The following is a 72,089-nucleotide window of genomic DNA, read 5'->3' as shown; positions in this document are numbered from 1 at the left end:
TTCCAAGGCTACGAGATAAATGGTTATAAATTTTACACGAGAGCCCACGACTAGAAAAACACGAACCAGAATAGTGGTTTCCGCATAGATGCCATAGGCAGAAATAGTAGCAAGGAGTCGTATTATGGTTTTATACAGGAGATATGGGAACTTGAATACGGACAGTTGTACATCCCTTTATTTCGTTGGAAATGGGTGAAGCTAACTGCTGTAACCAAAGATCAGTACGGAATGACAATAGTGGACCTGAGTAAGACTGGATACAGTGATGAACCATTCGTACTTGCCAATGATGTGCTTAGGTTTTCTATGTGAAGGGCATGTCTAGCAAACCCAAGAGAAATCCAGAAGAGCCATGGGAGCCAAAGCGCCACATAGTTCTTCCAGGTAAAAGAAAAATCGTGGGAGTCGAGAACAAAATAAACCAATCAGATGATTATGATCAGTTTGACGGCATGCCTCCATTCGCTGTTGAAGTTTACCCAAGCATCTTGCTATCCAAAGAAGAGGTTCCGTACTTACACCGCGATCATGATCAAGGAACTTTTGTGAAGAAGAATTTTTTTGAACGTTATATTGTAATGCGCTAAATTTGTTTCACCTTTTATGTAAAGTTACATTGTAAAATTCTATGATTTCATGTACTACTTGATACAATTTTTAATTTAACGTATGTATGATTTCATGTGTGTTTAGATTAGTTGAGGTGAAGATTTGTTAGATCAATATGAACAATGTTAACCACACACATAAATTGAATTTTTCGCGCATTGAAATTATTTAATTGAATAATTTCTTGATGATAGCAATGCAGTAAAATAATTATTTTAGAAGCTAAAAGAACTAGTATAGAATTAATGACTCATTCAAACTTATTGTCAATATACTTGCTAATTTAATATATTTTTGTATGTTCAAAATATGTAAAGTTTTTATTTTTTGCATCCTGAAATACAGTGAAAACATAAATAAAATCCATTTCCATAAAACAGGCGGGAGATGAAAAATGGGAAAGAGGCCCTTTTGTCCCGGGTACCAATAGCAACCGGGACAAAAGGCCCCCCTTTATCCCGGTTGCAAACTGGAACCGGGATAAAAGGGTACTTTTCAATTCCCGCCCAGAACATACCCTTTTATCCCGGTTGCAAACTGGAACTGGGATAAAAGGGGGGCCTTTTGTCCTGGTTGCTATTAGCACCCGGGACAAAAGGGTCTTTTAGTCCCGGGTTTAATTACGAGCCGGGATAAAAGGTGGGGGGGGGGATAAAAGTAACAGTAGTCTTCTACCCCCCACCCTTCAACACTTGGGCAAATTTTTCACCGCCATCAAGATCCGCACCCGTCTGCCTCCCTCGCTGGCCGCCGTTCTCCTCGTCGCCCTTGGAGCTTTCACTCGCCGCCCCGGCCCCCTCCCTCGCGCCCGGACGCCGCCTCCTCCGTCGCACCCCCTCGAGCTCATCACCGCCGCCTTCGTCCCCGTCATCATCGCCGGCCTCCGCCTCGCCGCCGCCTCTTTCCTCGTCATCACTGCCGGCCTCCGCCCTCGTCGCTGCCACCTCGCTCCGTCCCCGCCACCTCCTTCGTCACCTCGACCCACTGCCTCCTCCGTCGCACCCCTTGAGCTCATCGCCGCCTCCGTCCCCGTCGTCGCTGCCGGCCTTTGCCCTCGTTGCCGCCTCCATCCCCGTCGTCGCTGCCGGCCTTCGCCCAGTTCGCCGCCACCTCGCTCCGTCCCCGCCTCCGCCGGCGTCCGCCGCCCCGGCCTCCTCGTCCTGCGCATTGCCACTCCACCGCCTCAGCCGCCGTCGTCCCACCGCCCCGGCCATCGTACGACCTCTTTCCTCCGTCGCCACTGCCTCACCCCCGCCGGTCCTAGCTCCCGCACGTACAGCGGAGCCCTTGCTGACTCAAGCCACCGGCTTGATGTCGCAAGGGCCCTTTTTTTTATTTTTTAGTTAGAAAATTAATAGAATTTTGTAGAAAATCAGTAGATTAGTAAAAAATCAATAGGAAATTACTATTATTAGTTGAAACTCATTAGGAAATTACTATGATTAGTAGAAATTAGTATAATTGAGTTCAAATGCTTAGTATAATTTTGTATACATTTTGTACAACTTTTAGAAATCACTATGTTTTATTATAAATGATTCGAAAATTAGTAGAAATTTGTAGAAATGCTAAACACTTATTTAGTATAAATGCTTAGTCTAATTTTTATACATTTAGTATAATTTTTATTATGTTACTATGATTTAGTACAAATGATTCAAAAATTAGTAGAAATTTGGTAGAAATTCTTACAAATTACTAGAAATTTGTCGAAATTTAGTAGAAATACTTAGAAATTAGAAGAAATTTGGTAGAAATTCTTAAAATTAGTAGGAATTAGTAGAGATTTTCTAGAAATTCTACTAAATCAGTAGAAATTTGTATATACACTTCAAATTTGGTAGAAAGTCTTAGAAATTAGTAGAAATTTGTGTAAACACTTCAAATTTTGTAGGAAGTAGTAGAAATTTGTAGAAACACTTCAAATTTGGTGGGATTTGACTTTCATGTATGTTTCTTGTTATTCTATGATTTCATGTATATACCTTAACGTACATGTAACTACGATTTCATGTAAGTTTCATTTCGTGTATGGTTTCATGTGTACGTTTCAATCAGTTTGTTTTTTTCCATGGTTGTTCTATGATTTCATATATATACCTTAACGTACATGTAACTACGATTTCATGTGTGTTTAAAGTAGTTGAGATGGCAGACAATGAGACCACAAGGTATCTAATGGAGCGGATTATTGCTGGTGATGCTAGTGGCTCCAACCTTCCCATAACGTACACCGATGAAGAGGGTAACCAGATGGACATGTTCCTCAACATGTTCGACTGTGACAATGAAGAGCCCGAACCCCAGCAAAACCTTGCCATGGCGAAAGGTTCTGGCGAGGTATATATCATTTTCATTATTTTACCCCATCTATAATGTCTTATTCGTTATTACTATGTACTAATTAATGAATGTTGAACTGTTAATCCTCTGGATCGATGAAACATAAGAAGCCTTGAGGACGTACAAGGGTGATGGATGGGAGGCTTGTCATCACGGAAGTCACAGAAGAGGGCAGGCTGGTTGCTCCCAAAAAAGTGGCAAAGAAGTATGTCAGTCAGATCAGGGCAATAGTAAGGGACAACGTGCCCATCAGCATTAGGGAATGGAAGGGAAAAATAACTAATCCATACGCACTCCCAGATACAGAAAAGAATATGCTGGGAAGATGTCAAGAGACATTTCATATTTCCCGAAGGATATATTAAAAAGGATGTGAAAGCGTGGACGTTGAAGAAGATGGCCACACAATTCCAGACATTCAAGAAGATGCTGGATGCCAACTACCTTAAGAAGGGCCAAACTCCGGATTTCGATGTGTGGCCAAAGTTGAAGGACCACTAAGAGGCATTTGTCGAATACAAGAGGAACGAAGATGGTGTGAAAAATATCTAGGCCAACACTACAAATGCTGGTCAGAAGGAGTACCATCATCATCTAGGGCGAGGTGGTTATGGCACAGCAATTCCCAGATGGAAGAAGATGGAACAAAACCTGATCGATCGGGGTATCGTACTAGCAGCTATTGAATGGTCTGATTGATCGAAAAATTGGTATTACGCTCATGGAGGCTTCCTAAGCCAAGAGGATGGGATGCTGATGTTCAATGAGACAATATGTCAGAAGGCCGAAAGGCTTATCAAGAACATTGAAGATGCTAAGGTTGGAAGGTTGAAGGTGAACTGAGAGAATGATGAGCTCACATTGGCCCTCGGGAATCCCGAGTAGCCAGGATGTTGCCGAGGGTTCGGGGTCATTCCGTGGAAGTTTGCTTTCCGAGGCAACAACGCCTCGTACAGAAGCCGCAAGCGAAGAAAGGAACAGATCGAGAGAGCTGGCGGCGCATGCTAGAATCCAAAGTGCATTCACAAGAAGTAAGAATGCAGGACAAAATCAATCATCGAGTGGTCTACGCAGTTGCGGAGTTGGCCCAATCTGAAGCACTGCCGGATCCAATTTTCGCTAGCCCTTCTCAACGCCTTGTGAGCAGCTGTGCTTCTACAGGGCTCCCCGATCAGTAGATACCAAGATTACACGTGGACGAGCAATAATTCATTGTGGATACCATCACGCAATGCACCTCATGTGAGCTGTATACACCTGTCGGCAACCTCACCATTAAGGTATTATTATACATAATATTTATGCAATCTTCTTAATTGATCCACGCCTCGAGATCAGAGTTTAATAACTTCTTTACTTCTGTTACATGTACAGGTCGCGTATGAGAGTGCCTTACCAATCCTAGCAGGGCAAACAAGCCATGGCATGGAGATTCCACCTGGCTACGCCAGCGTCAGTGTGACGACCGACCCCTAAACCTTCCCGAGTTAGTCTTGATCAGAGCCCTTGGTCCTAGTCATCTGTCTTGCTTGACCGCGCCTAAGTGCTCAGCTATCCGCCTGGTCCCGACCCTTGAGATCCGACCCCTTCCCGCTTCGCTCCTCTCCCGACCCCGGCGAGCTCAGCCCACCGTCGGATTCTGCTAATCTTCCTCAACCGTCCGATCTATCCACCGGTGGACCCGTGAGATCTTTTCCAGATCCCCCGCGACAGCCGCACTCGAGTTGCATGGCTGCTTCAGAGTCTTCGTGCCGCGTGGCTCGTCTTCTCCGACGCCTGCCGCTCAGTTTTGTCTCTGGCCAGCGACCGAGTGGGTTCCCGCGCCCCCTTTCCCCAATGGCAGCGGAAGCCCTCTGCACCCCTTTCTGCAGAGCCTCGCTGCCCGCGCCCATCATCACACCGCCAGATCCCGGCCCCAGAGCCCGATGTCGCCCGTCTTTTCCGTCCCTTCAGCCGCAGTCGCGCCGCCTGGTCGCCGCTACACGACGATTCCTCCACCGCCAACCCCGACCGCGGCCGCGACAGTTCCTTTCCCCCGCTCTGTCAGAAGCCGCCCGACAATCTGTTGTTCCGCGCTCTCCCCCGCGCCCGCGTCCGCCTGTCTTCTCACCCGTGCGCCCTCGATTCTAGCGCCGTTAAGCCGGTCGCTTCTATCAAATCTTCCGCACGACGACGCCCGATTTCCGCCAAATCTCAGCCACCAGTCTACCCGCTCCTACGCCGCCCTGACGGCAGAACGCAATGATCACTGGCGTCACCCCCGGAGTTCTGCACCACCACCATCTTCGCTATATCGCCGCCCCGGCAGAGCACTCCATTGCCTCTCCCCGGCCTTCGCGCCGCTCCCCTTCTCTCTCTCCGCGCTGTTTCCTTTCCTCTACTCCAGCAGCTATAAAAGGAATGCCCCCGTCGCCAGAGTTTCCTCCGCCCTTGTTGCCTTTGGCCTTCTCTCGCTCTCTGCTCAAGCTCCTAGTGCCACCCACCCAATTCTTGAGGAGTTCTCTCTCAGTTTTCTCCAAGTCACCCAGCAGCTTGCTCCTCCGTGCTGCGTAAAAGCTCTCTTGTGATCCGCAAGAAGCAGCGCCGCCGCCGGAGCATTGCCGGTCTTAGCTTCTGTTCAAACCTTAGTCCCTCCGCCCAAAGTCCGCTTCTTTCCGATCCCAAGCTTTCCTTTTAGGAAGAAGGTGAGTTGCCGACCCCAGTCCGCCTCGCCCAACCCCTCCTGTCCGCCCGACCCCGGTTCCATCTCGCCCGATCCTATCTGTTCCGCCGACCCTTATCCGCCTCGCCCGAGGGCTTGGCTGTGATCTTTTTCTTCAACTCGAGGGTGTATGTGTAAAACTTGGGAACCCTTCAGCGCTTGCGTCTAAGGACCCCCAGTATATCACATCCTCTAGTTCAAGGATCAGACCACTAGTTCCTTTCCTACCCTTACCTCTTGATCATCATCAGCTCTCTCGAACCACCATAACCTCCTGCTCTTTGTCGCAAGTTTCTGGGCTCAGGTGAGCCAGTGTTGCTGTTGAAATAACCGTCTATGCTAACCCTTGCATTGCATTCGTGTAGAGCTGCACCTCGCCGACGGCTTCTACGAGCTTCATCCGGCGCCAGAAGAAGAAGCTGTAGCCGAGCTCCTATCCTCCGAAGCCGAAGTCGCCCCCGAAGTCGAGCAGTTCCCGTCCTCCTTGCTTGAAGGCAAGCCCCGGTTGCATGAAAATCCTACGTGTTTTGCCAGACTTGCGCATGCCTTCTGTAACATGCTTGTGCATTTACGTATAGGAGTTGTGTGAAACCCTAGATGCATGACTTAGTTATCCCAGTGATCTGAGCACTAGCTGTTGGACCGAGTAGCTGCATTGCTTAACTAGGGGACGGTAAAAGTCGAGTGATTTCCTGTCACTCGCAAGTTGTAGGAGTTGCATGTTTACTCTCCTGTTATAACTATAAGGACGATGGACGGGGCAGGGTTTTGGTAACTTTTTGGTGGTCGGATGGTTGCCCCGTCTGTCTATGAAATCTTGCTAAGGCCCGACAGTGGTGGTGTTTGTGATCAAGTGTTTGAAAGTACTAGCCTCATACTTAGTATGGGATGAGGAAGCCTAGTACCGGATTGAACCTAGACGTGAGCGGTCGCCCCATTGTTCTTGGAACGGAGTTTCCCCTGCTGGTTGTCGCACGTGGTGGCAAGCGTGGTCACAGAATGGCAGAGGCCGGGTCTGTGGAACCTTGCACCAAAGGAAATGGGCCCGACACGGGTTAGGGGATTGATGGGGAAGGCCGACACAGGAAGCGACTTCCAGGTGCGCGGATGTCGTGAGGCTAGGTTCACCATGCATGGTTAAAGAACTCGAATCGATTCGTCTGCCTCTCACAGTTTGAGATTGCTTGATTGCTATGTCACCCTGAGTAAATGAGGAATCTGATGATGGCAATGTTTGTTGTTATATCTACACATCTGGTTTGGTTCTATGAATGCTTAGAATAGGTGTCACAACCTAGACTGGTAAATGAACCTAGAACCGGAGCTAAAACATGGAAATAGGGTAACTTAGAGCTTTTGGCAAACAAACCCCTTAGCCAAACAGCCTGCATGTCTAGAAGGAGGAGTAGCCCTTACTCCTATCGGTTATGTCTTGTTGAGCTTAGTAGCTCAGCCTTGTTGTGGCTCCTGTTTTTTCAGGTGAGGTTGCTGCTTCCGACCCCTCTCTGGTTGGTGCTTGGCTGCCCCAGCTCCCGCCAGGCTGGACGGTCGAGTGGGATCCTTCCTCGGACGGTGAGGAGAGGAGCCTGTGATATCCCGGTTGGCCTCACCAGGGATGTCCGACCCCGACGAAGTCTTCCGCTAGTGTTTTCTCTGTTGTTCTTGAAAACTTGTAAAACTCCGATGTTGGATTTTATGGCCGAACTAAATGGGTAAAACTCGTTCAACTCAGTGGACTTGTTGTATTCTCTGTAACCACTCACCTTCGTGTGGGTTTGCTAAACTCGATCCTGTTTAAGTGGTTAAATCGGATGAAATCCGACGGCACTTTGTATTAACTCGGTTTAGGCAGGAGTGTCGCATGTTAGGCGGCTTAACCCTGCTTAATCAAGCTAATCCGAGGTGGTTCCGCCACAGCTGGTATCAGAGCCAGGTTTAGCATTTCAGAGAACCCAACAAGCCCTAAACACTTCTTTGAAAAGGATAAAAGTTGCAAGAAACTTTTGAAAAATCTCGTACGATCGTTAAGGATGACTTGGTGCGAGAGGCCCTAGGGGATTTTGGGGTTGTTTTAGGTGACTAATAAGTATTTGGTTTTTTTGCTAACCCTTCCAGCACTTCGCCACGTCTATCATACGTGTGCCGAGTTCCGCATCGCGAGCATGCGAGGGTTGATAGGGAGCTCCATTCAAAGGACCCTATCTTCGCGGTTGTTTTCGCCCACGTCTATTACACGTGCGCAGGTTTCGTATGTGTTCCATACGAAGGTTGGTACGGTTCGATTCCAACGAACCTATCAGCACGGTTGTTTCGCCACGTTTGTCATACGTGCGCCGATCCCGCATCGCGAGTATGCGAAGGGTTATATGGTTCCATTCAAGGGGACCTATTTCTACGGTTGAGTGCTGTCCATGCAGCCTTAAACGCATGGGTGCCGTTCCTATAGTGAGCGGTAATGTTTGGGAACACTTTCGTGGGTGCTGGCACGAAAGGTTCGTGTGTGGTGTTTTGTGCAGGTTGCTAACCGCGTTCGTATAGGAGACGTTACTAGAACCGACTAGTTATTATAGGGAGAGACGTATTGTTGCCTTGTCACCGGCGTTGACCGCGTAAGACCCAAAGTTTGGGCAGTTGTTTTTGGTTAAGAGTAAGGTAGGCCGTGCATGCGTCATATCTAAAAGGTTGTACGGTTCCCTTTCTCAACAGCAACCCTATTCGAAAGAGTTCTTCTGGATCTAAGGATTTCTAATTTCTCTTAGTTGCTCTCGGTTAAAAACCGTATGCTTCTCTATCCGACCCCTGACCCTTGGAATCTATCTCACGTGGTTTTCGGTTTTCTTGGTTCCAGATGGCTGTTCCCGGACATGTTGTTTTTGGAGCGGACGGTACCTTCCAATCGACGTGCCTGCATTTCGAGGGGTTTCCCGCGATTCTGTGGGATACGCTGAAGTGGTTTGGGTACCAGTCCCCGCCCTTGTATGCCGGGCGGTTATATCTGGAACAGGGCATTCAGACGTGCCAAGTGCAAGCGTTGGTACCACCTCCCCTTGCACGGCCCGACTGGCCCTCTCTTGGCATAATAGCCTATGGTCTCGCTCCGGAAGATACATGGGAGTCCGCCGCCCTGCAGTTGCTCACCCAGTTGTGTCAGCTGCATCCCGTGGAAATCACGCTAGACCCGATCGGCCTCTTCCCCGTCAGGAACCGGTTGGACCCGGCATGGCTTGACCGCGTCGGGAACATCGAGGTGTTAGCCACCACCTGCGCCATGGTCACCATCTCCACCAACATCCGGTGCATGGCCGCTCTCTACCGGTTGATAGAGCTTCAAGGGCGAGCCATGACCCTTTTCGCCTGGACGGCAGCAGATACCCACGGTTACCTCCAGGCAGCAAGAAGAGATATGGTAGGCCAAACCTACCAGCTGATCCAACGTGGTATCCAGATCCACGATATGCAAGATCGGATCTCCGAGCTAGAAGGAGAAGTCGCCGACCTCGTGGACGGCATGATAGAGCTCTCGGAGGAAAAGATGGAGGTGGAAATGGAGTTGGCAGTTGCCAATGCCCACCTGGAGGAGCACCAAGCCGAGCTCGAAGATATGCATGCCCTCAACATGCAGCTCGAAGCTCAAGAGGACCCTGAGGAAGATGAGGGAGCGTCCAGCATGGATATAGAGGAAGATGACGCCCCTTCTCCGACTCATAGTGCCCATTGGTAGATTAAGGGTTCTCAGGGAACCATCTTTTTGTTGTACTCCTCGGCAGCCTAGATTGTGGAAAAGTTGTAATAGGTTAGCCTCGAGTTGAGTGCTCCCTGTGTTGAAACACCGTTGTATATAAAGTTAACTCTGGTGCATAGCTTTCTCATCTTTGTATAGTGTGGATGCTAGGTTGAGTAAGTTGCGCCGTGACCATATGCTGTGTTCTGAGGACCTGTTTCTGGGCCGACCCCAGCTGGTGAAACCGAGTGCGCCGACCTTTTGAGGCAGTTTCCGCCTTGTCCGACCCTTTTCAAGTACGGACCGTGTCCGACCCCTTGGTTTGAGTGGATCAGATCATAGGAGTCTGTATGTGGCATGTGTTGCCTGAAGTGGAGTACCAGGTCAAGTAGAGGTTATCTATGCTGAGAATGAGAGGAATGTGCTTTCTCTATGAGGACGTGTGATGCACCATTTGCAAGAGTCGCATTAAGGGATTTAATCCATACGTTCCATTTGTTGGAGTATACCTAAGGTTATGAAATTAATGGGGCGTTAACTCTTGCAGATGGCGCACCGCACTAGGTCTGGTTCTTGGCCCAGTGGTAGTGATCAGCGACAGGATCTTCCCCCGCCCCCGCCCCCATCGCCATTGGAGGCAATCCTAGCACCTCAAACTGAGCTGCTAAGGCATCTGGTGCAAGGACAACAACAACAGCCACATGGTGGAAGACCACAGCCGCAGCCGCATATCGCACGGTATGAGGACTTTCTGGGGACACAGCCCCCGCTGTTTCAAAAGACACAAGAACCGCTCGATGCTGACGCATGGGTTCGTACGATTGAATCCAAGTTCGAGCTCCTCACCGCTCCATGCCCCGACAGCAACAAGGCGCGGTTTGCAGCTCAGCAGCTGCGTGGCTCCGCACGGCTTTGGTGGGACCACTACCGTGCCATGCTGCCGGCTGGCCACGTGGTCAGTTGGAACGAGTTTAAGACGGCGTTCAAAGCGTATCACATTCCAGAAGGTCTCCTGGAGCGTAAGCTCAACGAGTTTCTAGCCCTCACCCAAGGAACTCGGGATGTGCTGCATTACGCCCAAGCTTTCAATGACCTATGCCGTTATGCTGGCTATCATGCGGACACAGACGAGAAGAAGCGGGACAGATTCCGTCGAGGACTGAGCTTGGAGCTCAGGGAAAGGTTGAACCCCATCAAGGTGGACACCTACAACGAGTTGGTCAACCTGGCCATCTCTCAAGAGGACTGCATGCAAGCCCTCAAGGCCGACCAGAAGGAAAGCCTCTGTGGCATTTCCGAGTCCGCCGACTCGAAGGTTCCGGATGGTCCCTCCACAAGCCCCTGGCCGACCCCAGCAGTCAGGGAAATGGATCGCCCGACCCCCGCCGGCAACAATGCCTCATTTTCCAGGCTTCCAACCGCAAGTGCCCCGGCCGACCCTACCAACGCCACCTCGCCCGGCAGCCAGTAATCGTTGTTTTACCTGCGGCAATGAAGGACATTTTGCAAAGGACTGCCCCAGGAACAAGAATCAACATCAAGGTCAGAACCCCATGGCAGCCAGAGGAAGAAGGCCCAAGGTGCAAGTCCGACAAGGCCGACTCAACTACACCAGCTTGACCGAGCTCCCCGAAGGTGCGCCAGTAATGACGGGTACTTTCCTTGTTTTAAATCAAGCTGTTATTGTGTTGTTTGATTCGGGAGCCTCTCATAGCTTTATCGGGAGTAAGGCAAGGGAAAGATGTGGGCTAAGTGTCGGTCACACTAAGGAACCCTATGTGATCGCCACTCCTGGAGGAAGGATAACGTCGGATCAGGTCGTTATTCTTGTACCTCTCCAGCTAGGTCCCGCCCTCTTCAAGGAAAACCTTATCATCCTTGACCTAGAAGGCATAGATGTCATCCTTGGTATGGATTGGATGGCCCGACATCAAGTGGTTCTAGATACATCAGCCCGATCTCTCTGCATCAGCTCACCCTCCCATGGTAGTTCTACCGTATCCTTGACCCATCCTGAGTCTTCGCTTCCTTGTGCCTACCCTCTCTTGGGAGCCCGTCTAGAAGACCTCCCTGTTATCTGTGAGTACCCTGATGTGTTTCCAGAAGATTTGCCGGGTATGCCACCTGATAGAGAAGTGGAGTTTTCCATAGAGTTGATTCCTGGCACAGCCCCGATATCTAAGAGACCCTATCGGATGCCACCCGCTGAGTTAGCCGTGTTGAAGACCCAGTTGCATGATCTGTTGGAAAAGGGCTTCATTCGACCCAGTACATCATCTTGGGGTTGCCCCGCCCTGTTTGTGAAGAAGAAAGATGGCAGTCTACGTATGTGTGTGGATTACCGACCCCTCAATGCTGTGACAGTCAAGAACAAGTACCCGCTGCCACGCATTGATGTCTTGTTCGATCAGTTAGCCGGAGCAAAAGTGTTCTCCAAGGTCGATCTTCGTTCTGGTTATCATCAAATAAAGATTCGACCCTGCGACATACCCAAGACAACTTTCTCTACCAGATATGGACTGTACGAGTACCTAGTCATGTCCTTTGGACTCACCAATGCACCCGCCTATTTCATGTACCTTATGAACTCGGTGTTTATGCCCGAGCTGGACAAGTTTGTAGTGGTGTTCATTGATGATATCCTAGTGTACTCGAAGAACGCGGAAGAGCATGCCGACCATGTTCATATAGTTCTCCAACGGCTGAGAAATCACCAGCTCTATGCCAAGTTCTCCAAGTGTGAGTTTTGGTTAGATAGTGTCAAGTTTTTGGGACACTATCTCCAAGAATGGTATCGCCGTGGATCCCAGTAAGGTGCAAGAAGTCATAGAATGGAAGTCTCCTGCCTCAGTACACCAGATCAGGAGTTTCCTTGGATTGGCAGGTTACTATCGGCGTTTCATACCGGATTTCTCCAAGATAGCTAAGCCGATGACCGAGTTGCTGAAGAAAGAGGTCAAATTTGTGTGGGACACCAAGTGTGAAGAGGCCTTCAAGACCCTGAAGCACTTGCTGACCACCGCTCCAGTTTTGGCTCAGCCCGACCCCTCTAGGCCGTATGACGTATACTGTGACGCCTCTGGCACTGGACTCGGATGTGTTCTCATGCAAGACACTCGAGTCATTGCCTATGCCTCACGTGCGTTATGACCTCATGAGCTAAGCTACCCGACACATGACCTTGAGTTGGCAGCAGTGATACATGCCTTGAAGATATGGAGGCACTACCTAATGGGAGCTCACTGCAACATCTACACCGACCACAAGAGCCTCAAGTACATCTTCACTCAGACCGACCTCAACATGCGTCAAAGAAGATGGCTGGAGTTAATAAAGGATTATGAATTGGAAGTGCACTATCATCCTGGCAAAGCCAATGTGGTAGCCGATGCTCTCAGCCGCAAACCCCATTGCAACTGCTTGTTGTCAACAACCTTCACCAAGACTCTGTGTCACGAGATGGGAAAACTAAGTCTGGAGATTATTCCTCAAGGAACCCTTGGTCACACCATCCTTGACTTAGTTTTGGAAGACCGAATCCGGTCAGCACAAGTAAGAGATACGGAAGTACAACGGATCATCGGTAAGATCTCAGTAAAGGATGAGGGATATAAGCATTTCCGTCAGGACAAAACGGGAGGTGTGTATTATGGAAACCGGCTAGTAGTACCCGCCAACCCCGAGTTGAGGAAGCAAATCCTAGATGAAGCTCATCTCTCCAAGTTCTCGATCCATCCTGGCAGCAATAAGATGTACCATGATCTTCGTCAAACCTTTTGGTGGAGTGGAATGAAGCCGGAGATAGCTCGGTATGTTTCAGAATGTGACACCTGTCAGCGTGTCAAGGCCAGTCAATTGAAGGTAGCAGGAACCTTGCAGCCGCTACCTATTCCCTCTTGGAAATGGGAAGACATCAGCATGGACTTCATAGTTGGATTACCCCTTACAAAACAACGGTATGATTCCATCTGGGTTATAGTGGACCGTCTGACCAAGACAGCACATTTCCTTCCTGTTCGCACCACCTACGCAGTCAAGCAGTATGCAGAGTTGTACCTCGACCGTATAGTTTCCCTACATGGTGTACCCAAGACTATCATCTCTGATCGAGGAGTTCAGTTTGTGGCACGTTTTTGGGAGCAGCTACAAGCATCTATGGGGACCAAGCTCCTCCGAAGCTCGACCTATCATCCTCAAACCGATGGCCAAACCGAGAGAGTCAACCAGATTCTTGAAGACATGTTAAGAGCTTGTGATATCCACTATGATAAGAACTAGGACAAGTGTCTGCCCTTGGCAGAATTCTCCTACAATAACAGCTACTAGGCCAGTTTGAAGATGGCACCGTTTGAAGCCCTATATGGACGAAGATGCAGGACACCCTTGAACTGGTCCCAACTAGGGGAAAGACAGGTCTATGGCCCTGACTTAGTGGCAGAAGCCGAAGAGCAAGTGAAGGTAATTCAAGCAAACCTCAAGGCTGCCCAATCTCGACAGAAGAGTTACTCTGACCAGCGGAGAAGACCCCTGCAGTTCAACCTTGGTGATCATGTGTACCTTCGAGTCTCCCCGACCAAAGGAGTGCGACGGTTTGGAATAAAAGGCAAGTTAGCTCCCCGCTATGTTGGCCCTTATGAGATTGTGGAGATATGTGGACCCGTTGCTTACCGGATCCAACTCCTAGAACAGCTATCAGCCATACATGATGTTTTCCATGTGTCTCAACTGAAGAAATGTGTCCGAGTTCCAGCAGAGATCTTAGAGCAAGGACAGCTTCAGGTAGAGCCCGACCTGACCTACGCCGAGTACCCAGATCGAGTTCTTGACCAAAAGGAAAGGCACACCCGACGCCAAGTGGTAAAGATGTACAAGATCCTCTGGAGAAACCACACCGAGGATGAGGCAACATGGGAAACGGGCGAATATCTGAACAAGCGTTTCCCAGGTTTTCTATCCCCTCAAGGAGGTAAGGACAGCACACCCCCCCTTGATCTCTGAATCTTGGGATGAGATTCTTTTTAAGAGGGGTAGGCTGTGACGACCGACCCCTAAACCTTCCCGAGTTAGTCTTGATCAGAGCCCTTGGTCCTAGTCATCTGTCTTGCTTGACCGCGCCTAAGTGCTCAGCTATCCGCCTGGTCCCGACCCCTGAGATCCGACCCCTTCCTGCTTCGCTCCTCTCCCGACCCCGGTGAGCTCAGCCCACCGTCGGATTCTGCTAATCTTCCTCAACCGTCCGATCTATCCACCGGTGGACCCGTGAGATCTTTTCCAGATCCCCCGCGACAGGCGCACTCGAGTTGCATGGCTGCTTCAGAGTCTTCCTGCCGCGTGGCTCGTCTTCTCCGACGCCTGCCGCTCAGTTTTGTCTCTGGCCAGCGACCGAGTGGGTTCCCGCGCCCCCTTTCCCCAATGGCAGCGGAAGCCCTCTGCACCCCTTTCTGCAGAGCCTCGCCGCCCGCGCCCATCATCACGCCGCCAGATCCCGGCCCCAGAGCCCGATGTCGCCCGTCTTTTCCGTCCCTTCAGCCGCAGTCGCGCCGCCTGGTCGCCGCTACACGATGATTCCTCCACCGCCAACCCCGACCGCGGCCGCGACAGTTCCTTTCCCCCGCTCTGTCAGAAGCCGCCCGACAATCTGTTGTTCCGCGCTCTCCCCCGCACCCGCGTCCGCCTGTCTTCTCACCCATGCGTCCTCGATTCTAGCGCCGTTAAGCCGGTCGCTTCTATCAAATCTTCCGCACGACGACGCCCGCTTTCCGCCAAATCTCAGCCACCAGTCTACCCGCTCCTACGCCGCCCTGACGGCAGAACGCAATGATCACTGGCGTCACCCCCGGAGTTCTGCACCACCGCCCTCTTCGCTCAATCGCCGCCCCGGTAGAGCACTCCATTGCCTCTCCCCGGCCTTCGCGCCGCTTCCCTTCTCTCTCTCCGCGCCGTTTCCTTTCCTCTACTCCAGCAGCTATAAAAGGAATGCCCCCGTCGCCAGAGTTTCCTCCGCCCTTGTTGCCTTCGGCCTTCTCTCGCTCTCTGCTCAAGCTCCTAGCGCCACCCACCCAGTTCTTGAGGAGTTCTCTCTCAGTTTTCTCCAAGTCACCCAGCAGCTTGCTCCTCCGTGCTGCGTAAAAGCTCTCTTGTGATCCGCAAGAAGCAGCGCCGCCGCCGGAGCATTGCCGGTCTTAGCTTCTGTTCAAACCTTAGTCCCTCCACCCAAAGTCCGCTTCTTTCCGACCCCAAGCTTTCCTTTCAGGAAGAAGGTGAGTTGCCGACCCCAGTCCGCCTCGCCCGACCCCTCCTATCCGCCCGACCCCGGTTCCGTCTCGCCCGATCCTATCTGTTCCGCCGACCCTTATCCGCCTCGCCCGAGGGCTTGGCTGTGATCTTTTTCTTCAACTCGAGGGTGTATGTGTAAAGCTTGGGAACCCTTCAGCGCTTGCGTCTAAGGACCCCCAGTATATCACATCCTCTAGTTCAAGGATCAGACCACTAGTTCCTTTCCTACCCTTACCTCTTGATCATCATCAGCTCTCTCGAACCACCATAACCTCCTGCTCTTTGTCGCAAGTTTCTGGGCTCAGGCAAGCCAGTGTTGCTGTTGAAATAACCGTCTATGCTAACCCTTGCATTGCATTCGTGTAGAGCTGCACCTCGCCGACGGCTTCTACGAGCTTCATCCGGCGCCAGAAGAAGAAGCTGTAGCCGAGCTCCTGTCCTCCGAACCCGAAGTCGCCCCCGAAGTCGAGCAGTTCCCGTCCTCCTTGCTTGAAGGCAAGCCCCGGTTGCATGAAAATCCTACGTGTTTTGCCAGACTTGCGCATGCCTTCTGTAACATGCTTGTGCATTTACGTATAGGAGTTGTGTGAAACCCTAGATGCATGACTTAGTTATCCCAGTGATCTGAGCACTAGCTGTTGGACCGAGTAGCTGCATTGCTTAACTAGGGGACGGTAAAAGTCGAGTGATTTCCTGTCACTCGCGAGTTGTAGGAGTTGCATGTTTACTCTCCTGTTATAACTATAAGGACGATGGACGGGGCAGGGTTTTGGTAACTTTTTGGTGGTCGGATGGTTGCCCCGTCTGTCTATGAAATCTTGCTAAGGCCCGACAGTGGTGGTGTTTGTGATCAAGTGTTTGAAAGTACTAGCCTCATACTTAGTATGGGATGAGGAAGCCTAGTACCGGATTGAACCTAGACGTGAGCGGTCGCCCCATTGTTCTTGGAACGGAGTTTCCCCTGCTGGTTGTCGCACGTGGTGGCAAGCGTGGTCACAGAACGGCAGAGGCCGGGTCTGTGGAACCTTGCACCAAAGGAAATGGGCCCGACACGGGTTAGGGGATTGATGGGGAAGGCCGACACAGGAAGCGACTTCCGGGTGCGCGGATGTCGTGAGGCTAGGTTCACCATGCATGGTTAAAGAACTCAAATCGATTCGTCTGCCTCTCACAGTTTGAGATTGCTTGATCGCTATGTCACCCTGAGTAAATGAGGAATCTGATGATGGCAATGTTTGTTGTTATATCTACACATCTGGTTTGGTTCTATGAATGCTTAGAATAGGTGTCACAACCTAGACTGGTAAATGAACCTAGAACCGGAGCTAAAACTTGGAAATAGGGTAACTTAGAGCTTTTGGCAAACAAACCCCTCAGCCAAACAGCCTGCATGTCTAGAAGGAGGAGTAGCCCTTACTCCTATCGGTTAAGTCTTGTTGAGCTTAGTAGCTCAGCCTTGTTGTGGCTCCTGTTTTTTAGGTGAGGTTGCTGCTTCCGACCCCTCTCTGGTTGGTGCTTGGCCGCCCCAGCTCCCGCCAGGCTGGACGGTCGAGTGGGATCCTTCCTCGGGCGGCGAGGAGAGGAGCCAGTGATATCCCGGTTGGCCTCACCAGGGATGTCCGACCCCGACGAAGTCTTCCGCTAGTGTTTTCTCTGTTGTTCTTGAAAACTTGTAAAACTCCGATGTTGGATTTTATGGCCGAACTAAATGGGTAAAACTCGTTCAACTCAGTGGACTTGTTGTATTCTCTGTAACCACTCACCTTCCTGTGGGTTTGCTAAACTCGATCCTGTTTAAGTGGTTAAATCGGATGAAATCCGACGGCACTTTGTATTAACTCGGTTTAGGCAGGAGTGTCGCATGTTAGGCGGCTTAACCCTGCTTAATAAAGCTAATCCGAGGTGGTTCCGCCACAGCCAGCCTAGAGCAGATCGCTGATAGCCAATATGAAGACCTAGAGCTCGACCTCCCGGGAGGCGTTAGGGAAAGGACACTAGGAGATGTGCTTCACAGGATCATTCTATGGTGCAAACTCTACATCATCATCCCTGGCACGGAAGCACCTCCACAGAGCTCAAGACCGCTCCTCGCAGATCCCCAGCAGCGACCATCTCCTCAAAGCTCAAGACCATCATCTTCAGCACAACCTGCTCCAGGACCGTCACTTCCTGCTCAATCAAGGTCTCCATCTCTACCACATCTTTGTGGTGGGAGTGATGACGACAACAACGACACCCCTCCTCAATCACCATCGCTAGGACTAAGAGTAGCCCTGAGCAAGGAACCTACAACACCACTTAAGAAGTTGCGACCACCACCTCCCAAGTCAAGACAGAGAAAGAAGAAAAAAAAGGAGCCTGAAGTGACTCATGAGGAACGCTGGGAGGTAATGACTCATGTGGAACACTGGGCCAAAATCCAAGCAGAGGCCAGTGAGTGGTTCAAGAAACAGGCTGAAGAAAAAAAAGCAAGGGAGATGGAGCCACCACCAGTAGATCGAAGAGAATTAAATTTTTTTATCAGGATGCAAGAAGAAGCCAAGAAGAGGATACCACTACTATCGAACTACGAACGGGTGTTAGTCAAGGCTGATGAGAGGAAAAAAAGGAAAGGAAAGTCATCTTCTAGTGGTGCTGTCCCCAACCTCGGGCATCTACCAGAAAAAGACGTTAAAAAGATAGCAGCAATACCCTTGGATCAACAAGCACAAGTATTGCAATTCATGGAAGAAACATGTATGGGACTTGATGAATGTCTAGGGCAAGTTGAGCTGCTAGCTGCACCGCTAGTTGAACCGAGATGGACCTTTGAGCTAGGCAAGTTTCTGGTAAGACCTGAGTTGGAATGGAAGCTATCAATAAAAATGTACAAATTCCATCAATGGTACATGAAGATGTCCGCCAACTCAAGGGAGATGTTCGGCCTTAAGGTAAAACCGATAGATTTTTACGACAAAGGCAAGAAAGTCCTGTGGCTAGAATTCAAGGATGTATACGAAGTGTACCATCATGATGCCCTGGACATCTTTTTGATCAGCGCCTGAGTTCTGTAAGTGTCCCCGTTTATCTACATGTAAATTTTGGCTCATATCATTATTTTTTTTTTGCATGCGTCACCATACTAACTTCGTCTTCCATTTTATGTAGGAAGGTAATTCAGACTGCTGACGAGAAGCGTACCTCCATATTGGCTTCATGGATCCATCTGTAGTTAACCAAAAACAGATACAGGATGCGCCGGATAAAACATGGAAGTATACAATTTTCTAGACAAACAAAAATTCAAGGATTTCATACTACTTCCATACAACTTCAAGTAAGTGTATGTATACCGTCTACTTTCATTTTTTCTTTTTCCTTACTTGATTAGTGTTAGTTAGTTCTAATATATATGAACATTTACGTACGCAGCTTTCATTGGGTCCTCATTATAATTGAACCTGATAGAAGCCACATCACTGTCTTTGATTCGTTGAGGAAAGATCCAGTGGAGTACCAAGACATGCAAGACATGCTAGGCTTGTAATAATTTTGGATCTTTATCTCTATGCAAAAGTTTATGTGGCGGAACACCTCGGATTAACTCAACTAAAGCACGGTTAAGTCGCTTAACATGCGATCCTCATGCCTTAATCGAGTTAACTCGATGTGCCGTCGGATTTTATCCGATTTAACCACTTGACAGGACCGAGTTAGCATAACCCACACGAAGGTGAGTGGTTCCAGAGAATACAACAGATCCACCAAGGTATTAACCATTCATTACACACTGGTTAAAATCAGAGTTTTACAAAGGTTGAAAGAAAACAACAAAAAGGCAAAAGCACGGCGGAAGCTACTCGTCGGGGTTGGATGTCCTTGGTGAGGCCAGCCAGGAAATTAGTGATCCTATTCCCCGCCGTCCGAGGAAGGATCCCACTCGACCGTCCAACCCGGAGGGAGCTGGGGCAGCCAAGTGCTAGCAGCAAGCTAAGAAGCTACAACTTCACAAACAAGGCTGAGCTTCTAAGCTCAACAAGACTTAACCGACCGGTGGGGCGAACTACTCCACCACTTCTAGAAATGCAAGGCTTTTTGGCTGAGGGGTTTGTTTGCCAAAAGCACTATGTAGATCCTTATTTTCAAGTTTTAGCTCAGATTCTAAATTCATTCACCAGTCTACATTGGCAACTTACTCTAAGCAAACATACATCCAACTTTATGTATATAAACTCATCATCAAGACCATGTCATCATCAGATTCCTTCATTACTCAGTGTAGCATAGCGATCAAGCAGTCTCAAACTGTGAGAGGCAGATGAATCGATTCGAGTTCTTTAACCATGCATGGTGAACCTAACCTCACGACATCCACGCACCACCGAGGGTTGCTTCCTGTGTCGGCCTTCCCCATCAATTCCCTAACCCGTGTCGGGTCCACTTCCTTTGGTGCAAGGTTCCACAGACCCGGCCTCTGCCGTTCTGTGACCACACTTGCCACCACGTGCGGCCGCAGGGGAACTTCGTTCCAAGGACAGTGGAGCGATCGCTCACGTCTAGGTTCAATCAGGTACTAGGCTTCCCCATCCCATACTGAGTATGAGGTTAGTACTTTCAAATACTTGATCACGAACACCACCACTGTCGGGCCTTAACAGATTCCATAGACAGACGGGGCGATCAGCCGACCACCAAAAGAGTTAACCAAAACCTGCCCTGTCCATCGTCCTTATAGTTGTAAACAGAAGAGGAACAACCAACTCCTATAACTCGCGAGTGACAGGAAATCACTCGGCTTTTATCGATACCTATTTAAGCATTGCAACTACTCGACCCAACAGACTAGTGTTCAGATCAAAGGAACTATGTTATGCATCTAGGGTTGCAAACAACTCCTATACGTAAATGCACAGTCATAAGAAGGAAGGCATGTGCAAGTTTAGAAAGTTGGGTTCATGCTCCGGGGCTTGTCTTCAAGCGGGGTGGAAGGGAACTGGTCTTCAGCGGGGGCTGCTTCGGCTTCTGGGATTGGTAGCTCAGCTACAGCTCCGTCTTCAGGCACCAGGTGTAGTTCGTAGACGCCGTCAGCGAGGTGTAACTCTACACGAATGCAATGTAGGAGTTAAAGCTTAGACGATTATTTCAACAACACTTGCAAGTTAAGCTCGGACACTTGTAGCAAGGCTACCGAAAAGGGTGGGGGAGTTTACTTTAGTTGGTGGAGACAGGATAAAAGGGTCGGATGGGGATAAACTTGTGATCTGACCCTTAGACTTGAGGAATAACTGTGTCGGGGTCCTCAGACTTAGCACAGATAAGTCCCCGAAAATTTACACAGATACCCTCGGGTCAAGGAAAAAGATACAGCCGAACCCTCGGGTGAGGTGGATAAGGGTCGGCGGAACAGACAGGGTCGGGCGAGACGGAAAAAGGGTCGGGCGAACCGGTAAGGGGTCGGCAGCTTACCTTCGGGTCTACTGGTGAAGCTTTGGGGTCAGGAAGGAACAGACTTGGGTGGAAGACTAAAGCACTAAGGCTTGGGTGGCGGCGAGGTTTGACGGTGTTCCGGTGGCGGCGGAGCTGCTTGTGAGCAACAAGAAAGCTTTAGCACAGTGCGGAGGATCAGACGGCTGACAGGTTGGGGGAGGAGCGGGTTTGAGCGGAGAGGGGAACTCTCAAGAGTTCAAGTAGCAGGGCTCAAGTGCGCTTAGAGCAGGGGTGGCGAAACAGCAATGGCGAAGGAACTCCGGTGGGACTCTGGTATGCCTTTTTGTAGCTGCGCGGAAGAGAGAGATTTTGAGCAGCACGAAGACCGGGAAGAAAAGGATGGAGTGCGCTGCCATGGCGGCAATTGAGTGACGATGGGTGGCGGAACAGAGCTTTGGAGACAGGGTCTTCGGCCATTGGGCACTGGAGACAAGGCGGCGCAGGTGCGGTTTTGCCGGGATTTAGATTTGGCGAAGGCGGGCGTCGTCTGGTTGCGTCGAGCGGCGGATTTGATCGGGGTGTGACAGGGGGAAAGGCGCCACAAGCGAGGTTGCAACAGGCGAAGTGACAGGACGAGCGGCGGTGCGGGCGAGCGCGAAACAGCGGCTTGGCGGGGCTTGTTTCTGGCGAGGCGGATAAAGGAGCTGTCGCGGCCGGAGTTGTGGTTGGCGAGGGCGGAATCGTCACGGAGCGAATCCGTGGGCGGCGCGACTATGGAGGGGCGGGATAACTGGAAAGGCATCGGGGCTTGCAGCCGGGGATCCGGGAGAGATGATGGGCGCGGGTCGCGAGGCGGTCTGACGCAGCAGCGGCAAAACTCTGCCACGGCGGCGACGGGGCACCTTGGCGCGGCCGGCGAGGGCGCGAGCGAGACAAGGCGATGCAGAAAGGGTTGCAGAGGGGCTTCCGCTGCGATTGGGGAGGAGGGCGCGTGGATCCATCCTGTCGCGGCCGGCGACTGGGCGAAGCGGCGGGCATCGGAGAGATTAAGCCACACGGCGGAGAAGCTCTGAAGCGGGCGCATGCTGCTCGGGCGCGTCTGCCTCGGGAGATCCGGGGAAAGATTGCGGGTCCACCAGTCAGTCTCGGTTTCTCCTCTACTCCAAGATGGAAAGGAACACTGCCTTTGTATAGTATGCTAATAATTGTATATATATAATTGTATATATAGTAATTGTATAAATACTAGTTTGATTCGTTTAAATACTAGTTTGATTTCATTATAAAAAAGTCTCAACTACTAAGTTAACAAAAGGGTTGGAGTACGTACGTGATGCATGAAATTACAGGCGCCATGCAGGTGCCTACATGGCGCGCATCTGAAATTTCAAGCAGGACTTTAGTCCCGGTTGGAAAACCCAACCGAGACTAAAGGCCCCCCCTTTACGGGTCCTGTCCGCTCCTGACGTGGCAGACCGGGACTAAAGGAGGGTTTTACTCCCGGTTGAAAGACCCAGGACTAAAGATCTCCCTTTGTCTCGATTGGTTTATCCCGGATGGATTTTCGGGAAATTTGCTCTCTACCAACCGGGACTAAAGACGAGTTTTCTACCCATGACTGTCCCCTTAAAACAACAAAGGGACACGCTCTCAAAAGCCATCAGGTTCCTAACAAATTGATTAGGTCATGTAAACAGACTCCATCGAAACAACCACCCAAAACCACGCGTACGTGATGCGACCACAAGTTGACAACAGCAAATGAACAACAGAGGAATTCCAGGCAATGTGGATCGTGCGTCTAGGAGATTAAACCCCACATGTCTTCATTCCATGGTAAGATCCCAACTCTAACCATTCCCAACACTCGACAAGCTTCCTGGATAGACGCCAAAATGGTCGACATCCGTGAAATCCTTTAATTCTGAATCCAAAGTGTTTGTTTCTGGATCGTATTCTACCAGGCCTAGTTTTGAGTATTGTTCTTCCGAATCGAGTTCAGAAATATATAAGCAGAGGAGGAACCTGCCATTCCCTCCACGATGTAGAGCCCCAGTTGTCTAGCGTTAGGACCTCAAAGAGCTGATCGGGACACGGTTTATCAGTGAGGATACGGAGTACACTTGCGCGTCGACTCTCCCAAACACAAACGTGGCAGAGTACTTGCGCAAGGGCTTCCCATGGGATCGGGATTTGGCAGCCAGGTTCGTCGGCAAGGTGAGGGCAACTTCAGTAGCGGGGTTGATGACAGTGGCACGGCCACTGTGCGGCTTCTTGACAAAGATCAAGCTTTGTGGGCACCACCGTGCACAAATCTGTGGTGCTAATGATCTTCAAGATTTTGCATGACGACAAACCTACGAGAAGGACGTCCACCCCCTCGCGTGTCACACTGTGTCCGACGACGATCGTCTCCGGGTGGCGGGCTTTGTGCGCGGCGACGAAGGCCGGGTCGCAGGTGATGGAGCGACACCACGGGAAGAAGGGTGGGAGGAGTCGGAGCTCATCGGGCGGGATCGTCAGCAGGACATCCCACAGCACATCCCGGTGCAGAGCAACGAAATCTTGCAGGCAATCGAAGAATGCGATTAGGGTGGATAAGGATACAATAAACCTAGGATCAGCAGCGCGCGGTAACAGCAGCACATTTAGACTTAGTTTGGTAGCAGAAATAAATTAACCTCAGGAAAGAAAGCCCCTACGAGGAATTTCCTAGTGCATGTGAATCCCGCTGGGAAATTTACCCGCTGGGGAAGAAAGCCCCTGTGGTATTTGGAAATTGCCCGCAGGGTTCATTTGCTCCAGCTGGTGCGGTCAACAGAGCAGCGGCAGCAGAACAGAGAAGAGAACAGAGCGGCGGCAGCAGGAGAATAGAACGGAGCAGATCTATCAAAGTAGCAGAATATTACATATAAGCTTAATCTTTCTCGACCAGCATCAATATATTCAAAATGAGAAGACGGCTAAAATAAGAAGATGGGAAACTTCTCATTGAACTCGCTGGTGATAATCCTCCAGCCCTCCGATACCCAACCATTTTGACCTTTATATTTAGGGTTATCTTTGTAGTCAAGTAATATTTCAACAAGACCTTTCTCATAAGCGGAGTTCCAAGCAGCCCTATCAGCTTCTCCTGCCATGGCTGAATTTCTCAAAACATGTTAGGATGAAGTACAAAGAAACGTAAGCAGGATCAAGGTGCCTAAAAAAAGAAATTCAAGTATAAAGATAACAATTGCATTAAAAAAGGTATTTACTATAATAATATTTGCAATAGAAAGTTCCAAAAATTACATAAGCAAAACATGAATAAAACTAGACTAATTATTATTATTATAAGCAGCTCAAGTTTGGTGTGCAATCTGATCTCTTAGAGTACTGCCATCGTTTGACTCCGCCTCACTTGGATAGTTGTTGTCCCCCCTCCGACACATCATCATATTGATCTGTTGCTGTATAAAATGAGGATCTGTCGTGATTTTGATATGAGTTTGGAATGAATTTGGAAGTCTCACAAATCAATGAGTTAAGGCATGAAATATTTTGAAAACTTCTGTTATTTTTCAATGGATTGTCTCACCGGTGTATTGTTGTAGCCTTTGGTTGCTAGCATTGTGTGAGAGCATAAACATGAACATTCGAAGCTGCTCCTCAACAGCAACACCTCGTGTGTCACGGAGCAAATTCTCTCTTTTAAGAAAATCCGTTGTGGCTTTAAATATTTCAGGCTCCATTCAAAACTCGACTTTATACCATCTCGGATGCCCTTCAAGAATTTCCTCACCTTTTTGGCACCAGGAAGAGAAGATGTGTGCACAGACATTTTCTCTTCTTGTAGGTACGGAATTATGCTAGGAAAAAGTACAGAACATACTTTTCCTCCTCCTCCAACATGAAGTGCCTAACTTGCTCCTCCCAAGCAAAATTGGTTTTTCCAGTCTTTGACTGAACTAGACGGGTACTTATTAGAAGCTATGCTAAAAACATGGCGACATTTTCAGGAAAAGCACTCGTCTGCAATACGCAGAGCTGGAGTGACAGACAGGAACAGAAGCAGCATTCCCTGCTGGAAGAACCGATAAAAGATAGTTTGCTGGGAAGGAAAATCACAGCAAGATTATCAATGAACTAATATTTTTCTGATAAAGAATACCGGTCACGAGAACATATAGATTAGGTGAACCTAACAAAATTTAAGAAGCGCACGCGTGCGTTCTCTTCAACAGATTGGACAAATGTCGCACTGAATTTCCCAGAAAACAAAGGATGCTTAACTGAACAAATAAGCATCGCAATATTTCATAAAGCAATACACCAACAAGCGACGCACATGACACGTTCATTGGTTACCAGTAACAACATATCGAGATAACATTTAACTTCAGTCAAGCATCTAAATTCTAAACTCGATTGGTCATCACTTGTCACCATAAGCATGGTAGCAACCATGCGAAGACGCCATTCGCTGTTAATCACAATCTACACTAGCATTGTTTTCAAGCAGCCCTAATCTAAGTACTTGTTGGTGTGGTCAGTTATCTGATGGCTGATGTGGAGGTGGAGGTGGCAGGAAAGTCTGAATCGAGCAAGTCCACCGTCGTAGGAATTGCGTCAGGTCGTCATTCGCCATAGGAACTGCGCCGCCGTAAGATCTGCAAGAACTTTTGCGAGGTGAAAAGAGGAGAGGAGAAACCCTAGCATGGTAAGGAGAGGCTGGCGGAGGACTTACCCGAGCAGGCGGGAGGGCAGAGGTGCGGCAGGTCGTTGGCGCTGAGCAGGTGGGAGGGTGATGGCGGAGGAGCGGGCGACTGCGGCGTTCGACGGGGAAGACGGACGAGTCAAGGGTGTGAGACTGACGGGAAAAATCGCCAAGCCGCGGTAGGTCGAGGGGCTTTCCGTGCGGATGTTGGGTCGCTCAGGCCGGAAAACTCCCTGCAAGTTGGTTTCCAAATGGGCCGGAAAACTCCCCGCAAGTTGGTTTCCAAATGGGCCGGAAAACTCATGCGTGGAAGATTTCAGCGTGAGCTTTCTCCGTGGGGAAAAGGCTGAGAATCCCGCGGGAAAGTGGGCTCCCAAACCAGCCCTTAGTAGAGGTGGCGGCGGTTAGGAGAATCAGTCAGCTTACCGAGAAAGCAGCACGCCAGGAAGGGCGTTGGGCGGTGGCCGTCGCCAGCCAGATCCAGCGCAGGGCGGTGGGGAGATTCCGAGCTGCGCAGAGCGGCCGGCCTGAAATACCCGGAGAGCTTGAGCTCCAGCGATTGGATCTCTCCCGCCACAGTCTCCTTGACCAGCTCCGCCACGCCGTCGCTCCCTAGCACCTCGGCTGCATTCTCCGCCTGCCCCACCGCCCTCAACCGGAGCTCACCGCTCTTCTCCAGCTTGACGGAGTGCCCCGTGCCTACCAGCCGTGCACCGTAGAAGCGGCGGCCGGCGAAGAGGAGCTCGGCGTCGAGCGGCGCGCATGGCCCAGTTGGGGTTGCACACGGAGACGGCGAGCGAGAGGTCGTAGGACAGCGCCGTGCCGTTGAGGGCAAAGCGGGATAGGGACGCGTCGCTCACGGTCACCTTCACAGGATACAGGAGGGCGTAGGCGAGGAGGAGGATCATCATGCTGAGGAGGAGGATTTGCACGACACAGGTGCCGCAGAGCGCACAAAAGCTGTATTCCTCTCCGTCGGCTGGCATCTTCTTCTTGTCGATCGAGCACCCCAAACAACAACAACAACTGATCGACGACGTCGAGAGCGGCTCGCGCCTCCGTAATGTTCTTTAGTAGCCTGCGTTTATGTCCAACTTGATCTCGATCGTGACCGAGTGTAGCACAAGATAAACCGTCCAGGTCCGGCTAGGAAATTAGTAAATTTGTTAGCGGAGTACGGCCTTGCACCTGCCTTCTTCTCCGAGTACGTCCGTCGTGCTCCCGCGATACCGCGCCGTGTGCGGTGAAGTGGATTAGGAGAGGCACTTACCGATCCGGGCACTTCCTTGTCGAAATACACTTGTTGAATACAAACAAGATTCGTCGGCTCTCTATCTGTTTCCTGGTATCAGCTAGCGGAAGACTGATGATCCTACCGTGTCGTGCCCTCCTCTTCTGCTGCCACGGCCATACCAAGGATCTCGAACTTCTCTTTAAGTTCGAGCGGTTCATCCATGATGACACTATCACCAGTTCCTGCTCCTCCATTTCTGTGACCTCTAAGGGCAATTTTGGCGTATAAAACTAAGGGAGGTTTCTGCTCCAACGTGCAAGATTTCTAGCACCATCCTTAAGCGGGCCCTACTTCCAATAAACAATTCATCTTATAGGTATCTCTCCCCGCTTGCTGCCCAGCTGTCACACATGCAAGAATTTTTTAATCCCTAGCACCGGACGCCCAGTTTTGCTCCTGGTGCTAGCCTTTTCTTTGCTAGCACCGGTGGTCCAATGTACAGCATCAGGGAATCTTTTTCTCTCTCATCTCTAGCACCATCTTAGCTCAAATGTTGGAGCCGTGTTGTTATATTTAATGATCATGAATAAATCACAAAGCGTATGGATATACCATTGTAGCATTTTACCCATGAGTATTCCCAAGGATTTCGTATTTCTCAGAGGCGGGTAGATCAAAATAGTTTACTATGCGTATGAGTGTACCATAGATGGATAGAGACAATACTCAAGGCAAGGGTAAGATATGATAGATATGTAGTGTGACACACACAAGAATCATCTCAAGATAACTAAGCTAGGGAGAAGGACTAAGAGCTAACTCTAGGTTCATATGTACTTTCTATATACTGCACAGATCATACAAGCATAACATACATATACATTGTCTAGCACTCAGGCTATGCACCCAGGCACACACGGGAAGACAGTATCCGTACTGGTTCCGCCCAGCAAAGTTACTGCTAATTTACGAACTCCTACAGCGTACCCGAACGTGGAGGATTACAAAGGACCAACAAGGCTGTCACCACCTGCGGCCTACCTCCGTGACCCATGAGGCAAACTCATATTCAATGAAGCTAAGCAATCCAAGCACCATGCTTGCATTGTTAACAACACTCTAGCCATAGTGGGCTATTGTATCAATAGCTGAAGCCACCATAAACATGGCCATTAAACCAATGATGTAGCATAGATCAACTAAGCTATACAAGGTATATATGCACACAGAGCTGTACCGAAGCATGGTCTCAAGGCACACATGAGAGTATATAAGCCTACACTACGATAGCAATGGTATACGACTAGCATACGAGCGTATAAGCCTAGCACATCAACATAGCAAGAATATATATCTAACTCATGCATATAAGAACCAAGCATAACACTATATAAAGATAAATACTTTTGAATAGAATAAAGTCAACATAGGAAAATAAGATACAAGAGCCATACCCTAGACTCCAAGGAGACCTATAACCTGAAGTAGAGCTACTCTAGCCTAACTTTACTAACTTGGAAACTAAGAGGGAGAGAGTGATTAACTTGTGGTGTGTGTCATAAATGGAGCCCCTACCCTCATATTTATAGGCTCCAAGAGGCGGTTTACAAGAGGAATATTCAAGGGAATCTTTCATAACCGACGTAGCGAAGCCATCACCCGTCGCCACATGGAAGCAGATCACGAGGGGAGCCAGAGGCAGTTTGGCCGGTTCGACCGAATTCCTGGTGGCCCCTCTTGCAACCGCCTTCACGTGGTAGTCTGACATGTGGGTCCCAATAACGATTGTGTGTGTTATCCGGTGGATTTAGGCGGTTGTGGTAGTTTTTGAGCCTTTCAATCCATGGGATGCATATGTGGAAACCTCCCATTGGTTGGAGGTGTGCTTCTAGGATCCATTGGGTGTGTTTTCTCCATCCTTTTGTGTTATTTCACCTGCAACCAAATAACCTCCAAAGACAAGTGGAACTATATTATTCAAAACCAAATATGTGTGTAAGAAATACCAATCCTCCTTTATTCTTGAGTATATTGATGGTCATATTTGGTACTTAACGATTTTAACAAGATTCCCTAATGGCGCTCGTTGACGCCGGCGCATCCTGCCACCGATTTGCCACTCGCTCCTTGCCCTTCCCAGTCCAGGTGGTTAACATCAAAGTTGCATGTCCATGTCCTCATCGTCCTAGACGTGGCGGAGCCCAACTACCCCAGTTTGGCCTCGTCGCCCACATTACTGCACTCCTGCTCCGCTACCCCACCTAGATCATGATCGACTAGTGCCTCCTCAACAGGAAAAATGATTTCTAATGGCATGTACATATTTAAGGAACCCCACTACTATATAAATAGTCATCATTGTCTAGCTATCACCACCAGTTTAACTAAAACCGGCGGTGATATAGCATCACCGCTGGTTTAAATGCTCCATAGCCCCATCTGACTTAAAACCGGTGGTGAAAATGACTTTCACCACTGGTTGGTGTTGTAACTGATGTGAACCCATGGGGGTTGAATCCGGATCTTTCAATGAGAGAAGGAGGATAACTCGATTTGGGGATGTAGATGATGTTCACGGCCCGAGTACAGCTATCTAAGGATGCTACGCCTTAGCACCCGATACACCACCTCCAATGGTCGCTGCGATCTTGTGGAGCACGATCAACCAAACCACTAGGGTAATTTCTGCAAGCAATCGAGGAACAAGTAAGAACAAACAACTCAATTGCAAATATGGAGATAAAAACTAATCTGAAATCACAAAGTTGGGGTTCTAAATCAAGTAGAATGGTGGTATAGTCGACACACGCATCTACAAGGAAGTGGCAATATCTAAACTTACATCTAAATAAAACCCAATCTGTTTGTGGTAGCTCTACTTATTAATACCTAGGAGAACAATAGGGGGGTCCTGGGGTTGTGCTCAAACCCTAGGAGATGTCCATATTGGAGCCAACTTGATACAAGGCCCATCGGGCCAAAATAGGGTGACACTACAACATGGGCAGAAAAAGGTCTCCGTAATAAATCAACGATTGTGGGCGACTCCAAGAAGATATGGACTTGAGGCCAGATCCATTTGATAGTAGACTTGATCAGCTTTTCATGAAGTACTTGAATATAATGCCTCAATCCGAGTTCATACGCATAAGTTACGTAACTTTTGCTTCGTGTCTATCTGGTGGGTCCAAACCGATTCCGAACCGAGGTAAACTTCTTCTATCCTTAGTTTTCGTGATTGGAGCTCCATGAGTCCGAGTGGAACATGCCAAGGAGGTCTTTCACACCCTAGGAAGGTCCTAGACCATATAGATATGTACTTAACCTGCCTTGTAAACATAGACTCCTCATATAAGAAATTTCCGCGCGCCACCTTGGACAGCTCCCACCAAAATTGCAATATCTCCTTGTAGAATGATCCAAATCATGCACATCCTTTGGAAAGAAGGCATCATTTCCTTTGCAAATATGCCAGCCTTGCATCATAGAACCTTCTGAGTTGATGCAGAATTCACGTTCATCTTGATGGACAGAACTGCTGCATGTGCTATGCATGCGCACTCATACCTCCCTCGCCTCCCGCGGAGCCCACCATTGATATGTGCGTGTCCAAGATTCTTTAATATCTGACACGAACAATATAAAATAACAAATATGAGGTAGTGTCATATTCTTGTGAATTAAATATTCATATTCAGTTGGAAAGAAGTCACCTTTTCACATTTTTCAAGTCTTTTGGAGAGTTCATGCTCTATGGATGTACTTGAAGCATTCACAAAATCTGATGCAATAGAATTTCTTGGAATATTTGCATCAATACATGTCTCATCCTCATGATCCAAGCTTTTCTCAGAATATTTCTTTGTCTTGTGTGTATCTATGGGAGTCATATCCTCACCAGTAACCCGGCGGTGATAGCATCACTGCCGGACTTTAAGACGCACCGGCGGTGGAAGCGGGTCGTGGACCCGAAAAACCAATTGAACGGCGTTAAATCTTGTCTCGTGTCCGACGCCTCTCGTGCACCTCTCTCACCGCCCCCCTCTCTCTCTCTGACTCGCGAACCTCTCTCTCCATCCCCTCTCTGACTTGCCACTCCTCTCTCTCTCTCGATCTCTTCTCTCCGGTGCCCGACGGCGGATCCCCCTCTCCCTTTGCCACCTCTCCCCTCCCTCCCACTCGCCCCTCACTAGTAGTGAGGAGCGGTGGTGGGGCAAGAAGGTCGGGGCGACGAGCGCAGCTGCGTGGGCTCAACAACCCCCTCCCCGATGCACCATATCATTCCTCCTCTCTCAGATCCGACGATTGCGGTGGCGGGTGACGAGCGCGGCAACGCGGTGGCTTGGCAGGTGGGGCACCCAGATCCGGTGACCTCCTAGGTGAGCCACCCCCTCTCTCTCTATGATGATGGGGCTACGACGGCGGCCGGCCGTGCGGCGGCGCACGGCCGGGCAGCGCCTGGCCAGGGTGATTTTTTTGTTTTTATTTTAATTTGGCTTCACCGCCGGTTTTGGGGCTGGCGGTGATAGGCATCCCTATCACCGCCGATCTAAATCCATTGGATCCCCAAACCGGTAGTGATGCAACGCCGATCTAAATCTGCTGGATCCCCAAACCGTCGGTGATGCAAGGTTTGGGGCCGTCGGTGATATGCATTTGTGTAGTAGTGCCCATATAGGAAATGGATCGCTACTGGCGTTTTATATCTCTTAAGGAACCGCACATGGAAAAAGAATTTATACTGTCGAATCCAGCTAACCGTATGTCAAAAAAGATTTATGCTGGTGGATATCTCTTAGCAAACCCTATGTGGAAAAATGATTTCTGCAACGAAAAGAGCTTCTAGTGATTTTTGTCAATCTCAAGATCTGCAAGTCTAATAACCTCATGCGTTCGATGCATATATAGCGCCAAAATTAGCTATTGGGGTATTATATTTACAACCGTGGTGCCAGTTTTTGTTCAACTTCAAAAGCATCAACAAACGTTTTAGACAGGACGTATTTGCATTGGACAAATTACAGAGATACGAGTAACTAGTAGGATGGAGTAGACATGCATGCTGAACGATCGATGAGCTGCTCATCATTTCTCGTCGGGGGTGTGGCAGCAGTAGCATCCGTCGCCGTGCTTGAGGCTGCACCTGCCGTGGACGAAGCCGAGGTGCTTGCAGCAGCGCATGCACTCACCCTACTTCCAGCAGGACCCCAAGCAGATCTCCAAGACGAAGTCGCAGGCCAGCGCGTCTGCTCCTCCTTCGACCTCCACCGATAACACCTCACCAACTGCATATACACACCAGTCTACTTATCAGCTACGACTAGCAATCAAGAACGATAATCATTGTCGTCATCCAGCAGATGTAGATAGAGAAAACTTGTAATTAAGAAGCAGCTAGCTGCTTACATGAGGCGATTGTCACAACCAACAGCAGGAGCGACAACAATGGTGTGAGCTTCTTCCTCATCTTGTTCGTCAAGCTTCCATCTCTCTCCGTTTATGCTCAACACTGGTGTTTATTTATGCCGGTATTGTTTAGTCGTGTCCTTTTGGAGGAAGATGAATGTAGGCGTAGGCTATGTAACAGTTCGGACACATCAATCGTGTGAGCTTGACGGTTCAGATGCTGAATGCAATGACATTCTTAGCTTATTAGCTACCTGAAAACGAGTGGTCCGTCTGTTTTGAGAGACAGGGGAGGACACTGAATATTTCGCGAATATGGTCCCATTTGACGTTGAGTGGAATAAGATTCCCACCAATTTGTATTTCTAGAGCGACTCTAGCTTATTCAGTGTCCTCCTCCCCTGTCTCTCGAAACAGACACTTTCCATGGGAATCGAGACAGGGGAGGAATTGAGGATGAGGGAGCACTACACGGGATTTGCTGAAATGTGTCATAAACATATTTTCATAAACAGGTTTATGATGTCATGAACCGTGATTAATGTTCTTTATTTCGGTTCATTACTAAGTTTGTGATGCAAGGACATTCATCCTACAAGTCATCATAAACTTATTTCTAAAATCACTCCACATTAGATAAGAATTTTTTTTATCGGATATCTCCAAAGAGACACATTAGACAAATATCTAATATGGCTCCGACTTGAGGATAGAGGTTACCATGATTTCATTTTTCATAAATTGAAGCATCTAATATGGCTCCGACTTGAGGATAGAGGTTACCATGATTTCATTTTTCATAAATTGAAGCGACCATTCGAGAAGGTCGCATCCGTCAGGCTCGTCTCATCAAGGGTCTAAGTAGAAAATGGTGAGTGGGAGCATAACATCGCTCCTCAAATGACAGCCTCGTAAGGTGCCAATTCCCAAATTGGTAGTACAGTGTTTCCAAGAGATGGCCTTGTTTCCATAGGGAATCCTCGGTATCCGAAGTCAGACTTCAGGGCGAACCGGGTCCAAAAGTTTTGTGCCTGAAGCAGGCGCAGCTGTACACCAAATCAATGTTGAGGGAAGGGCGGTATTTTTACGAGACAATAACACGATAGAGGAAGAATGGAGTATGAAGTTAGCAGTCTGGAACTGACGCCGCCTGTATGTAGGTTTGAGTTGGGGAATGATCTGGTTGAACCAGGATAAGTTCCAAAGTTACCCATGACAATGCGGCAGTTGCATGCAGTGATGTTCTGGGGGAGAGATACATGCATCATGATTTTCACAAGGGAGAATGCATTTTGTGGATTAAATTGTATGAGTTCTACCAACAGGCCGCCCTCGATGTCCATATCATGAGCTTGTGGTCATTGTAAGTATCTCACTAAATGTTCCGGTACCGGTACATGTAGTCATTCCTGACCCTCTTATAACATTAAGTAGCTTGTATAACCTCCTTATTTTGTATGATGGAAGCACACATTTGTAGGAAAAAGGGAGGAAAAAGGAATCGAGGACGTAGGTGAAAAGAACCATGTTCTCGTGTCCGAGAATCCGACTTCCTGTACCATTATGACAGTTCGTGGAATAGTAACTATCAAGTACATAATTCATCTCAGCGTAATATCACATCCATACCGCAATTACAGCACATTAATATTTATTACATCCTAGAAATAAGAGTACGAGTCCAGTACATGCCCCTTAGGCTAATCAATAAAAGTAAAGCCAACATGATTGAAGGGACCCTGTGACACCCTAAGAGGGGTTGGTGAATTGGGTGTTCTAAAATCTATGGTTCCAAGTATATATAAAAACATATTCCTATTTCTATCTAGATGTGTACTACTCCCTTTATCTCAAAAAATAAATCATTCTGTGATTTAAAATTTATCCTAAAAATCAAGTCGTTATACTCAATTTGGTATGTGTGTATGTGCATGTGAGCATGTAGCATTCAATTAGCGCTAAATATGACTTGTTGTCCCTCCTTATTAATCTATCCTAAAATTCCTAGTATGACTTATTTTTTCGGGATGGAGTGTTGACAGCAGTTAGCACGTCAATTTGTGAACTACAAGTGCACGGATCAGTTGTAACTCTTCCCACAGGTTCATTTCAGGACTCTCTAAAATAGTGAAGCGTGTCACATCACTGTTGGAGAAGGGAAAGAAATTTAAGTGAACTGAAGCCTGCCAAGCCAGCTTTGAGGAGTTGAAGAAGAGATTGACTACAGCTCTAGTGCTAGTGATGCTAGATCTGCAAAAGAGTTTCGATATCTATTGTGATGTGTCATAACAGGGCTTAGGCTGCGTTCTTATACAGGAGGGACATGTTATAGCCTATGCATCTAGGCAATTGTAGAAACATGAGCAGAATTACCCTATTCATGATTTGGAGTTAGCAGCAGTAGTGCATGCCTTGCAGATTTGGAGGCATTATACACTAATCATAAGAGTCTGAAGTACATCTTCACTCAAAAGGACCTTAATCTGAGATAGCGCTGTTGGTTGGAGCTCATCAAAGATTATGATCTGGAGATTCATTATCACCCTAGTAAAGAAAATTTGGTTGTACATGTGTTGAGTTAGAAGGGTGATGCTAACATGACTCTAGCATTTTAGATGCCTGATGAATTGATGAAGGAGTTTAAGAGACTCAACTTGGGGATAGTTAACTCTAGAGCAGGAAATATGAAAGGGACAGCTTGAGAATGCCAAGATCAAGGAGATCAAGGAACTTATGGAAGAAGGAAAAGCTCTAGATTTCATGAGGATGACCAAGGAACTATATGGTTCAGGAAAAGGATTTGTGTGCCAAATGTGGGAAATCTCCGATACACCATCTTGAGGGAAGCTCATGATTCAGCCTACTCTATTCATCTTGAAAGCACCAAGATGTACCAAGACCTCAAGAAGAAGTATTGGTGGTATGGATTGAAGAGGGATGTGGACACACATGTAGCCTTGTGTGACATATGCCAGAGAGTTAAGGCTAAACATCAAAGACTAGTTGGATTGCTTCAACCATTGAAGGTGCTTGAATGGAAGTGGGAGGAAATCAGTATGGATTTCATTGTTTGTTTACCATGCCCTCGCGATGGATGTGATTCGATATCGGTAATAGTGGATCGGTTGACCAAGGTAGTACACTTCATTCCAGTGAGAACCACCTATACTGGATCAAAATTGGCGGAGTTGTACATGTTTAGGATTGTGTGTATGCATGGTGTGCCTAAGAAGATAGTGTCTGATAGGGGTACTCAGTTCAAATCTTGCTTCTGGTAGAAATTTCATGAATCCATGGATACTAAATTGAATTTCAGTTCAGCCTACTATCCTTAGATAGATGGACAGACTGATAAGACAAATCAGATTTTAGAGGACATGCTAAGAGCCTGCGCTCTAAATCATGGAGGTAGTTGGGATAAGATTTTCCCTATGCCGAGTTTTCAAGATGGCACCATTTGAGACTTTATATGGAAGGAAGTGCAGAACCCTTTTGTATTGGAGTGAGACAAGAGAGAGTTAGTTGTTTGGGCTAGAAATTATCCAGGAAGCTGAAAGACAAGATCAGATCATTAGAGAGAACCTAAGGATAGCCCAATCTAGGCAGAAGAGTTATGCAGACACTAGGAGGAGAGAATTGACTTTTGAGGAATGTGATTACGTGTATCTCAAAGTATCACCTATTAGGGGCATGGGCAGATTCAAGGTTAAAGAGAAGTTGTCACCTCGCTTTATTGGACCTTTCAAAGTTCTAGAGAGAATGGGAGAAGTAGCTTATCGATTGGAGTTACCCAATCAGCTCTCAAATGTGCATGATGTGTTCCATATCTCTCAACTAAAGAAGTGCCTCAGAGTTCCAGAGGAACATTTACATATGGAGGAGTTGAATGTACAAGATGATCTCACCTACACTGAATATCCTATCAAAATCTTGGATACTTTAGCACACGTTACCAGGAACAGAGTGATCAAGATGTGCAAGGTATAGTGGAGTCACCATGCAGAGGATGAGGCAACATGGGAAAGAGAGGATGAATTGAAGGTAGTGTTGACGCCGGTTTTTGACACGTGTCAGGGTTGGCGTCAAGAGGTGAAGAAAGTGGCCGTTGCAGTTAAACAAGAGGCTATGGCTAGAGGAATCGGCCGGTAAAGCTACAGTGTTTCGGCCAATTAGTTGAGGAGATCGATGGGGACTGGCCGATTGGAAGCCAGAACAGCTCAACTAATATGGGCCTGAATGGGCCAAGGCGGTAACAAGATGAAGATAGGATTGGCCCATAGAGGATTGAATGGTGTTCAACTCCGATACGAGTTGTATCCATATGTAAATATTTGTTACTATTGAATAAGAGATAGAATATTGAGTCATAGTCAGTTAGGAAACAAGTTGTAATAGGGTATAAATAGATGTCTCGTGAGGCTTGCAAAACAAACATCAATACAAATCTACTTTTCCGCGCAACTTTATTTTCAAGTCGGCGACTTCGCCAAATCCTTTTCTTTTCACGAGTTCATGCGAGTTGGTAGGGCTACATCAACGTGACCTCTGGCCAATTTGTAAGTTCTGCGTTTCGAGTAATATCTAAGCTTTAACTTCGGGCGCATCGCTGTTGTTTCATTTCGATTTATTCATGAGTTATCAATATTTGCTAGAATTATAGGTTTTGCCTGTTATTTTAGTTCTTATCACCAGTTATCCAGCTTGAGGTATGAACTGTCGGCTATATCAATACACTATTTATCATCATACAGCCGATTAGATCTGTTTCAAGTGTTGTCTCTGTAGCATAGTTTAGGTTACTCTAGTAGTTTTTTTACATTTGCTACATGATTATCGACTGTTTCATAGTCGGTCATCCTTATATTAAATTGGCCAACCCGTTAATACATCTTTTGGAATAGATCAGAACTTCAGCCGATCGAATCTCTAGAATTTGATATCTTTTATTTCTTATCAATCAACAGGTCAGATTGACTGGCACGCCGCGTGAACCGTACCAGGGCGATAACCCGAAGATGAGCTAAGCAGATTCTCCCGGATCGTGTGCTCGGCGCAGGAGTCGGGACCACTATTTTTGCATCAACACACTTTTGGCATGCTCGATGGGAACAAATGAATATCCAACATGTTGAAACAGAAGACTGCTGAAATCTCAGAAGACAACGTCATTGAAGTCACCGAGGCAGATCTCAAGGATGACCAGAAGGATGAGATGGCAAAGGCTATTGAAGAGTTCAAGAAGGCATGCCTGCAATCCTATAGTCGCACCAGGAGTGGGGAACCCATCAAGAAGACCACCCTCCCGACTCCTCACCGGATCACCATCGCCGAAGACTCGGGAAAGATGTCCGAGATGATCCAGCAGTCTGTTTATCAGGCTATGATTGATCAGTCCAAGGTGATGACTCACACAGTGTACAACACCATCCTTAGCTCTATGGCTAATGGTGTGGCGCAAGGATATTAGGGGCCAGCCTACACCCCTCCTATCAGCGCACCGATCGGAAGCTTCTCGGCGGCACCCAGCATGTTCCAATCGGCTCCTCAGCCGATGCAGATGCAGAATGGGGGGGGTACAACGGCACATTGCCCCTGGGTTATAGCGATGCACCGCCTTCTCCAACATGAGTACCACTCCAGCCTGCATCTGTTCCTCCCGTGCAACCGCCATTGACGACATCGGCGTAGTGGGGAACGACGGGAATACCTGCCGGTCTAGATCCATCCACTGGTTATGGCGTACCTCTAGCAGCTTACGTTCCAAGATCTCCGATGCAGACGTCATTTCCATCGGCCTCTCAGCCGATAGCCCTGCAGTATCAATAGACTTCTCCGGAAATCGGCAGGGGGCAGGTGTTCCAGATCCTCTCAAAGATGCAGTGCCAATAGTATTGTATGATGAGGCAGTAGATGCGCTACAACACGGTGACCCTGCTCGTTAGCAACCGTCAGCTCCTCAGCCGACTGTCCAGCCGCAAGCTCTGCAGCATGCACCAATCTTCCACCCAAACACTGTGCGGCAAGTTCAATAGCATATGCCGATGGCTCAGCCGGTTGTACATCAGCAGCAACAGCAGCAGGTGGATTGGACCACAAGAATAGCTAATATAATATAAGATCAGTTCAAGCTAAAGCCAAAGGTGCAAACCTACACATATAGGATGCCGTACCCACCTGCCTATGACCTGTTGCCGTTCCCTCATCGGTACAAGGTGCCCGACTTCACCAAATTTTTGGGTCAGGACTATACATCTACGGTGGAGCACATAAATAGAGTCATCATCCAGTGCGGAGAAGCTACTGCACAAGACACTCTAAGGGTACAGTTGTTCTCATCATCCCTCTCTGGGTCGGCCTTTCAATGGTTTACTACGCTGCCGTCCAACTCCATCATCACCTAGGCCAACTTGGAGAAACAATTCCATAAGTACTTCTTTGCGGGGGTCCACGAGATGAAGCTGTCAGATCTAACTAGCCTCATGCAAAGAAGCGACGAGTCAGTGGCCAGCTATATACAGAGGTTTAGAGAAGTCAGGAACAAGTGCTACAGTCTGGTCTTGACTGAAGGCCAGCTGGCCGATACTGCTTTTCAAGTGCTCCTGCCGCACATCACAAAAAAATATGCTTCCCAAGAGTTCGAAAGTCTGAGCCAGATAGTACACCGGAAAATTTCCAGTGTACCCCTTTGACCAACGAAGAAATTTTCAGAAAAAGGTGGCGTACGTGGGAGGATCTGATTCAGGAGGAAATCGTCTTAGCAGAATGGGTCAAGGGGAAAAAGCCAATCTCATGCCCATTTGGAAAGAAGGAGCCGAAGACATTCGGCTTCGATACATCGAAGGCCGATAAGATCTTGGACTTGCTACTATAGGAAGGACACATCAAGCTCTAGCTCTACCACACAATCCCGTCGGCCGAACAGCTTAAGAAAATGAAATACTGCAAGTGGCACAATGCCACATCCCATGACACCAATGTGTGCAAAGTGTTCCGCCAGCAAATACAGTCGGCCTTTGAGCAACGGAGACTTACAATTCGAAGTCCCCACGAAGCTAGCAAAACCGATGAAGATCGACCAACATCCGTTCCCAGCCAACATGGTTGACATCGGCGGTAGGAACGCGCTCCAGACCAAGGTACTGACGTCAGAATCGGCCAAAAGAACGGAGCAGTGGAGCCCAGGAACTAGATCTCGGCCGATGACGTTAAAGGAAAAGGCCGAGCAGAAATAGAGGATGGAAGCTTGGAGAGGCCTCGTTGGCCTATCACGTCTCGAGATCTACTCAACAAGTACCAAAGGCAATAGGAAGACACAAGGCGTCGAGAAGAGATGATGCGCCGGCACGAAGACCACTGGAGGTGTCCATTCTTCATCCATTCTTCTCCCTCAATAGTCTCCAATATGTATGCATTTCCTGATGCACATCGACTAATCCTGTACGGCCATTCCCAAGTAGGCGACCACTTGCCATATTTGGGATCCTTAGACCCTATTGGTAGGATCAACTTCCAGACCAAGTCTCCTTGGGAAAATTGTTTGACCTTCACCTTCTTGTCGTACCATCTGGCAACTTTTTTCTTATTTTCCTCAATACTGATCAAGGCCCTCAATCGCTGACTCGCCAAATCCTCTAACTCCCCTTTCATGAGGATAGAATAGTCATCGGCCATGAACTGATCCTGAAGTGATGTGCGCCTAGACCCAGTTTTCAACTCCCAAGGTAGCACCGCTTCGTGCCCACACACTAATTGGTAAGGGGGTACCTTGGTAGCGCCGTGGCAATCCATCCTGTAGGCCCACAAGGACTCATTCAGAGTTGCATGCCACCACCTTGGTTGTTCCTCTATCTTTATTTTAATTAACTTGATTACCCCCTTGTTGGATGATTCAGCATGACCATTGGCCTGAGCATAATATGGAGAAGAATTTAGCAACTTGATTCCCATATCGGCAGTGAACTCCTCAAACTCTCCCAAAGTAAACATTGACCCCTGGTCAGTTGTAATAGTCTGAGGAATACCAAACCGATAGATAATGTGCTCCTTCATGAACTCAATCATGTTGGCCGACATTATGATTTTTAGAGGAACTGCCTCCACCCATTTGGTGAAATAAAGAGTAGCCATTAATATAAACTTATGTCCTTTACTCGATGGAGGATAAATTTGTCCAATGAGGTCAATTCCCCAACCCCTAAATGGCCACGGCTTTATTATTAGGTTCATAGTCGAAGCCGGTGCTCGTTGCACGTTACCGAATTTCTGACAATCCTGACACCCCTTATAATATTTAAAACAATCTTCGAGTATCGTCGGCCAGGAATAACCGTTATTCCTAATCATCCATTTCATCTTGAAGGCCGATTGATGGGCCCCACATACACCTTCGTGAATTTCTCCCATCAGAGTTTTCACTTCCTCCATTCCAAGGCACTTGAGTAGTACCGCATCGATCGTCCGATAAAACAGATCATCTTCAAGCAGTACGTATTTCGTAGCCTGAAAGCGTATTCGTCGATCGACTTTTTTGGACGGATCCTTTAGATAATCGGCGATCTCCTTCCTTTAGTCATCGGCCGCAAGCTCCAAGGCCACAACAACCTTGAATCAGCCAGTATCCGGAAGCATGCTGGGCAAGCCTATTAGCTTCCTCATTGTAATCCCTGGAATATGCTCAATAATTGCGGACTTGAATTCCTTCAGTAACTGGAGGCACTCTTCATAATACATCCTCAGAATATCATCCTTGCATTCAGATTTCCCAATTAACTGGTCCACAATAAGCATGGAATCCCTAAATATTTCCACCGCATCGGCTTTAACCTCCCTCAACAGTTGGATGCCTTTCAGAACAGCCCGGTACTCTGCTTGATTATTTGTAGCGGATGCCTCACTCGGCAGAGAGAAATCATAACTTGTCCCCCGAGGTGATATGAGGATGATGTCGATTTCTGACCCGGCCCCACACGAAGACCCATCGAAGTATAGTGTCCACGGAGCTGGTTCGACAACAGTAATTTCTGGTCCACAGTGTTGGGCTACAAAATCGGCCATTACTTGACCCTTGACCGCCTTGGCCGATTCGTACCTCAGGTCAAATTCTGAGAGGGTCAGAATCCACTTTCCGATTCTCCATTTCAGGATCGGCAGTGATAACATATACTTGACGACGTCATCCTTGCATACGACTACGCACTCTGCTGATAACAGGTAGTGTCTGAGCTTGGTATAGGAAAAATATAGACAAAGGCACATCCATTCCACCGGAGGGTATCTGGTTTCAGCGTCTAAAAGTCTTCTGCTGATGTAATAAATTACTCTTTCTTTCCCCTCGAACTCCTGGACCAACACCGAGCCGATAGCTCGCTCATCAGCCGATAGATATAGTCTGAACGGCTTGTCAGCTTGTGGAGGGACCAACACTGGAGGGGAGACCAAGTACTGTTTGATGTCATGTAATGCCTTCTGTTGTTCCTCGCCCCAGATAAACACTTGGTCAGGCTTTAATTTCAACAAAGGGGTGAATGCTTGAATGCGCCCAGATAAGTTCGATATGAACCTCCGGATGATGTAGCTCTTGCCAATTAAGGACTGTAGCTCGGTCTGGTCTTGTGGGGCCACAACCTTGTTGATGGCGGCTATAATTTTCTGATTGATCTCGATGCCGCGCTCGTGGACCATGAAGCCCAGAAATTGGCCGACCGAAACGCCAAAGGCACATTTGTTAGGATTTATCTTCAGCCCATGCTTCCTTGTGCACTCCAATACATTGCGCAAATCGGCCAGATGCTGCTGATGCCCCTTTGACTTAACGATGACATCATCAATGTAGATCTCCACCAGGACACCAATAAGCTTATGGAATATATAATTCATGCCCCGTTGATATGTAGCTCCAGCATTTTTCAAACCGAAAGTCATGACTACCCACTCGAACAAACTGAGATGATCAGGGCATCTGAAAGCCATTTTTGAGATATCTTCTTTGGCCATTAGTATTTCATTATACCCGGCATTACCATTTGTAAAGCTGATGACTTTGTGTCCTGCAGCCGCATCTACCAACACGTCAGCCATCGGCATCGGGTATCCATCCATCGACGTAGCTTGGTTAAGGTTCCTGAAGTCAATGCACACACGTTTTCCATTCTTCTTGTATACAGGAACAATACTAGAAATTCGCTCGGCATAACGACACTGCCGAATAAACCCTGCTTCAATCAATCTTGTGATCTCGGCCTTTATATCAGGTAGAATTCTAGGATTACAACATCGAGCAGGCTGCTGATATGGCCGATACCCTGGTTTTATAGGCAACCGGTGTTCGACAATGGACCGGTCTAGTCCAGGCATTTCATGATACTCCCAAGCGAAGCAATCTTTAAACTCTCTTAACAAACTCATTATCTCACGCTTGTACTCGGGGTCTAACCTAGCACTGATATACATCGGCCTTGGCTTGCTACCGTCTCCAAGGTCTACCATCTCCAATGAATCGACCGACGTAAACCCGTGCCCAAGCTTTCCGTCTTCTCGGATGAACTGATCCATTTAATTTGATTCTTCTGAGCCGACTGCTTGGATCGGCTGTAGACCGAAATCGGACACCTTCAAGAAATCGGTGTCACAGTACCTACTAGACATGCATCTGACGTGCTCGTAGCTCCATTGTTGCGCGTCAGCTAGGGCAACACTGTAGGCGGAGTCGGCGGTGACTACTTCAATGGTGTCACTGATCCACTGGACGAGGCATTGGTGCATTGTAGACGGGATGCAGCAGTTTGCGTGGATCCAATCTCGCCCGAGCAACATATTATAGGACCCTTTGCCATTAATAACAAATAAAGTGGTGGGTAGGGTCTTACTGCCGATGGTGAGGTTGACGCAGAGTGCCCCTCGGGCCGGAGATATGTTGCCTTCGAAGTCTTTGAGCATCATATCCATCTTGATTAAGTCCTCTTCCCCCTTGCATAGTTTGCGAAACATCACATACAGCATGATGTTCATGACAACGCCTCCGTCCACCAACAACTTAGCGACCGGTCGTCCGTTGACTTGCCCTTTGAGGAATAGAGCCTTGAGATGTTGGCATTTTTCATCCTCGGGTTTTTCAAAAGTGGTGGTCATTGGCTCCAGAGCCTATTGAGCCATCTGCCCCTCTATTTTTGTTGTGTTGTCGTGGTCGACGGGAGCCATGAACTCCATTGGCAAGATGAACACCATGTTGACGTCAGCAGCCGAATCCTGAGCACCGTTTTCTTCGTCGGCTTTTCTTCTAGGACGCCAAACTTGAGATTTGACTCCTCTCTTGTCTAGCGCTTGCCTTTGTCCCTCTTCTTGCTATTCCCATTGGCGCAAACATTGGACTCTTCTTTTTTGGGACTTAGTTAGACCGTTTGGGCACCATCTGGGGTTGACTAGTTTGCTTGGCGGCTTAGCGCGTTCCCAGTCCGGCTCCCACCCTAGAGGGCCTTCGTTTGAGACTCTTGCGCCGGCCATCTCTCCCAGCTGATCATGTGCACTGGTTCTGCCCCCCAGTCAATTTCGCTCATATACTCTTCCCCCCAGCCGATCACGCACTGAAACGCGCCAATCTTCTTGCTCTAGTCTGTTTTTGTTGATCAGCTCTCGTCCTCGATCTCCAGAGTGTGACCTCTTAAACGGGCGGCCACTGCGATACTGGCCGTTGCATTCAGGGCAATTATCAACCGACGGCAGTCTGAGGTTATTTTCCCAATAGTTTATGAAGAATGGGCACCTCCAATGATCTTCGTGTTGGCGCATCATCTCTTCGTGGCGCCTCGTGTCCTCCCATTGCCTCTGATACTTGTTAAGTAGATCCTGGGACGTGACGGGCCGACGTGGCCTCTTCGGTCTCCATTCGCCCTTTTCCTTTAACATCGTCAGCCGAAGCTTGATTTCTGGGGTCCATCACGCCGCTTCTTCTGGCCGATTCTGACATCAGCACCTTGGTCTGGAGCGCGTTTTCGTCCGGCGTCAATCATGTTAGCAGGAAAGGGATGCTGGTCGATCTTCATCGGCTTTGCTGGCTTGGTGGGGACCTCGAATTCAAGTCTTCCTTGCTCAATAGCCGACTGTATCTGTTGATGGAAGACTTTGCACTCATTGGTGTCATGAGATGTGGCATTGTGCCACTTGCAATACTTCATCTTCTTGAGCTGCTCAGCCGACAAAATTGTGTGGTAGGGTGAGAGTTTGATTTGTCCCTCTTGTAGCAGCAAGTCGAAGATCTTATCGGCCTTAAATGTGTTGAAACCAAACATTTCCGGTTCCTTTTTACCAAACGGGCATGATATTGTCTTTTTCCCTTTTACCCATTCTGCCAGACCGATTTCTACCTCTTCCTCCGATTCGGACCCTTCCACGTACGCCACCTTTTTCTGGAAGTTTGTTCGTTGGTCAAATAGGCGTACTTCTTGGCCAGACAACTGGCGAACAATTTGGCTCAAACTCTCAAACTCCTAGGAAGCGTATTTCTCTTTGATGTGCGGCAGGAGTCCCTAGAAAGCGATGTCGGCCAACTGGGTGTCGGTCAAAACCAGGCTGTAGCACTTGTTCTTGACCTCCCTGAACCTATGTAAGTAGCTGATCACCGACTCATCGCTTCGCTGTTTGAGGCCAGTCAAATCTGAGAGTTTCATCTCGTGGACCCCCGCATAGAAGTATTTGTGGAATTGCTTTTTCAGATTGGCCCAGGTGACTATGGAGTTGGGTGGCAGTGTCGTAAACTATTGGAAGGCTGATCCGGATAGGGATGATGAGAACAAACGCACCCTCAAAGTGTGCTGTGCAGCAGCTTTTCCACACTGGATAATGAATCTGTTAACATGCTCCACCGTGGATGTGTCGTCCTGGCCCGAGAACTTGGTGAAGTTGGGCACTTTGTAACGATGAGGGAACGGCAACAGATCATAAGCGGGTGGGTAGGGCGTCCTGTATCTATAAGTCTGCACCCTCAGCTTCAACCCAAACTGGTCTTGTATTATATTCGTTATCCTTGCAGTCCAGTCCACTTGTTGCTGATGTTGCTGTTGCTGATGCACAACTAGCTGAGGAATCGGTATGTGTTGTTGAACTTGCGGCACCACAATTGGATGGTAGGCTGGTAAGTGCTGCAGATCTTGCGACTAGACCGTCGGCTGAGGAGCAGATGGCTGCTGTCGCATGGGGTCAACTTGACGTAGTGTGTCCGCCGCCTCATCGTACAATATTATTGGCATCACAGTTCTGAGCGAATCTGGAGCGCTTGCCCCCCTGCTGATTTCTGGGGTGGTTTGCTGGTATTGCGGAGCTGTCGACCAAGAGGCTGATGGAAACGATGTCTGTACTGGAGTTTTTCTGTAACTAGTGGACGGATCCAAATCAGCAGGTATTCCTGTTGTTCCCCATGGCGCCGAGGTTACAAACGGCGGTAGCGCAGAGGGAACCGGTGGATGGTAAAACAGTGCTTATGTTTGATAGAGCATTGCACCGTTATATCCCAGGGGCATTGTGGCGTTGTACCCCCCCACTCTACATCTGCATCGGCTGAGGAGCCGACTAAGACATATTTAGCACCGCCGAGAAGCCTCTGGTTGGTGCGATGATGGGAGGGGCGCAAGCTGGTCCCTGATACCCCTGAGCCACACCGTTGATCATGGAGCTGATGACGGCGTTGTGTACTGTGTTGGTCATCACCTTGGACTGATCGATCATAGCCTGATAAACAGATTGCTGGATCATCTCAGACATCTTTCCCGAGTCTTCGGCGACGGTAATATGGCGAGGAGCTAGAAGAGCAGCTTTTCTGACGGTTTCCCTGCTTCTGGTGCGACTATAGGACTGGAGGCATGCCTTCTTGTAGTCTTCCAAAGCTTTTGCCACCTCTTCCCTCTGGTCATCCTTGAGATCAACTTCAATGATTTCAATGACATTATCTTCCGAGATCTCAGTAGCCTTCGACATGTTGGATCTTGCTTCGATCCCACCGAGCGTGCCAAAAGTGTGTTGACGCTAAAAATCGGCCGATGACTCTCGGCGTCGGACACACGACCCGGGAGAATCTGCTTAGCTCTTGTTCGGGTTATCACCCTGGTGCGGTTCGCGTGGCGTGCTAGTCAATCTGACCTGTTGCTTGATAAGGAAAGAAAAGCGTTAAATTCCAGGGGCTTCGATCGACTAAGGTTCCGATCTATCTTGAAAAGTGTATCAACGAATCGGCCGAATTACTGTGTACATGACTGGCTATAGAACAACCGATGATCACGTAGCAATTGTAAAGAAACTGCTAGAGCAACCTAAACAGCGCTACAAAAGCAACACTTGGAACAGATCTAATCGGCTATGTGATGATAAATAAAATAATGATATAAAGCTGACAGTTCGTGTCTCAAGCTAGATAACTGATGATAAAAACTAAAATAACAAGTAAAACCTATAATTCTAGTTAATATCGATAACTGGTGAATAAATCTAAATGAAACGACAGCGATACGCCCGAAGTTAAAGCTTAGATATTACTTGATAAGCGGAACTTACAAATTGGCTAGATGTCATGTTGATGCAGCCCTGCCAACTCGTACGAACTCGTGAAAATAAAACGGTTTGGCGAAGTCGCCGACTTGAAAGTAGAGTACGTAGAAAAAGTGGATTTGTTGTATTGATTGATGTGTTGTTTTTTACAAACCTTACGAGGCAGCTATTTATACCCTGTTACAACTGATTTCCTAACCGACTAGGATCTATCTCTAATTTTAAAGATAACAAATATTTACAAACAAACGCAACCGGTATCGGAGTTGGTTATTATCTTTCCTACGAGCCAATCTTCTTCTTCAGCTAATCATCATCCTAGCCCACTTTAGGCCCACATCGGCCAAGCCGTTCTGGCTCCCAATCGGCCAGCTTTCATTGACTCCTTCAGCCAATCGGCCGAAACACTGTAGCTCTAATTGGCCGATTCCCAACTGTAGCTTCTTCCTTGCCGCATCGGTCGTCTTCCTCTCCTCTGACGCCGATCCAAACACGTGTCAAAATCTGGCGTCAACCAGTGCGAATCAATACGAGAGCCGGTTCATACAACAAAAGCTAGAAACAGCCAGTACTGAAGAAAAAGACATGGTTTTTTCAGAAATCATGCCTCAAGCTCTCACATTGATGACTGATGTATTTGGTAATTATGTTGTTCAAAAGGTAGGAACATGAGAGCACTTCTCAGATATCCTTTGAGATTGACTGTGTTATATCCTCTGTTAATTCTCATTGATCTATTTTTTTCTCAGTTTTTTGAGCATGGAAGCACTACCCGGATAAAGGAAATGGCTGGTCAACTTATTGGACGTGTCCTTGCTCTCAGTTTTCAGATGTATGGGTGCCGGGTTATACAGAAGGTGCTTGTCAGTGGAAATATGTCTCCCTAACAAATATGTTTTTATTTTTTTCGTGTTTATTCAATAAGCAGAGCTTTGTGTTTTTTTCCTTGCATGCTTGTTGATGGCTCCAAGGCTTTTGCCTTGCACTATAACTAACTGTTGTTTCTGAGTGATCAAAATGTCATTTGGCTTACAGATTGGTATAGTTTTATTGGTCCGTAGTTTTCAATTCCATATAACAAAACAACTAAGTATGAGAATGCATGCAGCTACCCAGTGGAGTAGTTGTGTGAGAAATATATGTTGGATAATTGCTGGAAAGCTTATCCGTATACATTCTGAGTGTCCTTGTACAATTGTCTAACCCTTTGCATCTGTAGATTTTACTTAATTGGCAAAAAGACTGTAGCAAGTAATATGTTTTTCTGATGCTATTGATGATGTATGCGCAGGCTATCGAACTGGATTTTGAGTGATGTCTTTGCTAAGAATACAAATAAGGATATACATTGTTTCTTAGACTAATACTTTGTGCCCAGATATTAAATAAAATTAAATTTGAAGAAGGATTTGTTTTAATAGGAAACGAAATTCATATTTCAGAACGAAGCAGCTGCATTAATTGTTTTATGCTAAATGGTAGCTGTCTATTTGTTTGCCGGAAGTTTGTGGTGCATTGTGTAAATTCCAATCGGCATGCTGAAGTGGATAATTGGGATGCCACAGTGGAAAAGGTAGAACTATTTTTTGTATGGGAAATTTTTCCAAAAATGCCATAAGTATAATCAATGGAGTATCTATGTACCAGTTACAATTGTTGCATTTCCATTCAGGTTGTCCCGTACTGGTAGCACGTAATGCTATCTATTGCTGTGGAGATTCAAAACATCACATACTCGTTTGCTTCAATTTTTCAGTTATTTTTCATTGCACAAGCTGCATATCAATAGGTAGTTTTCAGTGATAATTTTAGAAAAAAAACATGATCAAAAAGAAAATATGACAATCATGACCTGCATGCATGAGCTGAGCTGAGATCCAACACATTTTGGCTAGAGTTGCTTGGTGTTCAGTGTTCAATATTCTCGCATACTGCGAATGTGTATGCAGTAAAATCTTAGTAATGTGTATGCAATAAAATCTTAGTTGCACTGCAAAGGGCACTCGGTTTTATCATTGCATTGAAAGGGAAGTGACATTGTCCAAGGTTGACATATTTTCTTCCATCACTGCTATCCACATTTGCTAAGCACTAAATTGATGTCTTCTTGCTAATTATTTTTTCTAGGCTTTTAGTATGCATGCCAATGTTTGTAGAATGTTGCTGATTGCATACCAATGTTGAGTTTCAGGAACTTCATGGTGGTGTCAGGAAGCAGCTTATCGACAAGGTGATCAAAGTGTTGATCTAGTGTTTGATTTGTTTTTGATTATCTGGAGATGGCTTTATTGTTTTGGAGGCAAACAACCTAAATATGCAGCTAGGATGTGTATGATTGAGGGACATCATAAGCTACTGATGTTGTTATGTGTCTACATGAATTGAATCAAAGCTTTTATAGCTAATGTGGTCGCTTGCTTTGTGATGGATGTGTGTACAGGGATATTAGATTAATCTTTATTTTGAATTTTTTTGATATATCCAAATGACCCCGTTGAACCGTTGGTCGGTATAAACTCCTAAGAGCGTTGAACTGTTGGTCGGTATAAACATGTTGGTCGGTATAGATTTATACCGATGCCACTTATAACGACTTATAGCTGGAGTCAGCATAACTCTATACCGATCGATGATTCGTCCTTACAACGACCTATACCGACTACAATGTAGTCGGCACTACGGGCTGTGGTATAGTGTGATTTGCCAATGAAATTCATTAATGGCACTAGAAACAAGAGCACAAGCTTCTCTGGATTTTCATTTCGTGATTTGATTCTCCATTTCAATTGGCCTGCTGTCTCATCACATCTGCTCAAAGTCTCAAATTACTAATGCTTTCGTGGTTAAATAACTGGACTGGGCCAGTTGCATGAAGTTGATGGGAGTGGTGTACTTTGCTGGCCCATCGTAGAACGCCTGGGCGATGAGAAATGCTGTCCGCTGGGAGAAGTGCACGCGATCCCAGAAGACATGCTGATCGCGGTCAGCGCAGAGCGTGGAGTTGGGAAAGCACTCCGCCTCCCCGCTCAACCGCCCGCTGCCGCAGCACGCGCCGACGATGTCGGTGTACCCCGAAGCCCACGGGTCGGCCAAGGTGTCCCGCGTGAAGCCGAGGAGGTCGGCCAGGGAGTAGACGAGTCCCGGCAGCCTCGGGGCGAGGCCGGCGAGCCGGGACCGGAGGGCGTCGTTGAAGCCGGCGGCGAGCTGGTTGAGGCTGTGCCAGCACTCGCCCATCGGGCTGAGCACCCGCGCCGCTGGCACACAGCCTTGCAGGCCGACGTTGATGAGGGCGAACTTCCTTGCGCCCATCGAGTACAGCTCCTGCATGCGTAATTAAGCCAATATTCCATCAAAAGGGAATAATGCTACCAAAGTGACGGAGAAGACCAGAGAAAGAAGGCACCTTGACCATTATTGGAGGGTGCAAATTGCAAAATATGGGTATGGGCTAAAGGGGAAAAATGCTGAGTGTTCTCTAGATAGAGTGGAATGGATGACATGGTTCTTTTTGAGAAAATTAAAGCATAAGAGCAACTCCAAGAGTACTCTAAAAAATTCTTCCCCAAAACTATGTATAGGGGGTTCTTCCAAAATATTTTTCCCCCAAAAACATATCATTCCATAGCAGATCGCTAATAAATAGCCCCCAATATTTTAAAACAGGCCACGTCATCGTATTGGGCCCATCGGAAGGGACGCGCAAGCGTGCGGGAATCAGGATTGGGGGAGGAATGACAACGCTAAAATATACGCGGTGGTAGGATGTTTTTTAGCATTGCTAAAAAATTGGGGAAGGTTTGGGTGGACTGTTGGAGTTCGTTTTTTCTCCTTTTTTACCTAAAAAGAGTCTTGAGGGTAAGATTAGCAACCTCTTGGAGTTGCTCTAATCATGCATGACTAGGCTAATGTACTGTACCATTACGGTGGAAGAGTAGTTGGAGACAAGGTCGACGTAGAGTGTGGCGACATCCCTCCTTCAGTCAGCACGGGAGTGATTGGTTGGCCACACGCAGGCTGAGCCTGGCTCCCCGGATGCAAGGCTGGGCTGATTGGTTGCAGGCCTAGCCCGCGACGTGCAAGGGGGCATCCCGAGCTTGGCTTCCCAGATACGGTCGGAACCCTTGTTTCTGCGGAGCCAAGCGCTAGCGGTGCGCGGGTGAGCGTGTGGGCGGCGAAAATGGCTGCGCGTGTGCACGCAGGAAGAATTCCGGTTATCACCCCATTTTCGCGCCATCCACTGCCTATATATCCTCCCCCCCTCCTCTCACGTCCTCAATCGTGATTTTCGCCCTTGCAGGTGAGCTCTCCTCTTTCTCTCATATCTGTTCATTGTCCCATGTTCCTGGTGAATCGATTGAGGCTCTAACATCTCCTCTCTTTCGTGCTCTTGATTTGCAGTGGTGATTGTTCCTGCATGGTAACTGTGTGCGAAGGCAAGTGATTTCTTCTTGCTTCCCCTCTTTCTGTCTACCCATCTCTTCCCCTCAGATCTGTGCATTGACTAGCTTTCTTGTATGTTTCTGTAGTGATGTGGTTGCTTATCTTTGTTGCTGTTTGTCTAGGATTGCAAATCTTCCTCTCCTTCCTCTCCTCCCCTCAGATATGTGCGTTGACTAGCTTCGTGCTGCTCCTGCTGTGGTAAAAAAGATTGACCCCCTCCCTCTCACTTCTCGGACCGAATCTTGTGGTTGTGATTGAATGATTTTGCGGTGCTCTGGATGCTGCTTATGTGAAGAAAGTGATATTGTTGTTTTCCTCTTATTCTTGCGGTGCTCTGGATGGAACTTACCTGAGCATATTATCCATGGTAATGATGTAAATAATGTGAAATATGAGCATACTTGTCCCATGCTAATGATGTTTTTATGTTAAATTTGAGCACACTTGTCCATGCTAATGATGTTATGTGAAATTTGAGCATACTTGTCCCAAGCTAATGATGTTTTTATGTTAAATCGGAGCACACTTGTCCATGCTAATGATGTTTTATGTTAAATCTGAGCATACTTATCCATGCTAATGATGTTTTTTTGTTAAATCTGAGTATACTTGTCCATGTTGTTACCTGTCAGTTATGTTCATTCCAGTGCAACCACTTAGGATCTATTGCTTGTTTTATTTTTTAGATAGCTTTGGAAGACTAGAGACGCATGCTTGTTGTTCATGTTGCTGCTATCATTGCTACTATGTATGCATTCCTATTCAATAGGCTTAGACTGCGGCAATGCTCACGCCCTCAAATAACTTATGCCCCAGTGAGTGCAACGGATTAGGAAAGGCAAAAAAACTTGGATATAATTTATAACTGCAATAATGTTAAGTGTGTAAACATGCTTCGGATGAGGAGAGCCCCTTTTCCACCTATGCAATGTGCTCAGGGAAAGAAATTTACTTAGAGACAGCATACATAGCAGCGTAGAAGAACAAGTTGCAATGTTACTTCATGTTGTTGGGCATAACTAGCGGTTTAGAGTTATACACCAATCCTGGAGGTGGTCAGTTGGGACAATGAGTAGATATTTCAAGGAAGTGTTATATGCTGTTGGGAACTTAGGCATGGACTTGTTAAGGCTCCTTCAGCTGAGACACCACTTAAGATAACCACTTAAGATTAGAAATAGCTCAAGATGGTATCCATAAACGTAATTGCTAAGTCATTGTGGTAACAATAACTGTTGCATTCTTGGGTGCATGTCATGTAACCAGATATTATTGGGTTCAATGTAGGATTGTGTTGGGGCAATAGATGGAACTCATATCTATGCTAGAGTGCCAGCCAAGATGCAAGCAACATTTAGGAGTGGGAAACACTACATAACTCAAAATGCGCTAGCTACTGTGGACTTTGATTTGAAATTCACATATATCTTGGCTGGTTGGGAGGGGTTAGCACATGACGCTACTATTCTTGCTGATGCACTAGAGCAGGATGATGGGCTAAGTGTCCCACAAGGTAATTAACTTAGCATGGGTAGATAAATCAAGTCACAAACGACATAACTATAAGGCTAATCCACTTGTATACTTTTTCTAGAGAAATTCTACCTAGTAGACGCTGGATATGCATGCCGTCTAGGATTTCTTCCTCCTTACTGAGGCACTAGATATCATCTTAATGAGTTTGGTGGTAGAAACTATCCAATCAATCCAAGAGAGTTGTTCAATATGAGGCATTCAAGTTTGTGTGTAACAGTTGAGAGGGCATTTGAGGTTTTAAAAAATTGATTCTGCATTATTGACAACAAACCTTTTCATCCATTCAAGACACAAGTCAAGTTGGTCCTTAGATGTTGCATTTTACACAATTGGATACTTAGGCATGGTACTGATGAGGTTATTCCTCTTGAGTCCACTTGGGAGCCCAACACTGGTCATGGGCATGGGGTTGCTATGGATGATAGTGCAGCATGGGCTACTATTAGAGATGAATGGGCTAATCAAATGTGGGCAAACAGGGGTAATGCTCACATCTAGATACATGTAGTAGATTATTGCACTTTGTATTCTGGATAATGTATGCTCCTAAGCTTATGTATTGGACAAGTTTGTATGATGCTTGTTTAATCCATTTACTTTGAACTGAGGCATTGGACAAGTGTGCAATGATGATTATTTCTTCTGTTTCCTTATAACTGATGCATTGGACAAGTGTGTAATGATGATTATTTATTCTGTTTACTTAACTGAGGTAATGAGCATTTTGCAATGATGATTATTTATTCTATTTACTTAACTGAGGTAATGGGTATTATGCAATGATGATTACTTGTTTCATGTTTACATTTAATTGAAATTTTTCTCTGCCGTATTATGCTCCCTTCCTCACATCTAACTTGGGTGGCACCATATGCATTAGGAGATGGCACAAGAGAATGTCCACTTTGAGTTGGTTGAGGAGGTTGAGGCTACCGAAGCTGCTGCCCAAGCTGCTATCAAGGCTGCTGCTAGTGCTGGTGGCTAGGCTGGTGGCCAGGTTGGTGGGGCTATTGAGCAGCAGCCTAGGGCTGCAATAAGGTGGACCAATGTGATGTTCGCATTTTGCTTCGCCGCATGTGCCAGTTGATCTCCACTGGTGTGAGGTCTAACAAAGGTTTTAAGGAAGTGCACTTGAACAAAGTTGCCATGGCTGTGCATGAGTTCTCAGGCATTGAGGTGATTGGCACCCAGGTTTACAACCATTTGCGCAAGTGGAGGCAGAGGTGGATCACCTTGACCAAGCTTAGAGAACTTAGTGGTGCTTTGTGGGATGAGGATAACTTCATGATCACTTTGGAAGATGAGTACTACAAGAGGTATATCAAGGTGTCTTAGGCTAACCAAGTGTATTGTGTTCATGAATTTCATTGGTTTATATCCTTCCTATTCTCACCATTCCATACATCCATTTCAGGCACACCCTAAGGATGTTGATCTATTGAACAAGCCAATAGAGAACTACCAGCAGATGTAGATCATATTTGGCAATGGCCTAACTACAGGCAAGTTTGCCATGGGATCTAGTGAGGCTTTAGGCTCCCCATTTGACTTTGCTGAGAACACACTTAAGACTGACTCGGATGCCATGAAGGTTGATGATGTGAAAAAGGTATTTCGAGAGGCACCCAAGACTCAGGATGCTGGTGCTGGGTCTGATGCAAGCAAAAAGAGGAAGAGGCCCATCCTTAGTGAGGGGGACATTGTTGTCATGACTGGCACGACCGATGCAATGAACAATATTGCAAATGCCATTCTTTAGACCAAGGTTGAGGATGTCCACCCTGAGCTGTATGGTGCTGTCATGTTCATGCCTGGATTCGCTGAAGAAGCACTGATGGCGGCCTATTCACACCTTCTTGACAACAAGGCTCATGGTATTGTATTTGTGAAGATGAATCATTCTCACCGTGTGCTGTGGCTGAGGACCTTCTTGGCCAAGCACTACTACATTTAGAGGGTGGTGGTCTATTCCAGGTTGATCCATCTTTTGTGTAGTGAGCCTGCTAATTGGATGGTGGCTTCTTTTGTGCAATGAGCCTACTGATCTGCTAGTGCATTCTTTTGTGCAGTGAACCTTGTGCTCTCTTGGTGGCTTCTCTTAAGCTGTGAGCCATGTGCTCTCCTAGAGCTCTTCTGGTTGCCTTTCCTGAGCAGTGAATAGTTGATTTGATCCTGCATTCTTTTGTGCATCCACTGCTAGGGAAAGCCCCATCATTATCGGTTGGTAACCCCCCTTTAGTACCGGTTGCACAACTAGTATTGCTAGTTCACTACTAGGGGGGGGGAGGTTGGTACCGGTTTAAATAATTGGTACTAAAGGGGTATTAAAAATAAAAAAAAAATCCCGCTGCCGGCCCCCACCGGTCCCCGTTAGCCCCGCCCCGCCACCCCCACCCTCCCGCTGCCACCGCTCCCACCGCCGCCACAACAGCCCTCTCGCCGCGCCCGCTGCTCCCGCCCTTCCACATCACCCACCCTCCCACCGTCCCACCGCCGCCGCTCCTGCCCACCCACCGCCCCCATCGGCCCTGCCCCACCACCATCCCGCCCCCACCGCCCCTGCCCGCCCGTGCTCCTACCCTCCTGCCACCGTCCACCACCTGTGTGCACTGCGCCTCGCCTCCCCCAGCCTGAGAAGTGTGAGAGAAGAGAGAAGTGTGAGAGAAAGAGATAAGGTACCTGTGAGAGAGAAGAGATAAGAGATAAGTGGGGAGAGGAGAGACACGAGGAGAATGTACCCGTGACCCCTTTAGTATTGGGTGGGCTCCACCCGATACGAAAGGGGTCACGGGGCGGCCCTAGGGGACTAGCCATTAGGCTCAATTGCAACTAGGACTAATGCAGTGGATGATAGGTCCATTCTCCAGTGTGAGCTAACCCCCTCTCTTTTACTTACTCTACGTTATAGTTGGTAATTGACTATATGGCACTCTAGCTGCCAGTACTTTATACCCTAGACTATTTGGATTTGTAACTCAACTATGAGTTACCTGATATGTATGAGACACTATCTTGGATCAACCTTTCTGATGGAATTGATGTCATGACAATCTGGTCATGTGGTTGTTCTGAGCATATGCCCATTGCCAATGATGATTAGTAACTTATTTACACTACTCTGCATCTGTTTCATTTTGCGTATTGGTTTCATCTCATTGCTGTGAATTTTTCTGAGCATACTTGTCCATTGCCAATGATGCTATGTTCTCCATTTTACTCTATTGTTCCTGTTTGCATTTTCACTACTGCCTATTCATGTGGTACCTTGTTGTTCATGTGGTAGTCCTATTCTGAGCATATGCCTATTGCCAATGATGATATGTGGACTTCTTTAGATTGTTAATTGCTCATCTGTTTTCATTTTAGCTACTACCTACTTATCATTTTTATTGTTAATTTCCTTATGTTTTCTCCACCTGGGAGGAGTGCCATGATCAAGAGAGAGGCTATAGGGCAGCATTCCATGGAAAATGTTCAAGATGCAGCTAAACTCAAGAGGAAGAAGGGTGGTTTAGATTTTAAAGATGTAATCATATTATTAGATCATGCAATAATATTAGTTCAGGCATTAATCATTGTGTTTCCGCTTTGGAAATGTATGTAATACTGGTTGTTTCCTGGTGTTGGCCTCATGGACAAGCTGGTGGTAACCTCACCACTTCCATGCAAGAGGATGTTGAATCTGTTTCAATCTAGGCAACGAATCAAACTCATCTTGCATCTGCTATTTGAAATCTATGTACATGCATGCAACCAATCAGTATGTCCCTGGGGCCTGGTTGGAAGGATTCAGGCAACCAATCATGATGATGTTGCACGAGTTGAAAAGTGTTTGTGTGCCCTAAAAATCAGAATTCTTCAATGTAACCTATTTTGGTTATTTTAGTTTTAAGATTTCAAATGCTACAAAAAGTTTCATGAATTTTAAAAGTGATATAAAGATCATTTTGGTATGGGCTAAAGGTGATACAAAAAGTTTTATGAATTGCAAAATATGGGTATGGGCTAAAGGGGAAAAATGCCGAGTGTTCTCTAGATAGAGTGGCATGGATGACATGGTTCTTTTTGAGAAAATTATAGCATAATCATGCATGACTAGTCTACTGCACTGTACCGTTATGGCGGAAGAGTAGTTGGAGACGAGGTTGACGTAGAGCGTGGCGACATCCCTCCTTCGGTCAGTAGCTGACTTATTCTGCGCCCGCTCTGCAGCCGCGGAGACAGACATGTCATTGTTGCCAATGGCGATGACGAAGATGGCCCTAGAGAGCCGGGCATTCACCGCACAGGGGCCTATCGCGGCGACCATTTTAGCCTTGGTGGCACCGAAGTACTGCACCTGCTTCGACAATGGGATTGTGTTTCCGGTGTTCTGCATATGCATACACCATAATTTCTATGATCACCAAATTCAAATGTATATGTGTGCACGTGTGTACGTGTATGTTAATCATTCCCTCTGTTTTTAAAACATCAACTAAATAACTTGATCGAAACATCATATATTAAAAAGGAAAAGTCTAAATTACTCCGTTTAAGTATAGTGAAAGTGGAAGTCCAAGTAACCTTCTAAACTACATTTTGGTTAAATTTACCCCCTAAACTATGTATTTGGTTCAACCCCTAATTCAATTTTTCCTTTTTTTTCCTCCATACACAAGTTGAATTTTAATTTGAGACTTTGCAGGGTGGTAGTGAACATCATGATCTATATTTAAAAATATTTATGAATTTTTCATCATTATTTTTTATATAATTTTGTATCTGAAGGATAAATTTTATTATCAAATATCCTACACTATCAAAATAATGATACAAAATTCGTAATATATTTTTGTAATATGTCTTATGATGTCTGTTATCATCTTGCAAAATTTGAATTTAAGACTCCACTTGCGCATGGAGCAATAGAAAAGACAAATTGTGCTAAGGGGTAAATTGAACTAAATAGTATAGTTTAGGTGGTACTTAAGGGGTTATGTAGACTTTGGTTATACTTGAGGGGAGTAATTTGGACTTTTTCATATTAAAAACAGTTAAAAACTGATGGGTTTGTTACTTAAAGTGGAGGAAGTTTCTTTATAAGTTTGATATCACCATGTTGAAGTACTTACAGTGGAGTCAAGGATCCCAGCTCCTCCGGAAGCATAGCTGATTCCATAAGCGACAGCGGTGTGGACCAGAGGCCCGGAGGAGTCGGGTGCCAGCGACAGATAGGCAGGAGGGCTACACGCGAACCCCATGTTCTTTGCTGCAGCACACACAAGCGCAGCATGGACAGATGAAATTTCGCATTGCGGTTCATGCACAGTAATACTTAGGTATATATGAACACGAAAAAATTTTGCATACCAACATAGTCAGCGATGTTGTAGCCGTTGCTGAACCTTCCGGTGGGGATGGAGGCCGGGAAGTCGATGCCGTTGTAGCGCCTGTTGGCCCTGCCGACGGCCCCCCCCGGCAGGTAGTTGTTGTTGCCGACGTCCAGTATGGAGGATCCGAACACGTACATCGCCGGCGGCCGAGCTCCGGCGGCGGCAACGGTGCCGACGAGCACCTGCACATAAAGCACAAGGCAGAGCAGAAGATTCCCCATCGTTTGCCTATGTCTACTCGCAGCTACTTCAAGGTCCCCAGCCCCCCGCCTTTATAGGAAAATAAGATGGTTGCATACTTCCCTTCTCTCTTTAAAAAAAAGAAATAAGATGCTTACAGCTAACCCTTCTTTAAAATATGAATCGTCAACGTCTATGCGATATCAACATAACCACGACGCATGCAAACTACTATATCATCTTTAGTTTAGCTTGGGGGTAGGCGTAGGTCACTTGTTCTTGTCAGTAACAATAATGCACTGGGTACTCTACTTAATTTTAAATCAACGTTCGTGTGGCACGACAATCATTTTATTTGTCCTGTTATTTTAGTTTTTATCACTGGTTATCCAGTTTGAGATATGAACTGTCAGCTTTTATTGCTTTCGTTCTTTGTTATCGTACAGCCGATTAGATCTATCCCAAGTGTTGTTCCTCTAGCGTTGTTTAGCTTGCTCTAGTAGCTTTTTTTTACAATCGCTATACGGTATCGGCTGTTTTATAGCTGGTCACCTCTACAGTAAATCGGCCGATTCGCCAACATGCTTTTAAAGATAGATCGGAACTTTAGCTGATCGAAGCTCCTGAAATTTAATATTTTTATTTTCTTATCAATTAACAGGTCAGATTGACTGACACGCCGCGCGAACCGCACCGGGGCGATAACCCGAACAGGAGTTAAGCAGATTCTCCTGGGTCGTGTGTCCGATGCTGAGGATCATCGGCCGATTTTCAGCGCCAACAATATGCTTACATTCATGCAATGGAATCCAAGCTTGTATAATACAAAATGTAACTAATTAAACATAATATAATTTCCAAGAAGCTAAGAACGTGTAGCTGTAACTTGAAAATTAATATTTAATTTGGAATCGCAAATTCCAGAACCATGTCTTGAGAATTTCATGATTACTAATGTTGAAAATATCAAACAGACTTGTACATGAAAAATCCATTATGTCATATCCACAAAATCGGGACTCAATAATTCAACTTAAAATAGAGTAACATTGCAAAACAAACGGAAAATCATGCAGCATTATAGAGACGTTGCAATAGGAACTTAATTGACTAGAAATAATAGGAATTAAAAATGTAGCATAATTCCTTTACATCGTGGACGTTTTGATGGAATGTCATTGCCACAAAAATAAATGCAATTGAACTCTGATTAATTGGGACTTGCATGGATGCCTGGTAATTGGTCTATATAACACAGACGCACACAAAGCCACACGAACCAGATAAACACTAGATTATCCCATCAGGCTGAGCTTGATAACATACTTGTGCAAGAAAAAACCCATTCACAGGCAGTAACAATGTTCAGTCACTTTCTCCTTATTGTCCTCGTGGCTGCCATCCTTCATGTGGCATATGCTACAGCAGCAACAACTTCGGTGAACTTGACAGCAGATGCGGCCGCGACGGCGTACGACATTCTAAAGAAGAACAACTTACCACGTGGCCTTCTCCCAAAGGGCGTGCAGTCATACAATCTCAACCTAGATGGTAAAATTGAGGTAACCCTCCCTGGCGAGTGCGACTTCCCCATCACCTTCGGTGGCCAAGATTTCAAGTTTCGTTTTGCAAGCACAGTCGGCGGCGTCATCCAAGCTGGATCAATCCATGAGGTGTATGGGGTGAGGGTGCAGATCAAGTTTGGGTGGCTTGGGATAAGACAAGTCGATCGTGCTGGTGACCAGCTGACGCTCCAGGTGCAGCAGTTCACGCAAAAATTTCCAACCAGCGCCTTTGCTGTGAGCCCATCCTGCAGCTAAGGGCTACGATCGATCTAATGCAGGAACGTACGGCAGACAGGAGTCACGCACGCGTAAACTGCGGTGACTTGTCATTCCGGGCATGTGTTGACTGCATTTCATTGCTCCTTAATTTTGGATGCCCTATTATAAACATATACTGCATATTCCTGAAGTGCCGTAATTTGATTGATTTTGTAATAAAAGCTGAATTTTATGTCTTGGACTGTGCACCAAAACTACATGTAAAAGATCAATTGCATTTTGATTACATGTGCTATTTCAATGGATATATATTTTTCGTAATTAAAACATTGCCTCATTTTAATATGGCATTTCCTCCGGCAAAAGAACAAAACTAGCTGTTTGCTAGAAATATCATTTGAATTTTACTGGACACTTGAAGTTCATGAGTTAGGCTATGAAGAAACAAGTTAGTTTGCCTGCCCGTGGTTTGTTCTGCCGATATGAGAACAAGCTTTTGATGAGTTCATGCCTACATCGCTAAGAGCTACTACTGCTAGTGCTTGGTGGCACCGTCGTCGTAGTGGGGTTGCATTATATACTTACAGAAATTCTATCCCGTTCCCCATGTTTTAGGTACCTTGTACTTGAACTTTTTTCCTCTTGTTATTCTTCCTTTCCAAGACATCTAAAACGTGATTTTCTTCCTAATTGCACAGTTAATTTTATTAGATTTGCACCTTCCATATATTAGAGATCGATATAGTAATTTTTAATTTGATTTTTAACTAGGCTTGGTATAAGCAAGACAATTATCTGCTGGAGTCCTACTTATTAGCACAGGAATTTAACCAGCAAGGAAACAAGACTTGAATGAGCAAGAACTTTGGTGTTAACACCCATGGAAGTAACCACCCCCGTGACGTTCACACATGGAAGTAACCACCCTTGTTCACAATAACTTGAAAATTATCAAACACATGTACTGGTTCAATCTAGCAGGACACTTTTTCATGTGATCGATCTATGAGTTGATATGATGTTGTTGGTGAACTAGAGTAGATCGAGTTCTTCTAGTCCAAAATTTTAACTCGTGGAGCTATAGTTTTTGGATGCTAATATAGCAGTGTCCTTGACTCCTTGTCAGTACCAGAACCTTACTGGACGCTTGAGGTTCATAAGTTTATGAAGAAACAAGTTTGCCTGCCCATGGTTTTGTCCTGCCGATATGAGAACAAGCTTTTGATCAGTTCATGCCTACATCGCTAGGAGCTACTACTGCTAGTTCTTGGTGGCACCGTCGTGGCAGTGGGGTAGCATTATACTGGAGATCTCTCCCCATGTTTAGGTACCTTGTACTTGTTATTCTTCGTTTCCTTTGGCCTTTTGTACCTGTGTCTTGCAAGCATCTAAGAGGGAGATAAAAGCTCATGTGTCTTCAAGATATCTAACACATGGTTTTTTGTTCCTAATTGCACAGTTAATTTTATTTGAATTACAGTTGCTCTATATTAGAGATATATTAATTTTTAATTTGATTTTTAACTAGCACATGAATTTGACTAATAAATAGTAATGGAAACAAGACCTGAGTGAACAAGGACTTTCGTGTACCCATGGAAGTAACCATCCCCTGTGATGTTCACAACCCATGAAAGTAACCACCCATGTCAACAATGCACGATCTTGAAAATTATCAAACATGGCTTTACCTAAAGAAGAATCTAATATTACAAAGATTTGTCCTGCATGTTAGATGGCGTTCGGAGGCATCACTGCTGTTTTCTGGCTCCTCGTCCTCACCCAAGTTTATGGCGGGGCTTCCCTTTCCTCTGGAACAGCAGACGGCATGGAACGCTGGGGATACGTGGAAGTCCGGCCAAGTAACCCACTGACACAGTGACACAATTGACTTACTTTTGATGTCATTTCTATAACTCGCCTCTCGTTCGCCGTTTTCCAGAAGCGCACATATTCTGGTGGTACATCCAGAGCCTGCAGCGGGTGTCATCGCCCATGAAACCATGGCCAACTATCCTCTGGCTTCAAGGCGGCCCAGTGTGTATTCCTGTATTCGACCTCTCACTGCAAATGCTAAGCCTGAAACTCGGCTGACCTTTCTTCTCCGGTACAAAGTTTTAGCGGTGTTTGGCAGCACTTCACTTCAGGAAAATTAGCTCCACTCCACCAACTCCAAAAAACTCGCAGCCAAACACGTCTAACTCCAACAACTCTAGCTCCAGAAAAAAGGTGGAGGTACGGGTCAGATCCAGATTTTTGGTGGGTACGGCGCTCCAAAAACTTCAGTTTCAAATCTTCTCATGGAGCTGTGGGGTAATTACCTACCATGCCACTGATTACACATGTACCGCTTCACGAAACATAACAAAACACGGCTGTTCTCCCATCGCCCCCTCCTCGAACTAGCACCGCCGCTTGTGGACAGCGAAAATGGCTGCGGGTGCCGCCTCCGTGCCCCATGAAGGGATACGAGGTAGACTACGCTAATGCAAAAAATAAAATTTTCTACAGCGTAAACCAGGAAAACTGCTGTATATGGATCACTGGATTACCACTAGATGCGCAAATGCGGAAGTTGATGAAGTGCGTCGGGGCAGTGTAGTCGATCACACGTCACCATATCCTCATTGGGCTTCTAGACCCGTAAGTGTGTGACACTATAGGTTCATATACGCATAGACAAGGAGCGGGTACTCCTACTCGGCCAATAGTTAGTAGCGGCCTCTAGAAAGACGTGCTAACTCCTATGCACACGCGGAGATCATGTCAGACGAACCATCACAACACCACATACATGTTATTCCCTTTGCCTCATGATATTTGGTCTAGCTTCAAGCCGACCTCTCTTTCTCGATCCTGTGAATCGAAATCCCTCTCTAGGTTAACTCTTAACCTCACGTAGCATGGTCATGCATTTCCGGATCCAATGACTCAAGGGGCCCAGAGATATCCCTCTCAAGTAGAGGGGGGCAAATTCCATCTTGACTGACCATGCCTCACAGCATGCTTCTTGACAAACCCGAAAGCTACCTTTATAACTACCTAGTTACAGTGTAGCGTTTGATAGCCCCTAAGTAAGTCGATCCACATCTTAGTACATGCGACAATCTCAGGTCTAAGGACAAAGCGTACACATTGTGTAAAGAGAGAACTATGTAACTCGCATTGGGTGAGCCCTAGCACATATCTCTACACGTGCCCACATTATTAATTTGACATCTTCATGTCCATGACTTGTGAAACATAGTCATCAACTAATACATGTGCTAGTCTAATATTCATATACGTTCTCACATGAACTCCGATTAGGGACAACTTTTAGAATAACCATACAAGTAAAGAGTTTCACACACAATTCACATAATTGCAAATCAATTCAAGTAGTCTTTAATGGATATTCAAAGAACACAATATAAATTATGGATACAATAGGATATCATCATCTTTATCATTGCCTCTAGGGCATACCTAAAATACCCCATGCCGCGCCGGGGCTGCAGGCGGCAGGTCCCAATCTCCAGCGAAAATGGTTGCAGCCGCTCTATCACGTACCACGCCACGACGACGCACTAGGACGGCTGCACCTATGTGCCAGGCCACTGCTCGGCAAGCTGCTCCCACTCCGTGTCCCCACGGTGGAGCCGCACCACCACCTTGTCGTGGAGGGGGACGAGGTGGCGGCGCTCGCCGCTAGGGCTCGCGCTCGCCTTGACGGGGAGCTCCTGCTAGGGAGGCCTCGCCCCGCCGCTCCCGCATGGGACAGCTTGGCTGGGGGGCCACACGCCACCGAATCTGGCCAGGGCAGCAGCTCGCCCCCTGGTGCCGAGCGCCGCCGCTCTCGACGAGGGGCAAAAGCTTGCCATGGCTCGTGCATGAGAGAGCTGGAGCTCGCCCCAACACCTTCAAGCAAGCATGCCTGGGTCGCTAGGATGCTACACCTGCACTGGATCTGAGGTAGAGGTGTGGGGGATGGAGTGGCGCGAGGTGGATGGAGAGAGAGGGAGTGGTGTGAGGTGAACTCTGACATTGAGGCAGACGAGTTCTATGAGGAGCTGATGCTTCCATCACCAGCACCGCCTATTCGTGCTGTGCATGCACCAAGCCATGTCGGTGTCATGTGTCCAGACGGCCGCCACCGCTAGGGCCGAGCTGTAATTCGGATGCACTCTCTTGGGCGCAAGCGCTGACGGAGCTAGAGTGCCGGACGTGCCCACTGGCGACAAGGGGTGGCGACTTGTGATGGAGGCGGTCGTGGCAAGCAAGGCGGTGCCCCGCACGGCTGCCATCAAGGAGGGGATGGCGCTGTACATGCCGCCACCGATGCTGTGTGGGGCCAGACAAGGAGGTGAAGCTTAGAGTCCGCCAGGCAAGCGCGAGCAGAGGAAGGGAAAGGGGAAAAGAGGAGAGACTGACATGTGGGACCATTCGCAACGGGTAAAATATACTATTCACAATAAGTCCTTAGGTTTCTGAAGCTATAACACCGCAACTAGCCAAACACATAGAACAACTCCATATTTTTGTGGAGTTGGTGAAGTGGAGCTGCAAAAGGATGGAGTTGGTGGAGTCGAGGTGTGCTTTTTGTAGTGGAATGTTGCCAAACACCCATTTAATAGCATCGTTTGTGTGTTCTTTTGAATCAGGGACAATCGGGTATAGGGCAGGGAAACTTCGCAGAGATTGGGCCTCTTGACGTCGACTTGAACCCACACAATTCGACGTGGTTGTAGAAGGCCGATCTCATTTTCGTGGTACGTCAAGGAGACCACCATTTCTTCCTCCTCCTATGGTTGCTATTCCTGAGCTGATGTATGTGTGACGATGATGCTTGGGCGGAGTTACAAGGTATGCTGGATGGGCCCCAGCATACCCTAGGCCCCAGCACCTTACTTACCTGGTATAGAGTACATCCGTCGCGCCTGCCACCTGCCTGGTTCCTCTTCTGCCCGTGACGATTCAGCTTGGCACCTGCCGCCTGGTTTGGTGGGTCCTTTTCTGCTTGACGCGGAAACCGACCCACAGCCCGCAGGCGCGCAGGAGCCAATCCGCTAGGAGGCAAGAGCCCACGACTGACGATTCCTCCCGTGATCCATCCCCCAGGACCCTGGTCCTATGCGGCTCTGCCATGGCACCTAGGCCCAGCAGATCGATTCGACGTGTCAGTCCAAGGACCTGTTTGTTTCAGCTTTTCTGAGTAGCGATTCTCTGGAAATCTAGCTACCCTGAAAAGCTACTGTCCACAAAATCTGCTAGTAGGAGAAGCAGAGTGTTTGGCAACCCGAGTTTTTTGTTAGGGACAAGAGAGCTTGACAGCAGGGTGGTGCTTGGCGGCCGACGGCACATGAGGTGGACGGGCCAGGAGGGGCCGACCGCGGGGCCACGCCACCACTAGCGGCATGCGCGGTGCTTCCTTTACACGGCTCCTCCAACGGCTACATCAAGGGACATCGCCTCGCCAACGCCACGGCCAGGAGGAGCCGACGGGTGGGGCGGGTGGTGGGGCGCGGAGGGCCCGGCAGCGGCGTGCTGACCAGCCGGGAGGGGTCGGCAGCGGGGCTGGCGACGGGGCGCGGAGGGGCCAGCGGCGGCGCGCTGACCGGCCGGGAGGAGCCGGCGGTGGGGCGGGTGGCGGGGCGCGGAGGGGCCGGCAGCGGCGCGCTGACCAGCCGGGAGGGGTCGGCAGCAGGGCTGGTGGCGGGGCGCGGAGGGGCCGGCAGCAGTGCGCTGACCGGCCGGGAGGGGTCGCCAGCGGGGCTAGCGGCGGGGCGCATAGGGGCCGGCAGCGGCGCGCTAACCCACCGGGAGGGGTCGGCAGTGGGGCTGGCGGCGGGGCGCGTAGGGGCCGGCGGCGGCGCACTGACCGGCCGGGAGGAGCTAATGGTGGGGAGCAGAGGGCCTGGTGGCGGGGCGCGAAGGGGCCAGCGGCGGCGCGCTAACCAGCCCGACAGTGCGGAGGATGAGTAGGAGGGTGCGGATTTGAGGGGGTGCTAGAATCGGTGGGATTTTCCCACAAGTGGCACCCTAGCCCGATTCTCACCTCACGTTATACTTCTGCTCGGGAGAAAATCTGATTGCTGTGGAATCGAATAAGAATCATGGCATTTGGGAGGGTTTGTTGGATTTTTTTTACTAGAATCCGCCTAGAATCGGAAACAAACAGGGCTCAACTCCAAGACTCCATGTCTTGACGACTCGACGATTCCTCTGCCGCAGCGCCACCATGACCCCTTCGCCCGCCAGACATTAGATCGCCACGGCTCCTCCCGTCCTACGCAGCAATGCCACCGGCCGCCGTACCAAGCCACCCAAGCCGGCCAGCACGTCTGCGCGACTGCGCGTGGGACTTTGTGCCATTGCGCGAAAACTTCTCATCATCCACAAGTAATATTGTAAGTTTCTTTAATGCTATATTTCAAACTATTTATATTGTGATTTGTTATTGTTTCTAGCTTAATCTTTGAATTTATCGAATTGTAAATGGTTTTATCGAATTGAATAAGATTTTTTTTCAGTATACCAAATCCTAGATCCGCCACTGTGATGATGGCGTGCGGCAGGAGAACCCAGTCGGTGTCGGATTCAGCTATGTGGACGACCTAAGCACGCTAGCGAAGACCAACTTGCAGGCGGCCAAGGACTTGGCTGAGCGCCTAAAGGAGCTCGCCAAGGAGATACCCACACTACAGAGTAGCCCTCTGTTCTTAGTCGGTGAGTCCTATGGCAGCAAGCTCGCTGCTAGGAGCAACTTCAAGGCAGCAAGCTCGTTGCTAGGAGCAACTTCAAGAGACTACTGATCTTACCCTCAATACCTTTTTTAAGTAAAAAAAGAGAAAAAACGAACTCCAACTGTCCACCTAAAACTCCCCCAAAAAATTAGCGACGCGAAAAAACACCCTCTCGCCCCACATATTTTCGCGACCGGCATTCTTCCCCAATCCCCCGAGCTCCGTTCTCGCGCTAGTTTTTTTGCCCTGCGCACGCACCGCTCGCATCGCCCCGGCCGCCGCCTGCTCACCCCGTGCCGGAATCGAGAGGCGATGGTAAACCAAGTCTACTCGTGCTCCGAGGACCGAAGAAACCGTCAGATTGGCGTTGGGGGAGAACTGTGATTTCCATCGAGTGAGATCCACCTGCATTTCGTCGTTGCCGCCGCCCTCGCGCTCTCCGGCAACCGGTGTTGGCCCTGCTATTGCGCGTGGTCTGCCGCCGCCTAGTGCTCTCGCTCTGCTCGCAGTCCCGCTCGTCGCTCATGTGAAGCTTGCCCACCCACTCGCCGTCGGTGCCTGCTGCTTGCCCCCTCGTTCGCTCAATGTCAGACCACAGCGTTCGAAGCTCCACCTGCGCATGGTCACTGGAGGTCGACCCAGATCTGGCCACTGGAGCTCCGCTCGCGCATGGTCGGCTCCGCCAGGATCTCCACATGCGTGTTGCAGCTCGTTCACCCATGTCCCTGCTGCCACCTGCTTGCACGCAGAATTATTGCAAGCTAGCTAATTGTGAACGAGCACGAATTGATTCTCGGATAGTTGAAATTGAATCCCAATTGCAAGAATCCATACCTGGTGGAGTGAATCAATAGCGATAGCAAGAATCAACACATGACTGCGGCTGGATTTAATGGATTTGCTTCCGCTCGCTGCCCCGGCCTCCCTGCGCCGAACGTCAAGCTCGTCGTGGCTGCCACGGGCCTATCCCCTGACCTTCTTGCGCCGCCCCTCAAGCTTGCCCAGCCTGCCGCTTGCCGTGATGGGTGAAATGGATGCGGGATGACGAGGGGAAACTGTTGGTGTGAGGAATTGAACAAGGACGGTTTGGATACGGCGGATTTGGCCGGCGGCGAGCTCTGCTCGAAGGAGCGATGTAGCTCTGTTCTGGAGGCAGAGGGGAGCTTTGTTCTGGAGGTAGGCACAGTTACGATGACGTGGCAAATATTGGGGAGTAATTTTTAGCGTTCTGTTATGGCCTCGTATGTGTTTGGGGGAAAAAATTTTAGCATAGCTCCCAATACCTTATTTTGGGGAAGAATTTTTAGGGAACTCTTTGAGTTGCTGTAAGACCGGCGTCTTGGTTGCAAGGGCCATCCGTGCTGGCACTCTCGAGCTCACGCTTGGAGGTTAGTAAACACTGATTCTCATTGCTCATTGGATCATTCCTCTACCTGGACATTACGATTCGATCTGAATTAATCTATTTTCTTCCCCGGCTGGCCTTTTTCCACAGGTGTTGTGCTCGGTGATAGCTGGATATCGCCGGATGATTATGCGGTGAGGAAATAAGTTCTTGAAAACTTTCGATCCATCACATGAATTTTGATAATTATGACGAAATCGTTTTCTTGATGCCTGCAGCTGTCGTATCCCTGGCTTCTGGAGGGCGTCTCCAGGCTGGATGACAACGCCGTGGGCAAGGGCATCATGTAAGCTATTGCCGGCAGCCTAATCGATCGATCTACTAATGATGTTAACTGAAACTGGGCTTATCTCAGGATGGCTGTGAAGGTGAAGCAGCAGATGGCGGCGGGGCAGTTCGTGGCAGCTTATACCACGTGGGTTAATTTGCTCGATATGATCGACTCCAGGAGCGGCAACGTTGTAAGTGTCGATCACGATCAGTGGCCACTAAGTCTTAGCAACATGTTCCTATTACAACTAAACTCTGCACAACTGCAGAAAAGAGCAGGGTGGCTTGGCACACACTAATGAAGGCTCCCTTAATGACTTTGGCAGAATATGGAGAACTTCGTGCTTGATACCACCGTGAGCTCGGTGTTATCAGATTCAGCCGCACGACCATTGTTGTCACCAGGCAACAGCCAGGCGGCTAACAATGGTTCCAACACGGTCGGCGACACTGTAAACGGGTTCCTCAAGCAAAAGTTTAAGATAATCCCCAAAGATTTCATGTGAGTGGTTCTCCTCTTACATGCCACAATCTTAGATGAAAACATTGTACATTGATCAATATCTTTGTCTCCCTGTTCAATTCGTTGTCTGATCAACTCTGTCTCTGTGCAGCTGGCAAGAAGTGTCTCTGCAGGTCTTTGACGCTCTGGCCAACGACTTCATGAAGCCAGCGATCAATGAGGCAAGAAAACAAATTATTGACTCTACTTGATTTGGTGAATTTTGAGTTTCATACTGGGGATGAATCTGCTGCAGGTTGATGAGCTGCTGTCCTATGGAGTGAACGTGACGGTGTACAACGGACAGGTGAGGGGCAAAGACATTATTCAACGATTCCTCAAGATTTTTTACTTGGACATTTTTTAGAGAATGTTATGGTTCATAGATACCTGACAAATTCCATCTCTTCAACTCTTATATAGCATATACTCACACTGCTAACTACTCACATTTTTCTTTCTTTTGAAGTACGATGTGATCTGCTCAACACTCGGCGCGGAAGCATGGGTGAAGAGACTCAACTGAGGCTTCATCTTCACATTTATGCTTCTTCAATGCATAATTCAGCCACATAATTCTCACTTGACCTGCATTTCAGGTGGGATGGTCTGCATAACATCTTGAGCCTGCCGAGGAAGCCTCTGCATTACTGCCACCCTTACTATCTCACTAACGGCTTTGTCCGATCATACAAGAACCTGCTTTTCTATTGGATCCTCGGAGCTGGACACAAGGTCTGTCTCCCTATTTACATGACAATATCTGAAGCCAAAGCTGAAGACCTTGTGCCATTTGTTCTTCAGCTTCCTGTGGACAAGCCTTCTACTGCACCGTACATGATCAGCAGCATAGTGTAGTCTCCAGCCAATTAAGTTGGTTAGGCAAATTAGTATCCATTATTTGTGTCCACTATTAGTATCATGATAGTACACTTCATATATATCCTTGAATTCTATCCACATGAGTTTGTCGCCTTTGCCGAAAAAATCAATAGGTTTAACCCGAAGAGCGAACATGAGCCTATCGTTGGCAGGCTGCTCCATGTACTATTGATGGAATTCGTACATCTTCGTGGAGAGCTTCCGTACTAATTCAGACCTTACTAGAAGCTTGCCTACCTTAAAGGGCCACTTAGGTACAATTGGCTCTAGACCTAGCGGTTCAGCTTGCCCTAGAACTTCAGCAAGCGACATACCTCTATCTTGCATAAATCCAATAAATTGGATTTGTTGTTCTAAGGGCATTGCTACTATAGTTTGAGCGTCTTTATCTGCTTGGTTCCCGAGCTAGCGGACAGTACGACTGGAAGACGATGCTCCTCGATATTTTTACTTCTGATTAGACTTAACTAACGAACACTCATAGTTCGATAGTACAGTCCTCTTTACTTCTTTTGGCATGCAAATAAAAACTTTTAATTTCTCTAGATCTACTGGCTTTGGCTCAATCTCCTTTGCTTTCCTTTGTTCAGCGCATGCTTTGAAGAACTCCTTCACCGTTGCTTGCGATAACTCCCGCAATTCCTCAGTAATCATATCAGTTGGTAGCTTGTGAATGGGTTCGGAGTTCTTTGTTTTCTTAACAGGTTGTTTTGCCTTTGGCTACCTTGGCTTGGAAGGCGGTGGTCGCGGCTTCTTGAGAGGTGCTGCAGGTTCCTTGCTCGCTGCGGATCTTAGTCCCGGTGATGGTGATAGGGGAGGGTGTCGTCGCTCGCACCACCAGGATTCGATGGAGATAGAGACGGTGATCGAGTAGGATGCGACGGTCCCAATGGTGATGACAGTCCTACAGGTGGATGTGCTAGAGATGATGGTCTTGGGTTTTGAGGAGATGGTCGCTACGGGTGATCTACGGGGAGCAATGATGCCTCCTTGGTGGAGATGATGATGTTGTGTTTGCACCATAGAATGATCCCACGAAGTGCATCTCCTAGTGTCCTTTCCCCGTCACCTCCCGGGAGGTCAAGCTCTAGGCCTTCATATTAACTATCACAAATCTGCTCTAGGCCAACGCTGGAGTAGCCAAGTCGAATCTCCATGCCATGGCTTGTCTGCCCTAGCATGATTGGTAAAGCACTCCCGTACACCACCTGTACATATAGGAGAAATAAAGAAGTTATTAAACTCCTGAGGTGTGGATCAACTGAGAATGTTGCATAATTTATATATATGTATAACTTAATCATGATGTTGCTGAATGGTCTATGCAGCTCACATGAGGTGTGCTGAGTGATGTCATCCACAGTGTACTATTGGTTGTCCACGGGTAATCTTGGCATGTGCTCATCGGGGGATCCCTATGGAAGCACAACTGCTTCGGTGTTGAGAAGGGCTGACAAAGTTGGGATCTGGCAGTGCTCCAGATTGGGCCATCTCAGTAACTACCAAGGCCACTCGACGATTAATTTCTTCCTGCATTCTTACTTCTTGTGAATGCACTTTGGCTTCTAACATGTGTCGCCAGCTCTCCTCTTGTTATTCCTTTCTTCGCTTGCGGCTTCTGTATGAGTTGATGTCCCTATGGAAAGCGAACCTGCATGGAGTGACCTCGTAGCCTCGGTAACGTCCTGTGTGTTCAAGATTCCCGAGCGCCAAAGTGAGCTCATCATTCTCTCTATCAACATTCAACTTCCCCGCTTTAGCATCCTCAATGTTTTGGATAAGCCTTTCAGCCTTCTGACATATTGTTTCAATAAACATATGTGTCCCATCCTTTTGGCTCAAGTTGCCTCCATGAGCGTAATACCAATTTTTTGATCGATCGGGCTAGGAAATTGTTGCTGGTACGATACCTCGATCGAATAGGTCTTGTTCCATCTTTTTCCATTTGGGAATTGCACTCATGTAACCACCTCGTCCTAGATGATGATGGTAATCCTTCTTGCTAGCATTGGCAACATTGACGCGAACCTTATTTGCACTATCTTTGCTCATCTTGTATT

General features: G+C 47.6%; 2 protein-coding genes and 1 pseudogene across 2 annotated transcripts; 2 read left to right on the top strand and 1 right to left on the bottom strand.

The window, feature by feature from the left end:
- Window positions 1-49,656: 49,656 nt before the first annotated feature.
- On the bottom strand, window positions 49,657-58,538 carry LOC117863249 (GDSL esterase/lipase At5g55050). Its single transcript, XM_034746879.2, has 4 exons — window positions 58,259-58,538; window positions 58,021-58,157; window positions 57,021-57,278; window positions 49,657-50,251 (listed from the first exon to the last, which is right to left on the bottom strand). The coding sequence occupies exons 1-4, from the start codon at window positions 58,500-58,502 to the stop codon at window positions 49,751-49,753; spliced, it is 1,140 nt and encodes a 379-aa protein (XP_034602770.1). The 5' UTR covers window positions 58,503-58,538; the 3' UTR covers window positions 49,657-49,750.
- A 1,284-nt stretch (window positions 58,539-59,822) lies between these two features.
- On the top strand, window positions 59,823-60,281 carry LOC117863660 (uncharacterized). Its single transcript, XM_034747469.1, has one exon. It carries the CDS (start codon window positions 59,823-59,825, stop codon window positions 60,279-60,281), a length of 459 nt encoding a protein of 152 aa, XP_034603360.1.
- A 1,699-nt stretch (window positions 60,282-61,980) lies between these two features.
- On the top strand, window positions 61,981-70,048 carry LOC117863657 (serine carboxypeptidase-like 51; annotated as a pseudogene).
- Window positions 70,049-72,089: the final 2,041 nt, after the last annotated feature.

The sequence above is a fragment of the Setaria viridis genome, chromosome 7 (genome assembly GCF_005286985.2).
Source record: "Setaria viridis chromosome 7, Setaria_viridis_v4.0, whole genome shotgun sequence".
Lineage (NCBI taxonomy): Eukaryota > Viridiplantae > Streptophyta > Magnoliopsida > Poales > Poaceae > Setaria > Setaria viridis.
This window is presented reverse-complemented; position numbering and strand designations above follow the sequence as displayed.

What these genes read in the sequence shown, in the direction of transcription:
- LOC117863249 (XM_034746879.2), bottom strand. Translation starts at nt 58,502, where the DNA reads ATGGGGAATCTTCTGCTCTGCCTTGTGCTTTATGTGCAGGTGCTCGTC. An exon ending in CAACATCGCTGACTATGTTG is followed by an intron (nt 58,158 to 58,258) that starts GTATGCAAAATT and finishes TGTGTGCTGCAG; the next exon opens with CAAAGAACATGGGGTTCGCG. An exon ending in CTGGGATCCTTGACTCCACT is followed by an intron (nt 57,279 to 58,020) that starts GTAAGTACTTCA and finishes ATGCATATGCAG; the next exon opens with AACACCGGAAACACAATCCC.
- LOC117863660 (XM_034747469.1), top strand. Translation starts at nt 59,823, where the DNA reads ATGTTCAGTCACTTTCTCCTTATTGTCCTCGTGGCTGCCATCCTTCAT.